This window comes from Eschrichtius robustus, chromosome 2 (assembly GCF_028021215.1).
Source record: "Eschrichtius robustus isolate mEscRob2 chromosome 2, mEscRob2.pri, whole genome shotgun sequence".
Lineage (NCBI taxonomy): Eukaryota > Metazoa > Chordata > Mammalia > Artiodactyla > Eschrichtiidae > Eschrichtius > Eschrichtius robustus.
Genome location: NC_090825.1, coordinates 68,665,415 through 68,737,503, shown reverse-complemented (window position 1 = coordinate 68,737,503; position 72,089 = coordinate 68,665,415).

Below are 72,089 nucleotides of genomic sequence, written 5' to 3'. Positions count from 1 at the left end.
TCTTACAATTTAGATTTTAAATTTAAGTCTAAATCAACAGCATTTTAATGGCATTTTGCTTCTTCCTGAAATTGTGAAGAATACCTGTTTATTATCACATGGCTTCTCTACCTTTGTCTTGGGGCTATCACTTTTCTCCATCTCTTGATTATAGTCTGATCTGCATTTCTGCATCTGGGCAAAAGCCTATTATAGCTCTGTCTTACATTGACTTCTATTAATCTGTCTGTGCATTATTTGATCAATTGGTTCTGTTGTCCTAGTCAGGTGTTTTACATTTTATTCATTTTGTGTGTAGAGAATGACTTCCAATTTGAATCAGAGGTATAAAATAATCCTATTAGACAGAGTCATAGAAAGGTATGTCCTGCATTATAGAATTAAACATGCCCTCTGGCTGTAGCATCTTGAAGTTTTACTATTTAATCTTTTCATGCTCACTTTTGTATAGACCATAAGAACATCTCCACACTTTCACTTTCAGTGTCTGGTAAGCTTAGATAGTTAAAAATTGAAATTAAATATTTATCTACCTTATCTATCTTTTGTATTTGTATCTATATATTTATAAGTATTATTATTTTATAAATATATGTATGTACATGTGTATATGTATGTATGTGTGTATATGTATGTCTGTATATATATTTCCTATATGTAGCATGGAAGGGATATGATTGGCCACTTCTCACAGAAAACAAAACAGGTGGTTTGATAAATAAAGGATAACAATATGTATCTTTCCTCTAACCATGATCTGAATTTGCTATTTATTTTATAGAGACATCAAAATGAGCAACAACTCCTGAATGTACTATGAAATGCTCATTATGATCCTAGAAAAAAAGTTCTGTGTATGTTCAAATGATAGTTTATCATAATAGAGTGATATTTATGTAGTTCATCAGTCTGTGGTAGCAGTTTTCAGCCTATCTTCCTTTGCTACTGATATTATTTTTATTTTTTCTGAAGATAGAAGTAAATACATAAGTCCTCAGGGTGAAAAATATCTCTTTTCTATCAAGCTCAAACAATATCACACAATTGTGAATCCCACAACTATCCCATATTAAACCTAGGGATTTACTCCAAAGAGAATTACTTTAAAAAGAATTCTGACAAAATTCTAGGAAAAACCTATATGAGAAAGATACAGCTATTTTCTATTGCTTAAAATTTTTTTTCTACTTCTCTTTAATTTTTTAAAAGGCCTTATAACTTCTTTATATCTGATAAAATTCTGCATTATCTTCTTTATATGTGGTACAATTCTTGGTGTACAGCTGGCCCTCCTGAAACTTTAAGGTGTGACACAAACTCAGAGGTTTTTGATGTTTACCTTTAGAGGATCTGTTCTTGAAAGAATAATACAAAGTTTTTGTTAAGAAAAATATACTCTATGTATCATAATTATTATTATGAGAAATTTATAGTTAGCTAGTTCTGAAAGGGAAATGGTGAAGGTTTTAAATCATCTTCCAGCTGCTTCTTGTTTCTGGAACCATGGATGCTTCTGCATCATAGTTTTAGAATGAGCTATGCAAAATTAATATTACACTTTATTTTAGCAACAGCTTCAGGTCCAAATTCCTACCAAAATCCATCCCTTGCCCCATAATCTTAAAGCCTGTCAAGCTAAGGCCTTTTTACCCTGGGCCCCATGCTGGTCCTGCTTGCATTACAAGGGTGAGGGTGCTTTCCAAAACTGGTGTGGAAAGAATGACACTTCTTGAAGAGCAAGGTCCTTGGCCCTGTTTGGCTGCATTTCAATGTGTACCTGATAAGACTGACTTTCCTTTCTCAGTGTTTTATGATGGATTCTATTTTATTTGACTATCGCATGTTAGAATGCTACCCTTTGTCATTGAAACCTTTTTATACACTCTCTCTAGGTGACTCCATTGAGTTTCATGGGTATAAATGATATATGTGTGTTGATAATTCTCAAATATATAGCTATATCCCTGATCTTCCCAGGAACTCCAGATTCACATACTCTGCCTACTACTTGATATACCCACATGGATAACCACTAGGCATATCAAACTTAACATGATCCAAATAGAACTCTTGATTTTTATTCCAAGTCTGCTTTTCCCTTACTCTTGCTCATTTCAGTAAATGGCACTACCATTCACTCATTTGTTCCAGCCAAGCTTCTAGAGCCGTGCTATCCAGTATAGTAGCCACCACTGGCATGTGGTTATTTAAATTCAAATTAATTAAAATTAAACAAAACAAAAAATTACATTTCTCAATTGCAGTAGTCACATTTTGAGTGCTCAATAGCCACATATGGCTAGTGGCTACCATATTAGACAGTACAGATATAGAACATTTCCATCATTGCAGAAAATTTTATTGAATAGTGCTGGTCTAAAGTCATGATTTATATGTCTCTCTCTCACCATACATATCAGGTCCTATCTGCTTTATCAAAAGTATGTGGTTTATTTAATTGAAAGTATATGCTAAATTTGTTTATATCGATCCTAAATTAGTCCATTTCATTTAATCTTGGAATTACCACCATAGTCAAAGCCATCATTGCCTTTCTTTAGTAGTCCCCTAATTTGTCTTTCAGGTTGTCCTGTTATCAACTGCTTCTTTGAGGAGCAGCTAGCAGAATTTATTTAAAATGTAAATTAGGTCTTGCCACTCTTTTGCTTTAAACCCAAACTCTCAATGACTTCCATTGGTCATAGAACAAAGTTCAAACTTCTTATCCTGTTTTACAAGTTCTATATAACCTGGCTTCTGCTTATCTCCTGACCTTGTTTCACATATTTCCCCTCATCCACTATGCTTAATCACTCTAACTTCTTTTATTTTTCTAACAGAACAGAACAATTTTACTCTGAGTATTTTTTCAGGCTATCCTCTCTAAGGTGCTCTGCTTTTGGTCACACCGTGGTTGACTCTACCTGGACATTGATATCTCAGCACAGAACGACCTCCCTTCACCAGCCAAATCAAGAGTAATGTCCGGACTCCCTTTGGATCTCAGCTATATGTTTCTTTTTTCTTTTTTTTTTTTTTATGTTTCTTAATTATCTGCATAGCTTTCACTGTCAATTCCCTTCTTGCTTATCTAGAATTTATTTAGTTCTCTATTTCACTAATGAGAATTTAATTTCTTTGAGAACCAAAATATTATTTATCTTTTCTGTCACTTTCTCTCCAGTTCCAAAGACATGCCTAGCACATAGTGGAGCGTTGACAAGAATTTTCTCTATGAATTGATGTGAAATGAAAGAACTATAAACAGAAAGATAATTTTGACTTTCAAGATATTCCCATCTTTCTTGTTTTTATCCATGATGTATGAAATTGAAGTAAGATATGGGCAAGAGTGGGAGTTTTAATCTCTGCACTTAAGATTAGAGAATGTAACAATAGTTGATACAATTGAAATGAGATTTTTGGAAAAATTCATTTTTTCATTCATTCACTCAAAATTTCCTGAGTCATAGGGCACTATGCTAGTTTTTCCCTTTGAATTTAAAAAAGAATGCCTCTAAGATTCACCATAGCATTGTTGAAAACTATGCTCACTGAGTTCTTCAAATCTATAATTTGACATCACATAAAAGGAACAACAAAATTAATAAAAAGTCCCCAGTGATGAAATTCAATATTATTTTCCTTTTCATTTTGAAAAACATAATTTATATTTACTAGACATATAAATAAGTGAATTTAAAATTTATGCTTATGCCTTTATTGCAATGTATATTCTTAATAACTTTTTACGTTTTACTCTTAATTATAAAATTTGTATAAAATGTGGGTAAATGCATACTTTTTAAATTTCAGTGTTTTCATCCTTAAAATTTCAGCTGCTCTTTTCTATCCTTTCTGCATCAAAGTTTTACAGCACATTATATTCATATTTTATGGAATGGGGTGAAATAAAAAATAAAGTCACTGAAGAACATAAAAATGTGTTAATCACTGTTCTTGGGCAATAAATTTTAATGTCAAGGGCATCATCTTTAGATCATCTAAAGCAGCATTTCTCCCTGGATAATCCTCTGACTACCAGTATCAGACTCAACTGGGTCTTTGTGAAAACTGAGATTCCTGAAACTCATACCTATAAAATTAAGTCTCTGGGGATGGGGCATAGAAATCTGTATTTAAAAAACTAAGGGTGATTTATTTTATATATGCTAAAGTTTGAAAATCATTAATTAATGTTCGTAATGAAATTTAATGGGATCATCTAAAGCAGACTTTAATAGTCTTTGTGTAAATAGTCGTACAGTATTTAAAGTATAGTTTGATTTAAAATAAATAGTAGCAGCTTTACCTGAAGGAAAGTAAGCAACATTATGTGATAGGGTGTCATCTTTTAATGCCAAAGCCTCTCCTATTGACCCTATTTTTGGACTTGGAAATCCTTTTCTTTCAATATTTTAGGCTTAATAAAATCAAGATTGAGTTAAAATGAAAATGCCTATTTAAGAAAGGAAAAATTTATAGCTATTCACACTTTGTCATGAATTATTTTATTAGACTAATTTCTGTAACATAGCAGGACCTGAATGATTGAATCCGAAATAATTGAGTGTTACCTGTGGAAAGAGTTCAAAGCACAAGGAAACTCAGCTAAGCACAGATTGAGTAATTAATCCATCAGTTCAATTCACAAAGGATTCTTGAAATTGTAATAGATGTTATGGGAAAGCAGAGATAAACTTTGTCCCCCACATGGGATTTAAAATACATAAAAGAGGTAAGCTATGTACCAATATATTCCATCATATTAGGTGTAAACTGCCACAAGAAATGTATGAAGAGTACAGAAGAGGCAGTGATTCCTCAGCTGAAACAGCTCATAAGGTTCCTTGGAGGACCTAACATTTAATCCTGACCTTTAAAGTGGAAAGAATTTGGATATACGGAAACTCCAGAGGAGAATCTGGTACCACTGGATATGGGTGTTAGAGGAGCTGAGAGTCCCCTGAGGGAGAACAAAAGCCTAGAATAGGGAACTAAATGAACACTGATAACAAAATATGCATTTTTTTCTTCATACCAAGGTTTAAAAAAATTCAAATACATGGTTCTGTGTATGACGTGAGAAATGAAATGAGAAATTGAAATCCATGGTTTTAATCTAGTCAAAAGCTCCGCTATAAAGTAACTTAACTAAGGCAGCCACTACTGTAGTAGGCAGGCATATGTGCTGGGGGCATATGTTAAAGGTTGATATTAACTCTTCCTTGTTTTACATCCTAAAATATTATTATTTTTGCTTCTTTACCAAAACATTATCTTTTCTAGAGCCAGATCTCTATAGATATGAGAGAAAATTAGAACCTGACCCTTATGCCAGAAAGGATATTCAAATTGCCCATGATTATATTCCAAGCACAGGGATATTTCCAAAGAAGTTCCAGCTGTTCACTAATGCCAATGACAAAATAGAAGATAAAAAACTACAGCTGTTATATATCTATCCTTCATGAAATGACAGCATGCTGAGGCTTTGAGAATAATAACACCCAAAAACCATCATCAAACACAGTTTTGAAAAATTTTCTTCAGTATTAGAAAATTCAATAAAATCTGAGGAGAAAATGAGATCGTACTATAATCTAAACTTTAAAATTTTTGGTTTTTATTTTATTACCTAAAGATGACCAAAGTTGATTTTTCAAGGAGTTAGGATTGGAAATATACAAGGTTTATGGATAGAATTCAGAAAATATTTAAAAGTAACAAAACACAGAAAAAAAAGTGATTGATACAGTATTTTGACCTTCCTTGAAGAATTACGGATTTAGTGATTTTAATTTAAAATGTATTACTTATGCAGAATGTTTAAGTTTGAAAATTTTATTCATATAGCTATTATATGAAAAATCAGATAAACAGGCATTGTGAATGAAAAATAAATCATTAACCAAAATTAGATATGTGAACACATTTAGAAGACTGACTTTGTAGGCAATAAAATCTAAAAGAGGAAATAGAAAATCTATTTCATGACCTGCAAAAAATGAAAGAGATAGTAGATTATGATATCAGAAATGCAAAAAGAAAGAAAAAATAAAAAATAAACAGCATCAACACTGAAGTAAACACACTAATTTTGAGGCATAGGGAGAGGGTAACAAAACGGCCCCACAATGTGGAACATCTGGTCATTGAATCAGAAATGGACTTTAATTGAAAACAGACAGATGGCATAAACACTATTAGCACAGAGAAAGCTGCTGCACAGACATCGAGATCTGGGATATTGACTTTGGCAGTACTGTCTTTATTTTGCATTGCCAATGATATTCACATTAAATGGAATATCAGGGAAGGTTGGTTTCTTTGCCTAACGTTCCTTCAGGCCCATTCTTGCTCTTTTAAATAAGTAGACAAGTACATGCTCTCAGGTAATTTAACAAATAGTTAGCACATCTCTATTTCTGATATTATGCACACACACTTACATACATACATTGCAAGAAAGGATATTGTCATATTGGCGTTTTGCTTTCTTTTGGCAATATTAGTTCAAAATCAGAATTTTTCTAACTATATTTTTATTACTAGGAGGCTAAAAAGACTTATCGTTCTTAGAGCTGAAAATAAGGATTCAGGAATAATTATCTAAATCTTTTTTTATAGTGCATACCAAAACAAGATAAGAAAGTCAAACATGATGAGATAACCAGGTGACAGAAATATTTTCATCTATCTTGGTTTATCAGATATGATTTTAAAAGTTGTTAGATATTTAATCACTACATTCACTTGGTCATTTTTCAAATCTAATCTATAAATTCATTTTAAATAGGCTCTGTCACAAAGCATTTAGTAAAAAATGTCTGCAGATAAATGTTTTTAATAAAACCCTTTAAAGAAGTATCTTATTTTATACACTGGCTATATCTTCTAGCTTTTTGTACGTCAAAGAAAGTATTATTTAAATCAGTGACTCAGACTCCAGTATTGATTTCTTTGAGAATCTGATGAAAATGAAGGATATTCCTCCCTGGAAAAATGCACATGCACACAATTTTTTAATATAATTTCAAGGTTTATCCTTTGAAGCCCATACTTGGGGGCCATAGATCTCAGGTAGAGAACCTCTGATTTCAAGTAAATTTATACATAATGTTAGCAATCCTTTCTTTAACATGAATAAATATGGCAGAAGCTGGATGTGATGATAGAACTCACTTTTCCAATTCCTAATTTAACCACTGCTCATGTGTTTAAAGATCCCTAATATTTGATTATCTAGCTCTATTTTCTGTTTTAGTTATCTGAAATTTCTACTTTAAAATATAATAAAATTTGCCACCCTCTAACTTCCATGAATTACTTCTGATTTTGTTCTCTGGAATAGTCTAGAACAATTCTTTTCCCTATTTTAGATCATAGACATTTAAGTTTTTCTGAGACTCTTAGAACTTTAGAGAGGAAGAAGAGACCTTATTACTCATTTTAGGTTAAAACTTTCCATTTACAGATGATAAAATTGAGGCTCAAAATAATTAATTAATGACATGTATTACTTCTCTCAACAGTCTTTTACCAGCATGCCCTATGTGCTGTTAACCTTCCTTTAAAGCATGTTCTCCGGTGGTGCCTTATCCATCCTTCCTCCCCATTGCTTTTCTCAAGGCTCTTCATTAGTGTGGCACCAGGAATCTGTCACAGGATTCATTTGGGGCTTGAGCAGCAGGTAGTAGAATTTGTGCTAGCTTTACAATGGCCAGTTTTATTCAACAAAGTGTTTTTTCTTTTTTAAATATTTTAAGCAGCTGTATTTTTAGGATTTTTATAAGAACACCTGTCAATTGATCAGTTTGTAATTTAGTTTGCCCTTTAATGGAATTTGTAAAATGTCAAACAGACCTAAAAAAGATAAGACAAATTAGAAAAAATCAAAGCACTCAGTAATAGTTGGTCACATTTATTGATCACTTACCATGTGTCAGCAACAGGACTGAGTGCATTAAATGGACTATTTCATGCAGTCTTCCCAGAGACCTCATGCAATAGATACTATTTGGTACTATTATTAATCTGCATTTTATTGATGAGGAAACCGAAGTTCACACATATGACAGCCACTTAGTATGAAGGATAAGAACTAAGCTTTAGGCTCAGAAATCTCCCCAGGGCTCAAGAGTTTAACCATTGTATTGCAATACCTCATTCAACTGATGATAACATCACAGATATGTCAGTTCTACAATATTCTATTATAAAATTAAAACAAGAAATTTTATTTTTATTTATTTATTTATTTTTTGGATTTTTGAATTTTATTTTATTTATTTTTTTATACAGCAGGTATCCATTTTACTATCCATTTTATACATATTAATGTATACATGTCAATCCCAATCGCCCAATTCATCCCACCACCACCCCCACCCCGACAGCCGCTTTCCCCCTTGGTGTCCATACGTTTGTTCTCTGCATCTATGTCTCAATTTCTGCCCTACAAACAGGTTCATCTGTACCATTTTCCTGATTCCACATATATGCGTTAATATACGATATTTGTTTTTCCCTTTCTGACTTACTTCACTCTGTATGACAGTCTCTAGATTCATCCACGTCTCTACAAAAGACCCAATTTCGTTCTTTTTTATGGCTGAGTAATATTCCATTGTATATATGTACCACCTCTTCTTTATCCATTTGTCTGTCAATGGGCATTTAGGTTGTTTCCATGACCTGGCTATTGTAAATAGTGTTACAATGAACATTGGGGTGCACGTGTCTTTTTGAATTATGGTTTTCTCTGGGTATATGCCCAGTAGTGGGATTGCTGGGTCATATGGTGATTCTATTTTTGGTTTTTTAAGGAACCTCCATACCGTTCTCCATACTGACTGAATCAATTTACATTCCCACCAACAGTGCAAGAGGGTTCCCTTTTCTCCACACCCTCTCCAGCATTTGTTGTTTATAGATTTTCTGATGATGCCCATTCTAACTGGTGTGAGGTGATACGTCACTGTAGTTTTGATTAACATCTCTCTAATAATCAGTGATGTTGAGCAGCTTTTCATGTGCTTCTTAGCTATCTGTATGTCTTAGGAGAAATGTCTGTTTAGGTCTTCGGCCCATTTTTGGATTAGGTTCTTTGTTTTTTTAATACTGAGCTGCATGAGCTGTTTATATATTTTGGAGATTAATCCTTTGTCTGTTGGTTCATTTGCAAATATTTTCTCCCATTCTGAGGGTTGTCTTTTGGTCTTGTTTGCAGTTTCCTTTGCTGTGCAAAATCTTTTAAGTTTCATTAGGTCCCATTTGTTTATTTTTGTTTTTATTTTGATTACTCTAGGAGGTGGATCAAAAAAGATCTTGCTGTGATTTATGTCAAAGAGTGTTCTTCCTATGTTTTCCTCTAAGAGTTTTACAGTGTCCGGTCTTACATTTAGGTCTCTAAACCATTTTGAGTTTATTTTTGTGTATGGTGTTAGGGAGCATTCTAATTTCATTCTTTTACATGTAGCTGTCCAGTTTTCCCAGCATCACTTACTGAAGAGACTGTCTTTTCTCCATTGTATATCTTTGCCTCCTTTGTCATAGATTAGTTGACCATAGGTGCATAGGTTTATCTCTGTTTTTTCTATCCTGTTCCATTGATCTGTATTTCTGTTTTTGTGCCAGTACCATATTGTCTTGATTACTGTAGCTTTGTAGTATACTCTGAAGTCAGGGAGTCTGATTCCTCCAGCTCCTTTTTTTTTCCCTCAAGCCTGCTTTTGCTATCAGGGTCTTTTGTGTCTCCATACAAATTTTAAGATTTTTGTTCTAGTTCTGTAAAATATGCCATTGGTAATTTGATAGGGATTGCATTGAATCTGTAGAATGCCTTGGATAGTATAGTCATTTTCACAATATTGATTCTTCCAATCCAAGAACATGGTATATCTCTCCATCTGTTTGTATCATCTTTAATTACTTTCATCAGTGTCATAGTTTTCTGCATACAGGCCTTTGTCTCCCTAGGTAGGTTTATTCCTAGGTATTTTATTATTTTTGTTGCAATGGTAAATGGGAGTTTTTCCTTAATTTCTCTTTCAGATTTTTCATCATTAGTGTATAGGAATGCAAGTGATTTCTGTGCATTAACTTTGTATCCTGCTACTTTACCAAATTCATTGATTAGGTCTAGTAGAATTCTGGTGGCATCTTTAGGATTCTTTATGTATAGTATCATGTCATCAGCAAACAGGCACAGTTTTGCTTCTTCTTTTCCAATTTTTATTTTTTTATTTCTTTTTCTTCTCTGATTGCTATGACTAGGACTTCCAAAACTATGTTGAATAATAGTGGTGAGAGTGGACATCCTTGTCTTGTTCCTGATCTTAGAGGAAATACTTTCAGTTTTTCATCACTGAGAATGATTTTTGCTGCGGGTTTGTCATATATGGCCTTTATTATGTTGAGATAGGTTCCGTCTATGCCCACATTCTGGAGATTTTTTATCATAAATAGGTGTTGATTTTGTCAAAAGCTTTTTCTGCATCTATTGAGATGATCATATGGTTTTTCTTCTTCAATTCATTAATATGGTTTATCACATTGATTGATTTGCATATACTGAAGAATCCTTGCATCCCTAGGATAAATCCCACTTGATCATGGTATATGATCCTTTTAATGTGTTGTTGGATTCTGTTTGCTAGTATTTGGTTGAGGATTTTTGCATCTATATTCACCAGTGATATTGGTCTGTAATTTTCTTTTTTTGTAGTATCTTTGTCTGGTTTTGGTATCAGGGTGATGGTGGCCTCATAGAATGAGTTTGGGGGTGTTCCTTCCTCTGCAATTTTTTGGAAGAGTTTGAGAAGGATGGGTGTTAGTTCTTCTCTAAATGTTTGATAGAATTCACCTGTGAAGCCATCTGGTCCTGGACTTTTGTTTGTTGGAAGATTTTTAATCACAGTTTCAATTTCATTACTGTGATTGGTCTGTTCATATTTTCTATTTCTTCCTGATTCAGTCGTGGAAGGTTATACCTTTCTAAGAATGTGTCCATTTCTTCCAGGTTGTCCATTTTATTGACATAGAGTTGCTTGTAGTAGTCTCTTAGGATGCTTTGTATTTCTGCAGTGTCTGTTGTAACCTCCTTTTTCATTTCTAATTTTATTGATTTGAATCTTCTCCCCTTTTTTCTTGATGAGTATGGCTAATGGTTTATCAATTTTGTTTATCTTCTCAAAGAACCAGCCTTTAGTTTTATTGATGTTTGTTATTGTTTCCTTCATTTCTTTTTCATTTATTTCTGATATGATGTTTATGGTTTCTTTCCTTCTGCTAACTTTGGGAGTTTTTTGTTCTTCTTTCTCTAATTGCTTTAGGTGTAAGGTTAGGTTGTTTATTTGAGATGTTTCTTGTTTCTTGAGGTAAGATTGTATTGCTATGAACTTCCCTCTTAGAACTGCTTTTGCTGCATCCCATAGGTTTTGGGTCGTCCTGTTTTCATTGTCATTTGATCTAGGTATTTTTTGATTTCCTCTTTGATTTCTTCGGTGATCTCTTGGTTATTTAGTAACGTATTGTTTAGTCTCCATGTGTTTGTGTTTTTACGTTTTTTTCCCTGTAATTGATTTCTAAACTCATAGCATTGTGGCCAGAAAAGATGATTTCAATTTTCTTAAATTTACCGAGGCTTGATTTGTGACCCAAGATGTGATCTATCCCGGAGAATGTTCCGTGCACACTTGAGAAGAAAGTGTAACCTGCTGTTTTTGGATGGAATGTCCTATAAATATCAATTAAATCTATCTGGTCTATTGTGTCATTTAAAGCTTCTGTTTCCTTATTTATTTTCATTTTGGATGATCTGTCCATTGGTGTAAGTGAGGTGTTAAAGTCCCCCACTATTCTTTTGTTACTGTCGATTTCCTCTTTTATAGCTGTTAGCAGTTGCCTTATGTATTGAGGTGGTCCTATGTTGGGTGCATATATATTTATAATTGTTATATCTTCTTCTTGGATTGATCCCTTGATCATTACATAGTGTCTTTCCTTGTCTCTTGTAACATTCTTTATTTTAAAATCTATTTTATGTGATATGAGTATTGCTACTCCAGCTTTCTTTTGATTTGCATTTGCATGGAATATCTTTTTTCATCCCTTCACTTTTAGTCTATATGTGTCCCTAGGTCTGAAGTGGGTCTCTTGTAGACAGCATATATATGGGTCTTGTTTTTGTATCCATTCAGCAAGCCTAAGTCTTTTGGTTGGGGCATTTTATCCATTCACGTTTAAGGTAATTATTGATATGTATGTTTCTATTAACATTTTCTTAATTGTTTTGTGTTTGTTTTTGTAGGTCCTTTTCTTCTCTTGTGTTTCCCACTTAGAGAAGTTCCTTTAGCATTTGTTGTAGAGCTGGTTTGGTGGTGCTGAATTCACTTAGCTTTTGCTTGTCTGTAAAGCTTTTGATTTCTCCATCTAATGTGAATGAGATCCTTGCCAGGTAGAGTAATCTTGGTTGTAGGTTCTTCCCTTTCATCACTTTAAATATGTCATGCCACTCCCTTCTGGCTTGTAGAGTTTCTGCTGAGAAATCAGCATTAACCTTATTGGAGTTCCCTTGTATGTTATTTGTCGTTTTTCCCGTGCTGCTTTCAATAATTTTTCTTTGTCTTTAATTTTTACCACTTTGATTACTATGTGTCTCGGCATGTATCTCCTTGGGTTTATCCTGTATGGGACTCTCTGTGCTTCTTGGACTTGGGTGGTTATTTCCTTTCCCATGTTAGGGAAGTTTTCGACTATAATCTCTTCAAATATTTTCTCGGTCCTTTCTCTCTCTCTTCTTCTGGGACACCTATAATGCAAATGTTGTGTTTAATGTTGTCCCAGAGGTCTCTTAGGCTGTCTTCATTTCTTTTCATTCTTTTTTCTTTATTCTATTCTGCAACAATGAATTCTGCCATTCTGTCTTCCAGGTCTCTTATCCGTTCTTCTGCATCAGTTATTCTGCTATTGATTCCTTCTAGTGTAGTTTTCATTTCAGTTATTGTATTGTTCATCTCTGTTTGTTTGTTCTTTAATTATTGTAGGTCTTTGCTGAACACTTTTTGCATCTTCTTGAACTTTGCCTCCATTCTTTTTCCGAAGTCCTGGATCATCTTCACTATCATTATTCTGAATTCTTTTTCTGGAAGGTTGCCTATCTCCACTTCATTTAGTTGTTCTTCTGGGGTTTTATCTTGTTCCTTCATCTGGGACATAGCCCTCTGCCTTTTCATCATGTCTATCTTTCTGTGAATGTGGTTTTTTTCCTGAAGCTGCAGGATTGTAGTTTTTCTTGCTTTTGCCAAAACAAGAATTTTTAAATACAGAAGTATATTTAGCAAAAATGATACCCACCTTGCAGATGGTATTAGCCAAAATTAGCTTAGTTTTATTTTTCTAGGCTTTTACCTAGGTAAAATAAATTCAATATTTTTGGTGGTCTCAGAAAATGTTAGTCATGTTAAAAGCTAACATTCAAAGATAATTGCCAGAAACTTCCCTGGCAGCGCAGTGGTTAAGAATCCGCCTGCCATTGTAGGGGACATGGGTTTGATCCCTGGTCTGGGAAGATCCCACATGCCGTAGAGCAACTAAACCCTTGTGCCAGAACTACTGAGCCTGTGCTCTAGAGCCCACGAGCCACAACTACTGAGCCCATGTGCCAGAACCAATGAAGACCTCACACCTAGAGCCCGTGCTCCACAGCAAGAGAAACCACTGCAATAAGAAGCCCGCACACCTCAACAAAGAGTAGACCCTGCTCAATGCAACTAGAGAAAGCCCGTGTGCAGCAACAAAGACCCAATGCAGCCAAAAATAAATTAAAAAAAAAAACAAACCAAAGATAATTGCCAGACAACAATTCTGCTATTAAGGAAGATTCTTTCTGTGAAATATTTTATCAGAGTATGTAACATAACCAGATTAACAGCTGCATTTCCACTGTTTATATAAGATTATAAAATTGATCAGCCAATACAATATTATAAAGCTTCATAATCGACACACCTACTAATATTTTTTAACTCTGAGTAAATTACTATGTTACATGAGCCACAAACTATAAAGACTGAACATACTGCAAACTGTGTTTTACTGCTTTCATCAATATAAATGTACATAATTAATCTAGCATCTATTTAATGATATGCATAATTGCTGTTGTTCTACATGGTAATTAAGCCTGAATGGACAACAGATGATTATAATTTTACACAGCTAATCTAAAATTCTATACCTCTTCTCTTTACTTTGTAGCTTCTTCAGTATTTTCATGACTGGTAGTGCTGACAATTTTATCTGATACCATGTAAAACTTAAACCTCATTATAGGAATACCTCATTTTATTGTACCTAGCTTTATTGAGCTTTGCAGATATTGTGTGTGTGTGTGTGTTTTTTTTTTTTTTAACAAATTGAGGATTTGTGGCAACCCTGCATTAAAGAAGTTTGTTAGCACCAGTTTTCCAACAACATTTGCTCATTTTGTGCCTCTGTGTCACATTTTGGTAATTCTCTCAATATTTCACACTTTTCAGTATTATTATACTTGTTATGGTGATCTGTGATCAGTGATATTTGATATTACTATTGTAATTGTTTTGGGGCACAATGAACTGCACCAATATAAGACAGCAAACTTAATAAATGTCGTGTGTATTCTGACTGCTCCACCAATCAGCTATTCCCATCTTTTCCCCTCTCCTCAGACCTCCCTATTCTCTGAGACACAACAATATTGAAATTATGGCAATTAATAACTGTACAATGGCTTCTAAGCATTCAAGTGAGAGGAAGAATCGCAGTTCTCTCACTTTAAATCAAAAGTTAGAAATGATTAAACTTAGTGAGGAATGCATGTCCAAAGCTGAGATAGGCTGAAAGCTAGGCCTCTTGTGCCAAACCAGGTTGTGGATGCAAAGGAAAAGTTCTTGAAGGAAATTAAAAGTGTAACTCCAGTGGACACATAAATTATAAGAAAGCAAGACAGCCTTATTTTTGACATGGAGAAAGTTTAATGGTCTGGATAGAAGATCTAACCAGTCACAACATTCCCTTAAACCAAAGCCTAATTCAGAGCAATGCCCTAACTCCCTAATTCTCTTCAATTCTGTCAAGGCTGAAAGAGATGAAGAAGCTTCAGAAAATGTTGAAGCTAGCAGAAGTTGATTCATGAGGCTGAAGGAAAGAAACCATCTCCATAACACCAAAATGCAAGGTGAAGCAGCAAGTGCTGATGTAAAAGCTGCAGCAAATTATCCAGAAGATCTAGCTAAGATAATGAAGGTGGCTGCACTAAACAACAGATTTTCAATATCGACAAAACAGCCTTCTATTGGAAGAAGATGTCATCTTCTTTGATACCTAGAAAGGAGAAGTCAATGCCTGGCTTCAAAGCTTCAGAGACAGGCTGACTCTCTTGTTAGGGGCTAATGCAGCTGGTGCCTTTAAGTTGAATATATTCCCTTTACTGTGGTGGTCTAGAACTGAACCCACTGTGTCTCCAGTATGTCTGTGGTCATACGTATACATTCTAACCCCACAGCTACTCTCCCCACCACCAAGGTCTGAATCTGACTCTTCCACTGTTACAGTTTTATTATTACAATTGTCTCTTCTCTTCCTGTCTCTGCAGCCACACACCAGGATTGAGATCTGTTTTCCCTTCTACACAATCTTCCCCCACCTAAGAAGTAAATAAAAGGTAATTTTTAAAAAAATGGCTATGGGGTAGGGCAAATATGGCTTTGAGTTTAATCTCTGATTACTTTCTAGTTGGGTGAAATTGAACAGTATATGTACGCTCCTGAACCTGTTTCTTTAAAATGTGATAACGCTGAGACCTACTTGGAAGTGGTGTTGTGTGAATAACATAGCCAACAGATGTAAAGAATTTGGCCCAGGTTCTGTCACATAGTTATTGCTCAATAATTTGTAACTGATGGTATTATCCTTGCCCCAGCCTAGTTCCCTTATCTTTAGCTATCCCAGGTCTGGAGAGCTAGAGTCTCTGTGGATCTGATGCTTGGATAACCAGCTTTCCTGGCTGGGCAGAGCCAGGATTATGGCAATCCAGAGATTCTGACTGTGGTCTAGGTACTGGATCCAGTTTGCGCAAAGTTATGGGAGAACAAAGATAACGTTTTACACCAGGGGAAAGAAGGCTGGTGAAGGAAAGTTGAGGGTTCTAAAGAGTGATGTCACTAATTAAATGGAAATGTTGGTGATTAGAGTAGATTTAGTTATAGGGGTCCAGAAACTGTAGACATGCATGTGGGTGACTGTATATGCATTTTCCACCTCGCAACAATTTCTAGAAATAATACCATGGTAGCTGCAGCTAGGTCATTTCCAGAATCATTACTTTTACTATCAAAATGCTCCTCTAAAATAAATAAATTAGGTTTAAACTTCAAACAAGTCATAGAAGTGGTCATAATATTTCAAGGACAACAAGGAAAAATTACTAATTACTTGGTTCTTTGAAGGAGAGAAAGTGTTCATCTTGTAGTACTTTTATGCCTAGGCATACCATGCAGATAACTAGGATTGATAATACAATGAAGCCCGTTCACACTTAAGTATATTTAATAAATCAGCAGACATACTGAGTGAACTCAAACCATTTCTCACTTTTGCTAGTGGTAAAGGATTAGAAAGCAGAATGGCTCTGTAGAAGTTCTAACTTGGGTGCTTAGGGGAGTGTATATTATCAAAGAGAGGGAAGCAGGTGCAAAAACAGAATACTGGTCCTCTGATGACTGACTCTGAAGGTCTCCAAAGTTTTCCCAGGCTGTGCTTCTTATCTTAAAAAAAAACAAAAACAAAATTAAGAGTTATGTTTTCCTGTCTATGGTGTAGTTTAGGAAAACATTGCTCATAATTATGCTGTAGTGGAGGAATGATATATAGAGAGCTGGCGGTGGTAATGAGAGTGATAATACTTATTTGAATTTTACAATGCTTTAGGTACAGGGAAACTCTGACTCATGATTAGCTGAAATAAATAAGCAGACAATTCAAGAAACTTTTATGACTTTACTTGTTTTACCACAAGTCAGTAAGGAACAATCAACCAAAGTGCATTTTAATTATCAAGGCATGATAGACTGTAACTAAATTCTGTATTAAAAAGTTGCTGGTGATAAATCAATATAATTGAAACCATATGTGTGCTAATTCCTAATTGATGATTGCATACATTTGTTATCAGAGCAGCACAAACAGAATAATTACATGCCATCACTCTAGCTCTTAGGAAATTGAGGGCCCATGTCAAAAGAGAGAGCTCTAATTCAGGGATTTGCTAAGTCCTATGATCAAATTTCCAAGAGCACAATTGGGAACACATTCTAGGTTCATAGGAATTTTCTTATTTATTTGAACTGGAAAGTAACAACCTATATTTAATCAACTGGAGCTAGATCATTTCATTGAAAATATAACCTTCATTATGTTATCAAACTATTCTGGCTTGGATGGTCTTGAAAAGTTAGATCTCTTTTATTTGATAGAATAACATTAACTGAATATAAATAAGTTATTTTAGGGATTTTGTTGTCAAATCTAGAATAATAGAAAAATATGGCTCCAACTTTCAGTGCACTAAATGCCATTTATATGATAGCAATCTTTAGCTACAGTTTTGGTATGAAGAATATGCTTGTCTAGAAAAACACTGGACCAGGAAATTTAACTAAACTTATTACTAAAATAATATATAGTTCTACACATGCATTAATTCATTACTTCATTTCAAAAGCAATTGTTGGCTGTATTCCAGACTTATTTTAGGTAGAAGTGGTACATAAAATGTGGAATCCATTTTTAAGGAGCTCACAGTCTAGAGGGTAAAATGGATGTGAAAATACGTGCTATGAAATATGATAAACACATCATAATATGTATGTGTAAGGTATAATAATGGATAAGAAGAGCTAGTAATGAACTATTCAGAAGAGAGTTTGGGTAGGTGAGGGAAGCTTCAGTAGATTGACAAGAACATTTCAGGCATACAAAGCACCGAATAGAGAATACAACACATGCATTTAGTTCATCTTAGTGAAATAGAACAGCAACAACAATAAGTAATAGCAACAAAATGAGACGGTAGAGCAGAAGGGGAAATACTGAGGGAGGTGCATGTAGAGAAGTAAGCAGTGTGTATAGTACAGTATGTCAGAAAATACAATACTAATGTGTTTGAAATAATTTAAGCAGGCGAGTAACATAATTATATTTAAGAAATGTATTAATTTTAGAATTATTTTTGAAAGACTGCTATGGAAGTAGATGTTGACATTCTCCTTTCCTGAGCGATTGGACAGGCTGGTAATAATTGGTTAGTGTTCAATTAGGTAAGAGTTAGGTCCCTTACGGCCTACAGTTGATGTTATCACAGATAAAGTTGGTGAGCTTGTGATTATGTTTCACAAAGAAAGTACTTGAGGAAGCACCATTTTATTAAACTTGTAAATTTCCAGCCTTTTTAGAATATGTGCAAATAGAGGTATGATTACCTCTATTCAAATTTTGGCCCCAATAGCTGCAGGTCTATTGCCTCTTCACAACCCAAATTCTCAAAGTCCTGGCTGAAAACACTCAGATTTCACCCTCTATTTACTACTTAATATTTATCGATCTAACAAACCATTTTCACTATTGATGCCATTCTTGGTGAAGGCATCTTACTCTATGTAATTGGTGATTTTTCGTCTGTTTCTCACTAGGGCACTCTGTGACATTTGAAAACCCAAAATTCTACCTTGGCGCTGGTGCCATTATCTATCTAACCTGGTTCCCCTCCTGTTAGTCTAGATCTCATTCTCCTCACAGAATCATCTTCTTCCACCCATTTCTGAGATACTGGCTTTCTTTAAAATAGCTTCTTCGCCCTCTCTCCAATGATCCACACTCATAGTCAATATTTACTAGATGTCAAACTTCTTCTGAAATCTTTCTGTAGAACTGATAACATATTTTAGTGTGTTAACATGAATTTATCATAGCAGTTGTAACACAAAAATGATACAAACAGAACACCATATGAAGACAAAAAAGATCAGGGTGATGCCTTAGAATACAAGAAAAGCCAAAGATTGCTAGCAAACCACCAGAGCTAGGAGAGACTTGGAACGGATTCTCCCTCACAGCCTTCAAAAGAGACCACTTTTGTAGACACATTGATCTTGGACTTCCAGACTCCAGAACTTGAAACAATAAATTTCTGTTGTTTAAGCCATTTGGTTGTAGTATTTTGTTATAGAAGTCCTAATAAACTAATACACTGTGTCTGACTACCTGGTAGACACAAAACTATACAGGAGTAGAATGTATTCCTGACCAACAATTACTGGTTATGTATATTAATGATTGTCATTGGTGTTTAATAGGCATTTCTATACTTTTTTTCTGGTTTCCTAACTAGATTGTTGTTCTTCTAGGAATAGAAATTATGTTTTATACTACATTTGTAATAGTCTATAATTTGTAATATATTTTAATGTTTAAATAGTCTTAAAGAGTCAGTTGCTTTATCATGTGCAACAATTATGCCACCATTAAGTAAAAAAAATTTTCCAATCAGGCATCAATAGGTCCTATTTACTGTTTAGTTATTTCATATACTGTAGAAGAAATACATTACTGAAGATACCTATTGGCAAATGGGATAGCTATGAAGGATTGATTCCATTCAATGACAATGTGAATAAGTTCAGAGACAAAGATGTCAAATAATCCATATTCTCTCAGGGTTTTTTTCCTACTGTCCAATCAGTAATTTTGGTGTCTACTATTAAAATTATCTCCATAGTCAAAAAATAATTCTTTTCAAAAGCTCTTACTAATTGCAAGTATGTTTTTTTGAAGACTAACATATTCATGTTTTAGCATAGATTAGGTATGATAACCAGAGAGAGCTGTGAAACTGGAAACAGCAAAGCACAAGCCAAATCAGCTATGGGAACACTGAGAAAGAGATTCAGGTCCCAGGACCCTGTCACAGGTGCTGTATTATGGTGATGCTCAAGCCTGTTGGGTCACCGCCCTCAGTGACTCTAGAGACCATAATTTAAATAAAAATGAAGGGAATATACAAAAGACAATATAGCATACTTCACAATTTTGTTTGGGGTTGACTGTAAATCTACAAGTCCCAATGACTCCCATAAGAACAATTACATGAAGTTAAAAAATAAAAGTTTTTTTGTTTCTTTGTCTTTGTTTGTAAGGAAAGGAGGATAAAGTATTAAAGCAGACAGATAAATTCTTATTTTATAGTGCATTATAAAGAGGTGATGATTTCCACATTGTCTAGGTCAAGATTATTCCACCTTTATCCTGAGATTTATTTTTTGTAACTTCCTTCAATATAAAACATTTTCTAGTTCACATTATGAGACACTTTCATTATTCCTGAGCATGTTCTAGTTTTCTAATGCATTAAAATGTATTATACATTTAGTGGCTTAAACAAGCAATTATTTATTGTGTCAGAAATCCAGGCATGGTGTGACTTCTCTACTTAGATTGAAATCAAGGTTTTGGCTGTGCTCCTTTCTAGAGACTCTGGGTGAAAATCAATTTCCAAGCTCATTCAAGTTGATGGTCCAATTCAGTTCCTTGTGACTGTAGAACTGTAGTTGTAGGACATTTCCTCTGGCTATAGGTCTTACAGCCATCCACATTCATTGCTACATGGCTCTCTCAGTCTTCAGACCCAGCAATGGTGAATCTCTGTGGAATCAAATCTCTCATATTTGAATCTTTCTTCAGGAATAGCACAGTCTCTTTCAAGGGTTCAAGACCTTAAAAGAGCACCTGGAGGTCAGCTCCACCAAAGATGACCTCTCATTTTTACAGTCAGCTGTGCCATATTATTATCTAATCACAGGAGTGACTATCCCATCATATGCTCAAGCCCTTGGGACTATACAGAGCTTGTACACCAGAGGGCAGGAATCTTGGGGGCCATATTCTAGTTCTGCCTACTAAAGAGTGCTAATAGACAATTAATTTCTGTTATTGATATTGACACATAGTGAGAAGTACATTCTCTTTGGTTTTCACATGTCATTTTCCTAACTCAAGCCCTCATTTTCTCTCCTTCAAACTCTTATAATAGCTTCTCAATAGAAGTCTCTACTTCTTGTATTTCTGCCTCCTAACTGTGGCATTACCTTCAAGCACAATTATGATCACTGAGACTCTATTACTGAAAATCTTTTACTGTCTCCCTAGTGCCTCTTAAATAAGATGAAATTTACTTGCATAAAATGTCCACCATAATCTGCATTAAGGCCATCTTTCTCGAATTACGTTTTGCCACACTCTCTCATTAACTATAGGCTCCAGTCAAATTAACCTCTTGATCTTTCTCACATTTTCCTGCTTATGCACCCTTGTAAATAATTGTATTTCTATCTGGAGGTCCTTTTCCCTCATTTTTCCACAACTAAATTCTATCCATGCTTCCAGGACTTTTTCAAGAGCAACTTCTTCATGAAGAATTTTGTGACTGCTCTCAGAACTCCTATAGCTGTACCAAATTTTGACACTATTCACCTAAGTAGAAAGTTATAAACAGCATTCATTTTCAAATTTTATAGCCTCTGCTACAACTTTAAGTCCCTTGAGGATAGGTAGTGTGTTTTGTCAATATTTGTATTCTCCACAGTACCATGCATATAGTTAGTAATGAATAAATAGTTGTTAATAATTATTATTAATAATAATTATTAATTATTGTTAAATAATTACTTAAAAGTGGTCACTCTTTACCTTCCTGACCTCCTAATAAGCTTTCTTTCCCAACCCAATTTATTATGAGAAATTAATACTGTTGATTGGTTGGTTTTATTACCAATAATTATGATTAAAGTAAATTAAGAAGACTATTTCCAGTTAATCACTTTCTTCATTACCTAATTTACCCTTCTGACCCTGCTTGAAAATAATGTCTTAATCCTGAAGTCTTAATGAAGTTATTCACACTGAATACCCAGTTAGATTGTGTTTTATGCAATAAATTTTCTATTCTGTTTTCACCCTAAAGATGCAGATTCCTGGGATGCTAAAAATTAAACTTTTACCTAAGAATGTTCCTTACTGCTGGACATACTTCATATATCTAGATTTTTATTATGTTAATACCAGAACTCTATATTACTGTAACTTATTATAGGTAGATGAACCTTAGAAAGAGTAACACATTAAAGATAATAACGTTAAAAGACTGTAAAGAAGTAATGCTAATTGAAAAATTCAGTTGTTTTCCATGTTAATGGAAAATACTTCAGAATATGTAAATGAAGTTAACAAATAATCAGAAACACTATTTGGCTTTAAAGATTGCAATTGCTTTCAGGATTAAATCCCTTTTTATTAACAATGTTTTCCATACTTGAGAAAGTATTACTATTTAGGATGGCAAATATTGTTATAAAAATGAAGAAGAAAAAATCTAGATATAATAGAACTCAGAAACTCAACAATAAACTAGGAAATAAAAAAAAAAATATTTGACTCCCCGGATTAAGATAGGTAGGGTTTAAAAATAATTTTTAATCAGAATGGATAAATATTGCTCAGAGATCAGAATATATAGAGTACTGACATTAATTTCTCACCCATATACCTGACAGACATTACTAATCAATCATGCTATTCTTTCACTCTATGTGGGACATAGGCTCAGATTCACTCTTAAAATAGCATTGCTATTACTTATCAACGTAAATTGGAACAAAAGGTGAAGCCTAGTTACTCTCTGTAAAATAGATCTCTGTCTTTTCAAATGATACCAGCAAACCTTAAAAATCAAGGAGGCTGGCAAAATTCTCTTACACTAAAAGTATCTAGACATAACTCCTTCTCAACAAAATCTTTCATATACTTATCATGTTTCATCTTTTCTTTCTTTTTATCTAATTCTTTACTGTTCACCTTTCCCAGGTGTGGTGACATAAGCTGAGCTGGTAAACACAGTTTATTAAAAAAATTGAAAAAACACAGTTTATTAAACAAATTTATGCAGGTATACTTAGGTGCTGAGTATACCTGCATAAATCATGCTGTCCTGGGCTACTAAGATGGCAAGAGAGTGAGACAGTTTTTGTCTATTTGTTTGAATTTCATATATATAGCAGGAAGAATCTTTGAGATGATTTATCCTGAAAACTCATTTTACCAAATGGTGAAACTGGGGCTACTAGTGCCAGCTTTATGAAATTGAGAGTAAATGGCAGAGTTGAAAATAAGATACACATATTTAGGCCCAAGGAATTAAGTTGGTTTGGATCTGCTTATGGTTTTGTCCCAAAGAATCATTATTGGGTTCATTGGCCCAAAAATTAGGGAAGAGGAAAAAGTCTTTGTTCTCTTTACAAAGACCTATTCCATTAGTCAGGCTTGAAGTTCTGTTCTTTCTCAACAACTCAATAAAATCTTATTTTTCTTAATTTACTTGTTTGCCATCCAAACCACACTAGCAAAAAACAAAGCTTTTTCTTGACCCTGGCTGGCTTTGGTATCTAATCCTATTTTATTGTTTCCTCAGTTGTCCAGGTTTTTATACAATCTCCCTTGCATTGTGGTGTAAATATTTTGATTAGTCTCTGCACCTGGTCTTTCCTTATTCTTTTCACCCACAAACCTTCATTAGACTAATTTTAAACACAAATGTCATTGAAGCTGTTTCCCATTCTTTATAGAAAAAAGTCAAATTTTCTCTGTATAGCTTTTCTAGACCTCCATAATCTGGACTAATCTCACTCTCTCCAGAAGTGCCATGCTCATTATCAAGTTCTTACTGTTTACTCTACTTAGAATGTTTTTCTGGGTTCCCCAATCCCACTCTTTGCTCAGGTAACAGTTTAAAACTCCATTGATTCTCCATCCAAGGACAATACTTCTCATTCTCTGAAATCCAGGAAAAGGTGTGTGTGTGTTTCTTTTTATTATGGAGTAAAGCACAATGTTAGAGTATAGGCTTTGGAAACATGCAGATGTGGATTTGAACCCTGGCTCCAATACTAAACCACGGGTGTGAATTTGCACTCTGAGGCAGTTTCCTCACTTGTAAATTGGGGATTACAGCATTTACCTCTAGTCTTTGTTTTCGGGATTAAATGAGGTTAGTGTCAAGTATCTAACACAGTGTCAGCCAGAGGAAGCCTGCCTAAATGGTAGCTGCCAATTCTCTCCCATTTATATTATTACCCAGTTGAATTCTGTAGTGTATCTTATTTCTCTAACTGGTATGTTATTACCCCCAGGATAGGGACCCTATCTTTTTTGTCCCTGCTCATGTCTTTGATTTTTTATAGTGGAAAGAATATTAAAACTGTTATCAGATAATATGGTATTGTCTCTTATGTATCTGTGTAAACAGCTGATCTTTTCAGCCTGTTTCTTCATCTGTAAAATGGAAACAAAAACACCTCTTGGGCTATTAAAAGAATTAAGAAATGCAACATTTACAAACAGGCTTCAAAATTATATATTTGTATACAATTTAAAGTCTCATTTTGGTAGTTAATAATATTTTACTAGTTAATAATAACAGAAAATAAATGTTTAAAGAATTCCAAAAGGAAGATGGAACCCAATGTTCAAGATTATATTGCTATTTTGGGGAGTCAAACAAATGACGCACAAGGAAAATATCAGGGCCTAAGTGTTTAGCTAGGTGTCACATAACATGGCAGCTCCATGCAAATATTTCATAGTTGTAGTAATCCTAAAGAATGCTAAGTTAATTACAATTTGAAGTCATAAGGCAATGCACACAGATATCAAGTCTTTACCTAGAGTACATAGTGGAGCAATTCTCTGCAAAACTTCTTCCTTTAACTCCAGTGTAATGATTGATGCCCTTCTTTTAGGACAATCCTCTACTGCTATAAGTCTGTGTTAAGAAATTTTTCAGAAATGATAAATGCTTCACTTTTAACATTCTGTATTGAGCTTTTCTGATTCATCTTGAACCCAGTGTTGACTGTTATATAGCATGTACAGAATAACCATGAAGAATATCACATATGGTCTGGGCCAATGGTCTGATTTTTGCTGTGATGCTTTTTCAAGCTAAAACTTTCATATTTTTGAATAAGACAATAACACTTAAGACTATCAAAGAGCAGATTATATGGACATTCTGCCTTTTCCCAAATATTTTATGAGTTTTTACTAGATGCTGGAAATTAAGTGATGAGCCCCACCAAGTTCTTAGCCACATGGCACTGTTCTAGTTAGGGAAATTCAAAATAAACAATTGAACTAATAAGTATAAAATACTAAGTCAAATGTTCTGAAAAAAAAATAAGGCAAGGGAAAGAGTCCAAAAGTGCTGAGAGCAAGAGTTTGGGTGCTCTTTTAGGCTGGGGTCTCAGGCAAGGCCTCCCAGAAAATGTGACATTTGAAAACTGTTCACAGTGAAGTGAGGGAAACCAGCCATGCAAGACCTGGGAAGAGAGCACTGAAAGTAAAAGAGGTCAGAAATTTCAAAGTCCCCAAATGAGATTTTGGCATTTTTGGAAGAACATGTTATACTCATTAAATTCTTTCTTTTTGAAAACCATAGTATATCTGTCTCCTACACTGAACATGACTGCTTGCTTCACTGAGAGTGTGGTGATAAAAGATTTGATTCAGGATATATTTTGAGAGTTAGGCCAAAAGTCAGACGAGCTGTATCTGGGATGTGAGGGAAAGAGAGAAGCTAAGGATTACTTGTGGGTTTTCAGTCCTACCAACTGGGTGAATGACAGCATCATTTACTAGATGTTGAAACTAAGTAAGGAGGTTCCTTTTAAGTTTAAGATGCTTCTTTAATCCAAATGGAGATGTGGACTATGCAGCAAAGCATATGAGTCTGGGGTTCGCTAATGATTTTTGGAGCCTCTTAACTCTCTAATCTTTTAAGAATAAATAAACTTAATACAGAAAATTTCACCTGATTTTTCAGTAAGATTTTATGGATTATGCCCTATGCCAATTTAGCAACAAGAAGAAACAGAGTTAGAGGAGGGAATTATTGAAAACAGCTGGATTTAAAGAATTGTGCCTGAAAGAGCATGGCTGGAGATATATTCAAAGCTTCTAGCAAACATGTTTTTAGAAATAATTTACTCTGATGTGGATCCAATCCTGCATTTATGTTGTACCTGCCTTTATAAGTAAATTGCAGAATATCCTTTCAGCTTGTAAACTGCCTCACATTCTCTAATTTCTTGAATTTTTGTAATTCAATAACTAGTTCTCAAGAGGAAATAGAATGGCTAGTGTATCAGTCAAGGTTCAGCTGAAGACAATAAAAACTACTTTACCCAGTTTAAGCAAAAAGAGATTTAATACAGGGAATCAGATGCTTACGCAACTGTTGAAAGGGCCAGAGGTACAGGCTCTAGGCTGAGCTTATAAAATTATTCCCAGAAGAGCATTGCAATAAAAAACAGATGTATACTATTTACCATGGTGCAGAGATCATTCTACATTTTCTCATATATTAACTAGTTTAATCCTCACTAAGTATTTTTACCTAGTGACTTATTCAACAACTAGTAAATGGCAGATCTTGTATTTGAATCCAGGCATTGTAGCTCCTAAGTCTGTGCTCCTAACCATTGTGCTCTATCGCCTCTCTAGGTACTGACCTAGCATAAGTAAGTGGTTATTTCTGCCAGGATCAAGATCTTAACGGAATTAGAAAGTAGCTGCCCAAATTGCTGGGTCTAGGACCATACTGTTTCAACCCCATCCATGCCAGCAAAGTAAAAAGCCCCATGACTCATAAAACCAGGGTACAGACATTGGAACTTCTGATACTGAAGCCAGTAGAAAACCAGAAACAGCAGAGTTTGAACCTGACTGTACCTTGTGTCAATTGTTGTAGGAGAGAGTCTGCTTGGTGAAAGTTTGATGACTTGTAAATGTAGCCTTCAGGTTTGCAACCTCTTGATTTCAATAAAATTACAAAAGACATGAGTATTTGATCTACAGTGCATTCTACAGCCAGGCATAATAGTGTGTGGATAAGGTGAGCCTAAAACTGAGGCCAATAGATAGCACTGTTTAGAAGCAAAGCATAAACTTTGCATTTACAAATGTACCACACTTACAAATGGTTCTACATTTTCTTTGATGTCAGAACAATTGATGACACTTGGGAAGGTCACACCTTCAAATTATCATGATGCAATATGCAGAAGCTTGTTATTCTCTGAGTATTTCAATAGCCAGTGCTCTAAGAGTCTACTTCTTCTACGCCTTGGCTACTGTCTCCATTATCAGGGCAAAGGGAATTAGACAGTGTTACATGAAGGAAGCCTCCTGATTAAAGGATAGAACTGTAGCGATACCTACAGGTTTTTTGATTCTTCTTTTCCTGGTTGCATTATGTATAGAATAAATCACTATCCTCATAGGCTACCCTTTCCTTCTCCTGGAATAATTCTGGCTTCTTCTGGTTTACAATAAAGGAACATAGGTATGGATGTGGAAAAGAGCCCATGTAAATCAAGATCTGCTTCATCTTCCATATTAAAATTCTAAAAAAAATCTCAAGAAACTATAATTATGGAAAATCAAGTAAAGTTGAAACAAACAATTTTAAGGTTGCGAGTATAGTCCCTTCTGCAATTTTAATCCTAAACGACATGAGCTCCATGTCCTTCAAGCTAAACTTGAAAGTTTAGATATGCCTCTTGCACTTACCTGGTTTGCAATTTTAAATGTTACCTCTTTTGTTTTTCTTAGCCTAAGTATCCTCAATCATGGAAGGAAAATAACACCAGTCACCCCACCAAGATTATGAGATCCATAATATGTGCTGGATGATGATTTTAGAAAATAGGGAAGAGTGAGTTAGAATGGGACAGCTTGTATTTCAGACCCCTGCTCCAACACTTGTGAGCTCTATGACCTTGAGCAAGTCATTAAAGCTCTCTAAACCTATGTTTTCTCATTTGTCAAATGGCAAAACTAAAAATAGGTATTTCAGTGGGTTCTTGTAAGATTAAATGAAACAATGTGAGTGATGTGCTGGATCTTATGACTTCCATGTATAAAGTATTCATTAAATATTAATTATTAATAGACACTAGTAAAGATACACAGACTTTTGTTTCTTCACTGGAGTTCCAATGTTTATAACCATGCATTATCTGAATAAAATACTTGTTCGAATCCCCTAACCTCATGACCTGCTTCCTGTTTGAGCACTGGGCTCCTGATTCATGGCTCTATGTAATTTGTTTTTTTTTCCCTGGTAGTCTTGAATTGGATCTAAAACCAGTTTACTTGTTTGGGTAATTATTTGGTAATAACTATCAGAAAAAAATTGAAACACTGACATTTGTAGAATTATTTATATCAAAGAGACTTAGCTATGAAGATAGAAAGAAAATGCAATTCTTTAGGTAGGAGAGAGAAGAGAAATACAAGAAGGAGGAAATGTCACTTTATGAAAAAATTTCTTTGGTATTTGGTTTCTAACAGCAGAAATCATAAGGGAAATTCTTTTTTGAAATTATGTTGCTAATTAGGCCAGCATAGTCTCAAAAGCTTGACTTCAGCCTTCCTGATGCAGTGTGTATTTGGAATGCTAAACAGAATTTTCATGGTTTACCCGTCTCATTGCAGCAAAGATGTGCCCTCAAGAGCATTAGATAATTTTCCAGTCTCTTTTTTTAAATAGAATTATATTACCTTTCTTTTTTATTTATTATTATTTTTTAAATTTTAATTTTCATTTTTGGCTGTGTTGGGTCTTCGTTGCTGCATGCAGGCTTTCTCTAGTTGTGGCAAGTGGGGGCTACTCTTCATTGTGGTGCGTGGGCTTCTCTTTGTTGGGGAGCACGGGCTCTAGGTGGGCGGGCTTCAGTAGTTGTGGCGCTTGGGCTCAGTAGTTGTGGCTCACGGGCTCTAGAGTGCAGGCTCAGTAGTTGTGGCGCACAGGCTTTGTTGCTCCGCAGCATGTGGGACCTTCCTGGACCAGGAATCGAACCTGTGTCACCTACATTGGCAGGCAGATTCTTAACTACTGCATCACCAGGGAAGTCCGATAATTCTCCAGTCTTAATAATACCTAATTCAAAACTAGAACTAAATAATTTTTATATTTCCCCTGCTGGGAAGAAGGCCAATCAGTACAAGTATTGATACGCTTGTTAGGTCTCAAATATCTCTAATTTTTTAGCATTACTCAGACTCTGGAACTGTTAACCTAACACACACACACACACACCCCAACATTTGATAAGTGAAGCTAATATTCATGGAACCAAATTTTGACTCATCACTGCAGAAAAGGTGTTAGTGTTACATGGAGGTTGGCTTTCTGCTATTTATATTCATTTAAAAATAAAAATAAATACAGCATAGCAGATGTGTTAGAGACTAAAATAGATAATAGTATGCATCAACTATAGGGAATATTATCAATAAAGTATTAATCTCATTTAGTTATTTGTACCAGTAGATCCTGTCATCAGTTGAAAGGTTCTTAATCAATCTCTTAATATTGTCTTCATGATTTCATTTTCATACAGGTACTTGGAAGCTCTGAAAGCCTGGACTAAAAAATCTGAGTAATTTCAAAGTATTGGGACAGCTAATTCAATTTTAGAAGTCCTTAAGTTGTTCATTAATGCTGTAGCCAGAAACTAGAACGTTTAATGTGTCACTTTTTATGGAAAATAAATTTCCCTCTCTGTGGAACTGTAGCATGGATAATACTGATGAAATGTTTTAAAGGACAAAAAAGATATCCTGGATAAGTTATGGTGAGCAAAATTCTCTCTCTCTCTCTCTTCCTTTTTTCACTTAAGGGAGAAAGGATAATAAGCTCAAAATGAGTGAACTGACATTCAATCTCCTAGGAAAAAAATCAGTAGTTTATTTCCATTCCCTTGTTCTAGACTAGAAATGAACCTGCCATTTACTCTGGAAAATAGATGAGAAAGGACTTGTTTGTTGGGAAATCCCAGTTATTTGTGGGATTTTTGAACATTTCTCATGTTAATGTATGAGAGAGATTTATAGTTTAAGACAAACTTCCTGACCGCACAAGGATAATAGAGAAACCATTTACCATCTTTGTATGTTTCTACTGTAATTTAAGGTTAGATCTGTAGAGTGAATTCAATTAGCACAGGGTGGTCTTTTCTATCTTAAAGGAGTTAATAAGCCATTGTGAACTCTTTTTGTTCAAAATTTAACCTATTACTTTATGACCTTAATCCCATTTTAAGATTGTAATTAAATAGTCCCTAAACTATCTTCTTTTGCTGAAGACAATGGCATAATTTCAGGGCAAGTGTTTATCAGTTTAAGGCTGTGAATTGATTTGCTATAAATGAATATACCCTCTATCTTCCTTTAACACTCTTCCAACATCATAACACAATGAATCAAACTAGTATGAGTGTTAAATATCTGAAAATGGTCTGCATCCCTGCCTTCTTCTCTTGTCCCTCTAGAAATTATGTACCATAGAGCAGAACAAGTGATCTTTTTCACTTTTTAAATTAAAACCCTTCAAATATGTCTCATTGCATTTAGAATAAAATTCAGTTTCCTTACTAAGTACTAAAAGTAAGTAGTACCTTTATGATCTATCTCAGCTTTTCTATCTTAGCTTTTCCGCTTTGTCATCAGTGTCACATTTGCTCAATATCTCTAGCAACACTATCGTCCTTCTATCCTTGGAACATGTGACTCTCTGTCCCTGACTCAGGACCTTTGCACATGCTATCCCATCTACTTTTTCCCACTCCTCACATGCTTAGGTCCTTCTTATCCTTCAGGTCTCAGTTGAAATATCATCTCCATTGATGAGATCCACCTGTCTTAGACTCCTTTTTGGTTTACTTTATGGCTTTAATCACAATTTACAAGTATTTTATTTAATTGTCTGATGATTTCTTTATTGTCTGCTTCTACTCTCCCATGAAGTAGAAGTGCCAAGAATTCAGGAAGAAAATTGCCAATCTTTTTGCAGAGAACAGTGTCTACTTAGTACACAATTGCCACCAAATCAAACCAGGTTTGTCCTCCTCAGTCCTATAATTTTATGCTCCTTTCCATCATTATAAGTAATTCTTTCTGCAGGGATCCACTTTGGAGACTTTGGTTGTGCTATCATTGCCTGGGTATCGTACCTGAAATGACAAAATATTTGAGTGGTTTCAAACACGGGTTTATAACAAGCTTCACAGAGATCAGATAGTAGAACACATTTAACTGCAGAGGGCAGTGCTGTCTAATGTGCCGAACAGCAATCCCCTGACTCACAACCAACACTGTTTATTTCACATTCGATGTCCTTTGATGGATGCTCTAAAATTCTGTCATTACTGTTTTAGCAATGTGCTATGCAATTACACTTTAGAAATGACACATAAGAAATATCAGAGTTTTAGCTACGGATGCATCAGAGTGTTTCTTAAATTAACTGAATGACCCTTAAGAAATGATTTTTTGAAAAATTGTAGATACTTGCATTTGGTCCTAACTTCTGACTTCACTTCCTTTAATCTCTCCTTTAAAAAATGCTTTTGGGATTTAATCAGATTTAACAGTAAGTAATGCAACTGCCAAGCAGCCTCATTAATTTTTAGAGAGCTAAAATAGATTTAGAATCTAAAAGCGTTTTCTCTCATGCTCTTGCCTACACATTTTCTGGCCTCTTGTCTTCCTCATCCCATCTACCTTCTACACACTGCCATATTAATCTCTAAAGCATGTCTCTGATGGGTCACTCTTTTCTGAACAATCTTTAAAGGTGCCTGATTGCTTAGTTAGCATCACTTAGTTTTCAAGACCCTCCAAATGTTACTTGATATCTGCTTTCCAATCTTATTTCCAATCTTATTCCAATAGCTACTCTAGCTATTTGAAAAAGCTCCAGACTTACCTAGAACTGCCCTTCCCATGTCTTTGCTTGTGCTCTTAGAAGCTAGCCAAACCTGCCTCAGGGAGAGATCCTCTAAAAAACCTGGTAGAAAACTGAAAGGCCTGGATTTCTGCCATTTTCTTGGCCTTAGTTTTACTTTATGAATATTGGGAAAGTCTGCTTTTACTTTCATGAACTATGCTATGAATAAATTCCCTGATATGAGGAAGAGGCTTCCTTTTCAGAGTGGTGATCAGACAAAAGTTTGAGATGCCAAGTGTGAGGGAAGGAAGGGACTAGCTATTAGGAAAGTGGGTTGTCTTTGGTACCCTTTTCAGTACTTGACCTTCTTTATTTTAGTCATTATTTTCTTTTCTAGTCCTCCCCTCCTCTTTAAAAGTATATAATGTGTCATGAACCTGTGTATGTTACATGTCATCTTCATATGAGATATTTAGAAGATATTATGTTATCTTCTCAGTGTGTATTTATATTACAACTCCAGTGAAATTGGGAAAAACAAATATTTTCTTTACCGATAAGAGGCATAAAGTATTAATGACAAGTTAAAAAGGTTTTTTTCTTTCTGTCATTCTTTTCTTTTCTTCTTCCTTTATACAAGCAATATTTTTTCCCTATTGATGAATCACACCATTAAGCAGTCACAAATATGAAAGGAAGCCCAGAGTAGTACAGGAGAAATTTAAATATATTATGATATATGTAATTTAAATATATTATCTATCTAGCTATCTATCTTCATCATCACCATTATCTGTCATCTATCTATATATTAGAAAGGCAATGCATTTGTAAGACTAAAAATTATTAAATATATATAGCATAATCTCCTTTCTATCTGTGAATTTCAGCTACCCACTTTCTTCTCCTCCCCACTACAATTAGGTAACCATGGTTATTGCTTTCTTCTATATTCTCCCAAAGGATTTTATGCATACATTTAAAAATATAAATATATTTAAAAATTTTTCTCTTCTTTATACACATGGTATTGTACTTGCATTTTTCATTTAATGGTATATCTTGGATATTTTTTCATAGTGGTATGAAAAGCTTTCTCATTCTTCTTTATAGCTGAGTAGTATTCCATAATATGGACATAGCACAGTTTATTTAAATATCTAGTTATGGCCATTTATATGCTTTTCACTTTTACTGGAAGAGTAATAAGCAAGGCTTCAATGAAAAGCAATTAGCAAAAATTATTTAATATGTTTACAACTATATCTGTAGGTTAAATTTTCATTCTTAAATACTAGATAGCTGTATTAGTTTTCTATCACTGCTGTAACAAGCTACCACAAGCTTAGCAGCTTAAAATAACACCACTAGATCTGCAAGTTCCCTTTGACATGTAACATAGCATACTTATAGATTCTGGAGATTAGGGCACGGACTTCTCTGGAATGGGGAGCCATTCCAACTACCATACTAGCTTAGCACTTAATATGTGCAGTATTGAATAGATTTTTAGTTTTGTCTTTCAATGTTTCTTATAGGATTTTTTAAATAGTCAAATTTATTACTCTTTACTTTTAGGTTGGTAGATTTTTGGGTCACTGTTAGAGTCAACTCTTCATTTGCAGGAAATGGAATTTTCTACTATGTTTTATTCCAGAATATTAAATGCCTCATTTTTATATTTAAAATTTTAATCCTCCTGGAATTTACTTTACTATAAGATGTAATATAGATCCCTTTTTCTTTGTCCAGATGGCTAGTTAATTGTCCCTACACAGGGTTTCCTAATTTAGAGACTCACATGGCATCCATGCGTGTTAAATGAACACCTAAAATTTCAGCAAACTTTTGCATGTATGTTCATTTTTTTCACAGGGACAGGAGACTCACAAAATCACTTCCTTATTGTAGAAAGAATACCAGGACCAGGTTTAGGGACCTGGGCTCCTGACTTTTGCTTAATGTAAGCTGAATCTCTGAGTCTGAGAAATTTCACCTCTAAAATGAAGAGGTGTGATTACATGATTCTAAAATTCTTTCCAGTTTCAGAAATATGAACTAACTGATTTTAGTGTCAATTATTTAGAGCTTTAGAATAGATATTTCCTTAAGCCAAATGAATTTAATGGAGAAATGGCATAAAAGATCATGCACATTGGAAAAGAATAAAGGACTCTCTAGTTACAAACCAAGTTTTTTTATAGTATTACATTTCAATAATTAAAGCATTCAGTTTCAGCCAAAATATCTACAACTAAAAAAATGCATTCTTATAGTTGTTATTGAATTGGCAAAATACACACAAAAAATCCAACCAAAAACCTGCCATGGTTTTACTTCTTTATTTGTGATTATGAAGCATTTTTAATATGATGATGATGTAGTATTATAAAGTTATCATGGGAAGCACTTTCATTTGTTTAAACTGTATCTGGCTATTTGCAAAGGAAAAGAAGTGTACTGACAGTAGCTGGAAGCTTGACAAGAGCAGGTCACTTTAACAGTTGAATCCATTTCAGATTATCCTCATGGTGGCAAAAGAGATTAAATTCAAGCCATTTGAATAAAAAAAAACTGAGATGTATTCTGTATTATCAGGATTCTAGCTGTTTAATTTGAAGCTTGTGGGCGGTGGCTTTAGAATCTTTTTACTTTTCTTGGGTTTCATATGGTGCTGGATTGAAAGCCAAACTTAAAAAATAATAAAAGTCAATGAACTTTCTGATTTTTCAATACAGTAGTATACCTAGCACATTATTCGTACAGACAGTGCATTCAAAATGTGCTAGGTCACATTGCTCAGAAACCACATAAACATTTATTTAAGCCATGAATAAAAAAAAAAAAAAGTCTGTTATAAGCTAAGAGAAACAGTAATATAATTGAAAATCTATACGTACTTTTTGTAGCAACTATTTTTTTTTATGTTTTGTAATTTTACATTAGCGTAAGGTGTCATTGTCATGAATGAATTGTTTGTGGTGCTCATAAATTTGTGGAAACCTATAATGGAAAAGGAAAATTGCAATTAAAAAATTTACTTTCATCAGTTATTTGAATATGATTAACTAATGAAGGGAAAGCAGAATAACATAATGAAGACATAAAGAATGCACTCTGGGGACTTCCCTGGTGGCGCAGTGGTTAAAGAATCTGCTTGCCAGTGCAGGGGACACGGGTTTGAGCCCTGGTCCAGGAAGATCCCACATGCCACGGAGCAACTAAGCCCGTGTGCCACAACTACTGAGCCTGTGCTCTAGCATGCAGCAACGAAGACTCAACTCAGCCAAAAATGAATAAATACATTTATAAAAAAAAAAAAAAAAGCACTCTGGAAGGTTTTGATTCTGGATAAGACAGAGTAAATATAACCTATTGGGTCTCTCCCACTAACAAAAACATTCAGTCCATAACAATAGCATTATCCAATCTGAACAATAGAGAGAAAAATTATTGAAAAAGTTAACAAAATTAGCATGTGAGACAATAAGAGTCAAACATTTATGTCATTAAAGGGAGACATAAGAAAAGAAAGTGTACAATGCTGAGTAAATATTTGAAGGAATAATTCCTGAAAACATTCCAAGTTTGGTAAAGGACACAAACCTACATATTCAAGAAGTTTAGCAAACTCCAAACAGAATAAATCCAAAGAAATTCATGTCCAGGCACCTCATAATCAAACTTAAATTTTAGCTTAAAACTAAAGAAAAGAAAATTGAAAGCAACAAGAGAAAACCAATGCATCACCTGTAGGGAGAAAATGCTTGAATGAGGATTTCCTGTCAGAAACCATGGAGACTGGGAAGAACTGCCACAACATTTAAAAGTGCTGAAAGAAAACAACTGTCAACCAGAATTCTATATCCAGTGAAAATATTAGGAATGAAGGTGACAAAGACATTCTCAGATAAAGCAAAACTAAGAGAATTTATTTTTAGCTGACATGTTCTAAAAGATTTGTGAAAGGAAGTTCTTAAGACAAAAGGGAACTGATATCAGAAGGAAAGTTGGGACATCAGGAACGAATAACAACAGAAATTGTAACTATCTCAGCAAACATAATAAACTTCTTATCCTTTGAGTTCTTTAAAATATATTTGGAGGTTGAAAGTAAAAATTATAATATCATCTGATTTTCAATATAAGTAGATATAATATATAAGAGAACGAAAATATAAGAAGGGGATATACAATATATAGTAGTATATAGTACATATAAAATATAGAATGTATGTTAATGTATAATATTAATATATATGTATAAGACGGGGGCATCTGTAGTGGTAAGATTTCTACATTGTACTTGGAATAGTAAAATACTGATACTCAGTAGACTGTAAGATAAAGAAGTCAGGGGAGGGACAATAGAGATCCATAAAACAGTGGGGGCAAACTGAAAAATATATACTAAAGTAATAAACATAAATGTAAATATATCAACAATTACATAAAATGGCATCAATTAAAAGACAGAGGTAATCAGAATGGATAAAAATGACTCAGTTATATGCTGTCTATAAGAAACTAACTTCAAATGTAATGACATAGATAGGTTAAAAGTATAGTGAAAGATACACCATGCAAACAGTAATCAAAAAAAAAAATTGTGTGACCGTATTAATATCAGAAAAGTAGACTACAGAGCAAAGAAAATTAAGAGATAATAATAGACATTACATAATAAACAATGAACAGTTCACAAAGAATAAAAATTCCACCCTGTAACTAACACCAGATGTTCAAAATACATGAAGTAAAACCGACATAACCAAAAGGAGAAATAGACAAATATACAATTATGTTTGGAGACTTCAATGCTGCTCTGTCAGGAATATATGGGACTAGTATTCAAAATATCAGAAAGAATATAAAAGAAGTAAACAACACCATCAATCAACTGAATCTACTGAATATTTATAGAAAACTCCACCCCCAGACAGCAGAATACGTATTCTTTTCAAGTGTACATAGAACATTCACCAAGATAGAGCATATCCTTGGTCATAAAATAAACCTTTAAAAGAACTAAAATCATTAAAAATATATTCTCTGATTTATAATGGAATTCAACTAGAGGTCATTTTTTTTTTTTAAAGGTAACAGAAAAATACCCAAAACTTGGACTAACAATGCACTTCTTAGTGATTCATGGCTTAAAGAAGAAGTCTTAGAGAAATTAGAATATATTTTAAACTGAACAAAAATGAGAATATAAGATATCAAAACTAGTGAGACGTAGCTAAAATTGTGCCTAGAGAGAAATTTATAGCATTAAATATTTGTGATAGAAAGGTCTCATATCAATAACCTAAGCATCTATCTTAAGAAACTAGAAAAAGAAGAGCAAAATAAGACTAATGCAAACAGAAGTAAAATAATAATTAAAATTAAGAGCAGAAATCAGAAGCTGAAAACAGAAAATATAGAGAAAATCAATGAAACCAAATACTGTTTCTTTGAAAACACTAATAACATTTATAAACCTTTAGCAAGTCTGACAAAGTAAAAGAGAATAGTGAAGACACAAGTTATTAGAAATAAAAGAACTACAGACCCTCTTGATTTTAAAAGGATTTATGTGCAAAGTGTAGTTTGTAGTATAGCTATATATAGTATAACCATAAACAACACTTTGCAGATACATTCAGTAACTTCGATTAAATGAGTTAATTCCTTGACAATCACACACTACCAAAACTCATCCAAGGTGATATAGATAACTTGAAAAGCCAAACAACTATTAAATAAATGGAATCTATATTTTAAAATTTTCCCCCCAAAGAAACATTCAGGCCTAGCTGGTTTTACTGCTGAATTCTACCAAACATTATAGAAGAAATACCATTAATTCTATGGATAACAGAAGAGACAGCCTTTCCCAACTAATTTTATGTGCAAAAATCTGATGTCAAAACTAGACAAATAGAATAATAAAGAAGAGTATTCCTCATGAACACAGTCGTAAAAATCCTCCACACAATATTACCAAACTAAACCCAGCAATATATAAAAGAAATAATACACCAAATCAAATGAGCTGTTTATTCCCCAGAAATCAAGGCTGGGTAAATATTCAATAATCATTTAATATAATCTACCAATTAAAAATCTAAAGAAGAAAAACCACATGATATCAATTTAGGCAGAAATTTTTTGACAAAATTCAACATTCATTCATGACAAAAACTTTCTATAATCTGGGAAGAAAGAAGACTTTTTCACCCATTACAGGGTGGCTACAAAAATTTACAGAGGACCTCATATGTAATGGTGCAAACCTGAATGCTTTTGGCCTAAGATTAAGAATAAGGTAAGTATGTGTACTCCTAGTATTGCTGATCAAGATTCTACTGAAAATTCTAGCCAGTGCATTAAGGCAATAAAAAGAACTAAAGTTCATATAGATTAGAAAGAAAGAAACAAAATTATCCTTATTTACAGATGACATGATTGTCTATATAGAAAGTACAAGAGACCTCCCAACTCCATGCAATATCAAATGGCAAAAGCTCTCCCAGAGATCTCTATCTCAATGCTAAGACCCAGCTCTGCTAAATGACCAGCAAGCTAGAGTGCTGGACACCCTATGCCAAACAACTAGAAAGTCAGGAATACAATGACACCCATTAGCAGAGAGGCTTCCTGAAATCATAATAAGGTCACAGACACCTCAAAACACACCACTGGACACAGTCCTGCCCACCAGAAGGACTAGATCCAGCCTCATCCACCAGAACAGAGGCACCAGTCCCCTCCACCAGGAAGCCTACACAACGCACTGAACCAACCTTAGCCACTGGGGGCAGACACCAAAAACAACAGGAACTTGAACCTGCAGCCTGCAAAAAGGAGACCCCAAACACAGTGAGTTAAGTAAAATGAGAAGACAGAAAAATACACAGCAGACTAAGGAGCAAGGTAAAAACCCACTAGACCAAACAAATGAAGAGGAAATAAGCAGTCTACCTGAAAAAGAAATCAGAATAATGATAGTAAACATGATCCCAAAACTTGGAAATAGAATTGAGAAAATACAAGAAATGTTTAACAAGGACCTAGAAGAACTAAAGAGCAAACAAACAATGATGAACAACACAATAGATGAAATTAAAAATTTTCTAGACGGAATCAATAGCAGAATAACTAAGGCAGAAGAATGGATAAGTGACCTGGAAGATAAAATAGTGGAACTAACTACCGCAGACAGAGTAAAGAAAAAAGAATGAAAAGAATTGAGGACAGTCTCAGAGACATCTGGGAAAACATTAAATGCACCAACATTCGAATTATAGGGGTCCCAGAAGAAGAAGAGAAAAAAAATGGACTGAGAAAATATTTGAAGAGATAATAGTTGAAAACTTCCTTAATATGGGAAAGGAAATAGTCAATCAAGTCCAAGAAGCACAAAGAGTTCCATAGAGGATAAATCCAAGGAGAAACACGCCAAAACACATATTAATCAAACTATCAAAAATTAAATACAAAGAAAAAATATTAAAAGCAGCAAGGGAAAAACAACAAATAACATAAAAGGGAATCCCTATAAGGTTATCAGCTGATCTTTCAGCAGAAACCCTACAAGCTGGAAGGGAGTGGCAGGACATATTTAAAGTGATGAAAGGGAAAAACCTACAACCAAGATTGCTCTACCCAGAAAGGATCTCATTCAGATTCGACAGAGAAATAAAAACCTTTACAAACAAAGAAAAGCTGAGAGAATTCAGCACCACCAAACCAGCTTTACAACAAATGCTAAAGGAACTTCTCTAGGCAGGAAAAACAAGGGAAGAAAAAGACTTACAATAACAAACCCATAACATTTAAGAAAATGGTAATAGGAACATACATATTGATAATTACCTTTATTGTAAATGGATTACATGCTCCAACCTAAAGACATAGACTGGCTGAATGGATACAAAAACAGGACCCGTGTATATGCTGTCTACAAGAGACCCTCTTCAGACCTAGAGAAACATACAGACTGAAAGGGAGGGGATGGAAAAAGATATTCCATACAAATGTAAATCAAAAAAAAGCTGGAGTAACAATTCTCATATCAGACAAAATAGATTTTAAAATAAACACTATGACAAGAGACAAAGAAGGACATTACATAGCTATCAAGGGATCAATCCAAGAAGATCTAACAATTGTAGATATTTATGCACCCAACATAGGAGCACCTCAATACATAAGGCAAATGCTAACAGCCATAAAAGGGGAAATCGACAGTAACACAATCACAGTAGGGGACTTTAACATTCCACTCTCAACAGTGGGCATGTCATCCAAAATGAAAATAAATAAACACAAGCTTTAAATGATACATTAAATAATATGGACTTTATTGATATTTATAGGACAATCCATCCAAAAACAACAGAATACAATTTCTTCTGAAGTGCTCATGGAACATTCTCCAGGATAGATCATATCTTGGGTCACAAATCAAGCCTTGGTAAATTTAAGAAAATTGAAATCACATCAAGTATCTTTTCCGACCACAATTCTATGAGACTAGATATCAGTTACAGGAAAAAAAATCTGTAAAAAATACAAGCACATGGAGGCTAACCAATACACTACTTAATAACCAAGAGATCACTGAAGAAATCAAAGAGGAAATAGAAAAATACCTAGAAACAAATGACAATGAGAATATGATGACCCAAAACTGATGAGACACAGCAAAAGTGGTTCTAAGAGGGAAGTTTATAGCAATACAATCCTATCTCAGGAAACAAGAAACATCTCAAATTAACAACCTAACCTTACACCTAAAGAAATTAGAGAAAGAAGAATAAAATAACCCCAAAGATAGCAGAAGGAAAGAAATCCTAAAGATCAGATAGAAATAAATGAATAAGAAGTGAAGGAAACAATAACAAAGATCAATAAAACTAAAAGCTTGTTCTTTGAGAAGATAAACAAAATTGATAATCCATTAACCAGACTCATCAAGAAAAAAAGGGAGAAGACTCCAATCAATAGAATTAGAAATGAAAAAGGAGAAGTAACAACTGACACTGAAGAAATACAAAGGATCATAAGAGATTACTACAAGCAACTCTATGCCAATAAAATTAACAACCAGGAAGAAATGGAAAAATTCTTAGAAAAGCACAACCTTCCATGACTGAACCAGTAAGAAATAGAAAATATGAACAGACTAGTCACAAGCACTGAAATTGAGACTGTGATTAAAAATCTTACAACAAACAAAAGCCCAGGAACAGGTGGCTTCACAGGCGAATTCTCTCAAACATTTAGAGAAGAGCTTACACCTATCCTTCTCAAACTCTTCCAAAATATAGCTGAGGGAGGAACACTCTCAAACTCATTCTACGAGGCCAACATCACCCTGATACCAAAACCAGATAAAGATGTCACAAAGAAAGACAACTACAGGCCAATATCACTGATGAACGTAGATGCAAAAATCCTCAACAAAATGCTAGCAGACAGAATCCAATAGCACATTAAAAGGATCATACACCATGATCAAGTGGGGTTTATCCCAGGAATGCAAGGATTCTTCAATATACGCAAATCATCACTGTGATAAACCATATTCACAAATTGAAGGAGAAAAAACATATGATCACGTCAATAGATGCAGAAAAAGCTTTCGACAAAATTCAATACTTATTTATGATAAAAACTCTCCAGAAAGTAGGCATAGAGGGAACTTACCTCAACATAATAAAAGCCATATATGACAAACCCACAGCCAACATCATTCTCAATGGTGAAAAACTGAAATCATTTCCTCTAAGATCAGGAGCAAGATAAGGTTGTCCACTCTCACCACTATTATTCAACATAGTTTTGGAAGTTTTAGCCACAGCAATCAGAGAAGAAAAAGAAATAAAAGGAATCCAAATCAGAAAAGAAGTGAAGATATCACTGTTTGCAAATGACATGATACTATACATACAGAATCCTTAAGATGCTACCAGAAAGCTACTAGAGCTAATCAATGAATTTGGTAAAGTAGCAGGATACCAAATTAATGCACAGAAATCTCTTGCATTCCTATAAACTAATGATGAGAAATCTGAAAGAGAAATTAATAAACACTTCCATTTATCATTGCAACAAAAAGAATAAAATACCTAGGAATAAACCTACTTAAAGAGACAAAAGACCTATATGCAGAAAACTATAAGACAATGATGAAAGAAATTAAATGTGATACAAACAGATGGAGAAATGTACCATGTTCTTGGATTGGAAGAATTAACATTGTGAAAATGACTATATTACCCAAAGCAATCTATGGATTCAATGCAACCCCTATCAAACTACCAATGGTATTTTTCACAGAACTAGAACAAAAAATTTCACAATTTGTATGGACACACAAAAGACCCCGAATAGCCAAAGCAATCTTGAGAAAGAAAAATGGAGCTGGGGGAATCAGGCTCCCTGACTTCAGACTATACTACAAAGCTACAGTAATCAAGACAGTATGGTACTGGCACGAAAACAGAAACATAGATCAATGGAACAAGATAGTAAGCCCAGAGTTAAACCCACCAACATATGTTCACCTTGTTTTTGATAAAGGAGGCAAGAGTATACAATGGAGAAAAGACAGCCTCTTCAATAAGTGGTCCTGGGAAAACTGGATGGCTACATGTAAAAGAATGAAATTAGAACACTCCCTAACACCATACACGAAGATAAACTCAAACTGGATTAAAAAGCTAAATATAAGGCCAGACACTATAAAACTCTTAGAGGAAAACATAGGCAGAACACTCTGTGACATAAATCACAGCAAGATCCTTTTTGACTCACCTCCTAGAGAAATGGAAATAAAAACAAAAATAAACAAATGGGATGTAATGAAACTTAAAAGCTTTTGAACAGCAAAGGAAAACATAAACAAGACAAAATGCCAGCCCTCAAAATGGGAGAAAATACTTGCAAATGAAGCAACTGACAGAGGATTAATCTCAAAATTTACAAGCAGCTCATGCAGCTCACAATAAAAAACAAACAGCCCAATCCAAAAATGGGCAGAAGACCTAAATAGACATTTCTCCAAAGAAGATATACAGATTGCCAACAAACACATGAAAGGATGCTCAACATCACTAATTATTAGAGAAATGTAAATCAAAACTTCAATGAGGTATCACCTCACACCAGTCAGAATGGCTATCATAAAAAAATCTACAAACAATAAATGCTGGAGAGGGTGTGGAGAAAAGGGAACCCTCTTGCACTGTTGGTGAGAATGTAAATGGATTCAGCCACTATGGAGAACAGTATGGAGGTTCACTAAAAAACTGAAAATAGAAATACCATACGACCCCACATTCCCACTACTGGGCATATACCCTGAGAAAACCATAATTCAAAAAGAGTCATGTACCACAATGTTTACTGCAGCTCTATTTACAGCAGCCAGGACATGGAAGCAACCTAAGTGTCTATTGACAGATGAATGTCTAAAGAAGATGTGGCACATATATACAATGCAATATCACTCAGCCGTAAAAAGAAACGAAATTGAGTTATTTGTAGGGAGGTGGATGGACCTAGAGTCTGTCATACCGAGTGAAGTAAGTCAGAAAGAGAAAAACAAATATCGTATGCTAACACATATATATGGAACCTAAAAAAAAAAGCTTCTGAAGAAACTAGGGGCAGGACAGGAATAAAGATGCAGATGCCGAGAATGGACTTGAGGACATGGGGAGGAGGAAGGGTAAGTTAGGACGAAGTGAGAGAGTGGCATGGACATATATACACTGCCAAATGTAAAATAGATAGCTAGTGGGAAGCAGCCGCATAGCACAGGGAGATCAGCTTGGTGCTTTGTGACCACCTAGAGGGGTGGGATAGGGAGGGTGGGAGGGAGTCGCAAGAGAGAGGAGATATGGGGATATATGTATATGTATAGTTGATTCACTTTGTTATAAAACAGAAACTAACACACCATTTTAAAGCAATTATACTCCAATAAAGATGCTAAAAAAAAAAACTAAATAATTTTTTAAATAGTAGCTAAACTCAGAATGAGATAATTTGCTTCTTTTGAAAATGGAGGTTACACTGAATATGAACAGTTAAAAAAAAATTTTTTTTTGGCCTTTAAATCCTAAAGCAAGACTGAAATCTTAATTTGATACTTTAGTGAGGCTTTGGCAGGCTTTTTTCTTGAACAAGTAGAGAACTACACTCTCCAGCAGGCATCGCGAAAATATTACAAATTTGCTGGAAATTTCTCAGACTCCTTAGAGAATATTTCCTCTGAGGAAAAGGTCTCTGTTATTTGAATGTGCTCTGTGAATCCAGTCATCAATTCCATCAATTTGAGGCTAATAATGCTTTTCAGATGGAGGCCCTGGCAAAAGCTGGTGAGACTTTAATTCAGTTTTGATTTTTTCCCCTGAAGTTAAATATTTGCTGTCCACTGATCAATAAACAACTCTGCAATTTCTTGGTATTATTGTGCCAAGTCTTAAGGCAGACTGTAATTTACTGTGAAATATAGTTGTCTTGAGTTGGAACTACATTTAATAAACCCAATATGAAAACGGGAATAGGGGAGTGACTACAGGGCTTTTTCCTTTGTATTTTCCGCTTTCCCATGCTCTTTCCCATTCCCAACAAAAATCATTTCTGTGCCTTTAAAGGACTTTTCTCTTCCAGTGCTTGTTATGCATTATTTTTATTTTATGGGTATAGATCAAAATCATGCTGTGGGGTAGCAAAGAGCAGAGAGCTGTTGTGCTTGAATCATTTACAGTGTTACTGCCAGCATATTGGCGGGGTAAAGAAATGAAGAGATGTAAACCCAGTGGACAAACGAGAGGCCAGAAGTGCTTATGAAAAGAATAGTGGTATGTGTGACTAGAAAGCAAGTAGGAGAGGGAGGAAAAAACTACCTATTATTAGCAAAATGTTTAGATATTTGACAATTAAAATTAATTCAGTAAACACACACAGAAAAAAAGATTAGGCAATGTATGTAAAGGTGCCACCTAATAATGAGAATTTAATCATCACAGTTCTCCCCTCAAGATCAGGGCCTGTGCAGCATTTAAGTACATTCAGAATGGGAAACACATTAAATAGCTGTTTATCCATTTACCTAATAAAATCAATCTCTGCTTATCAATCCAGTAGTGAAATTCTTCTAACAGCAGAAACATATAGTAGAGTAATCCTTCATGAAGTCCTATTATTATTAAAAGGGGTGAGAGAATACGAGCTAGTTTTTGTTTGATAATTTGTTTTTTTTGCTTTGTTTGCCCCACATAAGATCTCATATTACACACACACACACACACACACACACACACACACATATACATACTAGGGAACTTCTCAATATGTGTAGTCTTAGTACAGTTTTCTCCAATATCAAAACCAGAGAGTCAGATGCTTCATTCCTTGCCCCTAGGGAGAAAGAGTATTGGCATGTCATTTAAGTCCTGCCAATCATTCTCCAACTCAGGACCTGGAATGTTAATGGTCAGAATTCAGTTGTTTCAGTTTCCACCATAATAATGACTTGCAGCAGCAGTGTCCAGAACAGACTGCTGCTAAAGATGGTAGTCTCATTTCCTGCTCCTTCACCGTTCAGAATTGTCTTGACGCCTCCTTGTTTTCCAAACCTGGCCCAATGGGCTTTATCGAATAAATTCCTTACAATCCATCCAACAAATTCCTTTTTTTGACCTGAGATCCAGAGTCAAATACTATTACTTGCTATCAAGAACCCTATCTGATTCAGCAGAATAAATCTTTCCTAGGAAGGGTGAGCCTGCCTAGCCATTAAAAATCTATTACATCAGTTAAGCTGTTCTTATCAAGAAAAATGTATCTACTTAAGTACAGAAAGAGGGAACTAATAAGAAATTGCTCCTCTAATGATGATTTCTGGTTGGTACAAGTCTTCTGTTTATCACGTAAGTGATTTGTGTCTGCTTCAATTTCTATCATAAGGCGTGTTTATTTTCTTTGGCTTAAAAATGAAGGAGGAAAATGGTATTTTCTAGATTTTGGAGAGAAAGTTTTTATATCAGCAATTCGTTTCTGAGAAATGTTTTTAAAAAGAATTTAATTTGAACTTACATGCCCATATTTTAAATTTGAGATACTTATACAAGTTAAAATATATGGATATTGTAAACAATTTTATGTTGAAATATTTATTTATATGCAGTTAATATATATAAACATGCAGAACAAAGTAGAAATTAAAGCACCATTTTAAGTGACTCACTCTCTTTAATCCCCCTTTAAAGGAACTTAGAGTTTCTATCAGAGATATGATACTATTTTCCAGGGATTTGGAAAACTGCAAAGTGTCTAAATTTCATATAAGGAGTAGATATGTGTCCTCAGGTCTCTCCTTTTCAAGATAGGAAATTGAATTTAGTGCTAAAGGGCTAAAGCACTTTCCTTTAGAATATCAGGAAATACCACTGTACAAAGGATAGACTGTTCCCTTTTAATGTTATTAATCCAAGTTAATTCACTTTATCTTCTAGGTCAGTTCAATATAACAGTCCATTTTCAGCTCTCTAACAAAATCTTCTAAATTTGGGATATTCAACTCAGGAAACATGACTTCAGAGGTATATATATATATATATATATATATATATATATATATATATATGTATATATATATATATACACATATATATATATATATATATATAAAATAATTATTATTTTGGTGTATATCTGTGCGTGTCTGTGTACGTGTGATTTGTAACTTCTTAGTATTTATGCTGTGTATCACCTGACCTCATAACTCCAAAAACATACATCTTTAACACATATACCCATTTTATAGTTCCATACACATATTTTCTAGAGATAGGTAACTGCTTTAAAAACACACTACTACCACCATAAAAGAGGAAATTAAAAATAACTATAATAATTTTGTTTACCAAATTAAACTCTTTGGATTCTTTATTGGTTAATTTTCTTGTGTATAGGTTAATAGTAAATTATGAATTTATGCAAAGATATACTGCCAAAAGAATGCCACAGTGTCATGTGTGTTTTAGGCATCATAAAAGAGCTTAATCTCATTTTAATTCTTGTCAATATAAATGATTTATGATTTAAAAATTACAATCCTCTTCTCTATGGTATCAATTTCCTTTATATTTTTATTTTCTAAGTTAAAAAATATTTCTTATGTATTAGTTACCAATTGTCACATAATAAATTACCCTCCAAATTTAGCAGCTTAAAACAACCAACAAAAAACTGTCAGAAGGTACTACACAATCCCTGGTTAGTTAAACCCAAGAATGTGAAACCCTGGATACAGAGAACCAACTGCAAAGTTATACGTTGATTTTCCACTGTGCATAAGTTGGTGCCTCAAACTCCTGTGTTGTTCAAGAGTCAACTGTATAGTGTAACCTTCCTTGTGTTGATTCTAGCTGTATGACTTAATACAAGCTACTTGTACTAAGTACTTGTATGAAGTTCTCTCTCTGTGTTTCAATTTCCTAATTCATAAATGGGAATCAAATTGTACTCAATTCATAGAACTGTTAAGAAGATTAAATTAGTTAAATCTTTGAAGTGGCTAAATGACTAAGTAACTAAATTTTTATTTATTTATTTATGGCTGTGTTGGGTCTTCATTTCTGTGCGAGGGCTTTCTCTAGTTGTGGCAAGCGGGGTCCGCTCTTCATCGCGGTGCGCGGGCCTCTCACTATCACGGCCTCTCTTGTTGCGGAGCACAGGCTCCAGACGCGCAGGCTCAGTAACTGTGGCTCACGGGCCCAGCCGCTCCGCGGCACGCAGGATCTTCCCAGACCAGGGCTCGAACCCGTGTCCCCTGCATTGGCAGGCAGATTCTCAACCACTGCGCCACCAGGGAAGCCCCTAAGTGACTAACTTTTTAATGAGCCAAATCTTTAAAGTCAAGAAGAGTCCTCAACTCTTACCAGATACTTAATACTTTAGCTGTTTTTTGTTGTTGTTGTTGTTGTTGTTTTTAGCTGTTTTATTTCTTTTAAATAGCATCAACTTCCATTCAGTTGCCCAACCCCAACCTACTGTAGCATTTTTGGTATCTTCCTTTTTTCTCATGAGCTCAATCTCCATCAAATTCTATGGCTCTGTCTATAAACATATCCTGAATCTATCTTTCCATGTCTTCCCAACTCCACTTTCTCTCATTTGGTACATTCCAGACTATTTTCCTACTTTCTGTTTTTGGCTTTTTATTAATTGACTCTCAACGGCAATCAAAATAAGTATAAAAAACTATATATATATATTTATGTTATGTCATTCTCTGCATTCAAACAAAGTGAAACAAAACAAACAAAAGAACAAAAATTTACCATGGTTTCCCTTCATAGCTTATCATTGTCTCTAAGTCTTCACGATCTGGTCTTTCTTTGGCTCTGACCTCATCTCCTTTCACTGTCTGTCTACTTTACCATACTCTAGTCTTACTGCCCTTTCTATTCCTCAAGTAAACCAAGTTTATTCTACCTAGGGTCTTTAGATTAGTTATTCCTATACTAAGAATGCTATGCCCACCAATATTTGTAAGGGTATGTTGTTTTTGTCATTTATATTTTAGCTCAAATATCCTCCTATCACATTGGTTTCTGAGAAGTACTTTTCCTGACTTACTTTTCAGTCTGCCTCCACCAAAGCTAATTCTCTACAACATCATCCTAGTATCAGTATATTTTATTTATTGCACTCATTTCTATCTAGAATAACTTGATCATTTGTTCGGTCACTTGTTTATTTTTTGTCTACTCATCTCTAGATTGAAAGCTCCACAAAAGCAGAGACCTTTTTTGTCTTGTTTATTAGTTCCTTTAGTAGTGCCTGGTAAGTCTTCCAGGTATAATAAATATTTGCAATGAATGAAGGAATGAAATGAACTAGCAGCTCAACATCTTTTTGACGTTTCTTGTACAGATTCAAGTAAGTATTCCTGGATGAACAGTAGCACTATTATGTAAATATACTTCACTTATAAAAATCCTAACTATTTGGCTAACTACTATTAGAGGCAAGTTTATTAATAGGTTAGAAAGATCACTGGACTGGCTAAAATGGTCAGCTACTTGATTAATTTTCTCTTTTCTTGATTGATTAAATTTATGTGGAAAGAGATTGCTTGGAAGTAAGGAAAATTGAAATGGCCATGCTTCTTCTTCTTCTTTTTTATTTTTTTAACTGATGTTCTATTTTACCTTTAGAAAGTCAAACCATGGACCCAGATGGTGTTTTCCATCACACAGTGAAAAGAATACTGGTTAGGAATAACATATTTCCACATAGGAAGAGTATAAATATTGATTTGATATTTTATGCATTAATTATGGGGAGGTGTTTTATTTGTAATGAGTAAACATACATTTGTATCTTTTGTTATTCCTTTCATAACTATGACCTGTCAATAAATAACACCAATGTTGTAAGTTTCTAGAAATACAAGGTAAAAGTTTTATCCTTATCTTTGGAGATATTTTCTGTTTCTGAATCAAGGACTCTAGTATTTTCAATAGAAAAGGAAACTTTCCTACATTTTGATTTTGGGAAGTAGAATGGTTTAACAACTTCACTAATATGATTGGTAAAACTTGAGGAAAATAGAATTTTAGTTTGAAATATTAATTTTTAAATTACAAATTCTATTTTCAATATCTAAAAGTGAATTATTTATCTCTATCATTTTCTTAATGGAAATTATTCCTTTAATTCACAAACTGCATTTACCTTTAAAATATTACTTTGAAGATGATTCCATATTTATTACAAAACCCCTCTGATTCAAGCTTGGGTATAACAAGGAAAAGCAAACTTAACTTAGGAAATGTTCTTTCTCTTTCACTGTTTTTGCTATCATATGCAGTACTGCCACTGACAGCGGGGTGAAGAAAGGTGCATTATAGCAACATTAACATGCCAAGTTTCCTTACAGGCTCTTCCTGCCAAGCAGGTAAATGTGTAGTGTGAATTAACAAGCATGTTGCACCTGGATTTTCTCAGTGGCATTAAAAATAATTCTCCCCATAGCACAAGTATGGTAACATCGATGCCTTAAGACCTAATATTAATAAGATTTGTATGCTCTGAAGCTAAATACGTAAGTTTCAGAAACCTGGGAGTTTAATGTTATCCACCCTAGCTTCTGAACTATCATGTAAGGATTTGCCTTAAATTTTAATAAAAGTTATCGGAAGAAAAAGATCAAAAAGTAGTACTATATAGTCAACAAATCCATTATATTAAATCTAGATAATGTAAAAATAAATAACTTTTTTGAGGCTTATTATGTATCAGAAATTTTGCTAAGGGCTCAGAGATCATTAATTAGTTGACCTCCCTAATTAGTTCCATAACCTGCATCCTCCCAACTTTCTTTGCCCCTTTAATCTGAATTAATCCTTACTTCTTACCTACTGTACTATTTTTAATTCCACAGTGTTTATTACCTTCTATCACATTAGGTGCCGTACTTATTATGTTTTATTTTCCTCTTGTTTGTCTCTTCTAACTACAATGAGTACTTCTCAAGTACAGATATTTTGTTTTAACAGTCAGAATAGGCTAGATTATGCTGCAGTAACAAACAACCCCAAATTTCAATGGCTGAAAACAGTAAAGTCTATTTTTTTCTCTTGTAATATTATACTATGAATTTACAGAAAGTCCTATACAATATAGTCACTCAGGAATCTAGAAATCCAGAGATTTCATCTCCAAACATGCTTCCATAATCACAAAGGCTGGGAAAAGCAAGTATGATAAATTGCTCACTGAGGATTAAAGCTTCTAAAGAGACACATGTCACTGCCACTTATATTTTTTTAGGCAAAGAATGTCAGATGGCCATGCCTGAATTCAACAGCACTAGATGAATGAACCTATTGATGAAATGATATTTCATGTTGTGTAGGCGTCTGGATCGTGGGAGTATCATCAAGGCATGCCAGATAAGCCTAGGAAATGTTGTGGGAAGAAGGTTAGGTTGACACCCACAAATATAATCACAAAGTGAATTTTTGCTCATGTTGAGTTGAGTGTATACCGTGAGAAGAGTGGAAATCAGTGTACAAGCCCCCCTATAATAGCAAAAGCAGCTCCCATTGAGAGCACGTAGTGAAAGTGTGCGACTACATAGTAGGTATCATGAAGGACAATGTCTAATGACGAATTAGCTAGGACAATACCTGTCAGTCCGCCGACTGTGAAAAGGAAGATGAAACCTAAGGCTCACATCAGGGCTGGCGATCATTTAATATTGCCTCCGTGAAGTGTTGCCAGTCAGCTAAATACTCTTACTCCTGTAGGGATAGCAATAAGTATATTGGCTGATGTAAAGTATGCTCATGTGTCAACGTCCATACCCGCTGTGAATATATGGTGAGCTCATACGATAAAACCTAAGAACCCGATTGATACCATAGCTCATACTATACCTATATATCCGAAAGGTTCTTTTTTTCCCGAGTAGTAAGTTACAATGTGTGAAATCACACACTGGGGGCTACATTTTAGTGAACAGAAATACAGTTTACCGTATCTCTTTCGTTGACTACTGTATCCCAAGGGATGAAAACACTTACTGGTGCATAGAAGATCCTGAATAAATATAGGTAGTAATTATTACCATCATCATTTTATGGACAAGGAAACTGAGGCACATGGAGGATAGGCAACTTGCCAAATTCTAGGAAGAGCAGAACCTGAACTAGACAGTATGACTTTAGAAACCAGATTCTTAACTACTATATTGATAAGTTGGTAAAAGAGGAGTCATTGTCAATACTGAACTTATATTTTCTCTCTCAGTGTGAAGTATGCTCTAAATTTTCGTCGAGGAATAGTAGCATAAACTCAGATGGAATTTGTACTTTATCTGGCATACCCTCACCACCACTTTTGAAGTTTGACAACTTCAAGAAGATAAGGAAGACACTTCGTCTAAGATGCTAAGATGGATGTATAGGTTGTTCTGTTGCCAAAGGTACTGGAGATTTATTCTGCCTAAATTAATTATTCACAAGACATATATTTTTCATCAATAAATACAGAAATGTATGTTTGTATTGTGGAAATCTCAGGATGCAGGAGAATATGCTTTTAATAATTTAGAAAACTGGGAAATATAAGGCTTTTCTACATATCCTACCTCTAAAAAAAACAGTCATAGGTAACATGCTAATGTTTTGTATTTTGTTGGGAAAATTCTTGAAAGAAAGTATTTGAAGTAATAGATCAAAAGTCTGGCTGTTAGGATGGAAGACAGAACTCCCATATACTTACAAGCCAAAAATATAAAAGGGTCTCAATGTTGAATAAGAAAGTTCTTGTTTGAGAGCAAAAGTGTTAGTTTCATAGCAGAAGCTGCTAGTGCACACTGAAGAAACTAATATTTAATTTTCATGTGTATTTTACCCAGAGGAAAGCAAATTATACAAAAATATTGTAGACCATACTGGTTTCCAATTTAAAAGTACAAATATGATACCTAACATGGAACAAGTTTGCTAAAATCATTCATTTATCCAGCAAATATCCATTAGACATATACTGTATAGCAGAAGGGTAAGTGAAGGTATCATAGCAACCTATAATATCAACTGGGTATTTTTTAAGTTCATCTTACTCTTTCTTGATTTGGATTTTCCTAAGGAATTAGGTTTGGACAATATGTATTTTGCTGAATTTCATTTGGCAGTATGTACATATAGAGCAATACTTAAAATAAGGCATTATTATGAATCTTTGTAAATATTTTTAAGGATGGTTTGTCTTTGTTTATTTTGTTTGTTAGTTTATTACACCATTGCAAATTTAGATGGGGATCCTCTCTATTTCACTTTATCATGTAATCTTATTTTCTATTTGAATATAAACTGACCATTTGCCTGTAGATATCTATCTATATGTAATTGCCAGTATTGTACTTATACTCTCATACATATAATCTCCTGTAATATGCTATTTGAAAATTATATTTATATTATATTTTACATATTATATACAAAAATTTTATATCAATTATACTTTCTAGGAATTGAACAATTACAAAAACAATACTCTACCTTTCTACCTTTTCTTGATGAGCATGATGAGCATTCAATTTCATTAGAACAAGCCCAGCCTTTCAAAATTATTTCAATTGCTTTTACAAATTACCTAAGGCAATAAGATACCTAAGAAACATTCAGTAGCAGATAACAAATAGGAATCTTTCTTTCTCTTAATACGTATGTCTAGAATTTTTTCCTATTTTAACATTTTAAAGTCATTTAATTTTACCAAGTTATAAAATATAAATAAAATAAATCTAATATTACTAGGTAAGAATGTAATGATTTCAAGGAATTAATGTCTCCAGATTTTTTCTTGCTTTAGATTGTGAGTGAATAAATAACAGCAGTTTGCTCATTTCCCACCTTTAAACCTTGAGAAAGAGAGGGAGTAATAGTAACCACTAACATTTATTGAACACGTCCAGTGTGCCAGGAATTTTGCTCAGTGTTGTTAAAAGACAAACTGAGTTATGTTAAAAATTTTAAGAGTTTATCTGAGCAAAAATCCATTTGAATGAGGCACTGCCAAACCAGAAGTGGGAAGTGGTTAGGAGCATTCTATGGGCAGAAGCAGGGGGGTGGGTGGGGGCTTCTATAAACAAGAGGGAGGAGTAAAGAAATGATTTGATTGTCTATCGCTTAAGTGGTTGCATTATTTGGAAAAGATTAGTTGGTTCTTTGTGATTAGTTGTCCTTAGATTTTGATCCTTAACCTTGAGGCATTTACAGCCTTAGGATTTCCTTATTTTGGATGATAAGGTGTTAGAAACACCTCACTCTAATGGCCTCCTTGTTTAATTCAACAATGCTTTACATATATTATTTCATTTAAACATCACAACATCTACCACAAGGCATGCAGTATTATTACCCTTATTTAAAAAATAAGAAAACTCAGGCTGAGGGAGTTTGTTGCTTGCCCAAGGTCACTGAGCCAGGAAGTGTAGAAATCAATCTATAAATTTAGGCAGCATGATGCCAGATTGTAATTTAACCTATTCACAATATTGCCTAACTCCCTCTGAGGGTGCAAGGGCACCTGCTAGGAACTGGGCAGTGTCAGGAGCACTTGATCTTACTTATTGTCCACACTAACTTTGCCTAGGGAGGTATTAATCCCCTTTTATGGATGAAAACTCACCATAAAAATAGTTTGGTGAAATTACTCAGGCTCTCAGGGATAGTTAAGTGTTGGGACCAGGATTCCAATCCTGGTTTGTCTGGGACCGACCATATTAGAATTGGTAATGCAGTGCACCAAGCTGTAAATGTGTTTTTCCTGAATAATTTTTGAAGGGCAAAACAAACATCAGTTTTTAATTTTCTTCCAAATGAATTGTACTTAATTAATCAAAGAGTAGAAAAAATGTAGAGCAAGCTCATTTAACATCTTCCCAACACCTATAAATTTGTTAATTTGCTGTAAGAGATAGTGGATGTGTGAGGAAAGCTTAACCCTGCTGCTCTTTTTCTAAGATGTTAGACTTATTTTGATTTTCAAACTGCATATATATATATACTAAAGCAAAGTCATTAGGTAGTTATCATCCTGACGGAAATCTTCACACAACTTTCCGTCTTCAAAAGACTTAATTCTAGACTCCTGTGGTTTTGACAATTATCAAAAATAAAGAAATTGTTCACATACATATAATTTTGTGAAACAATTTACTCCCCAGAATAAGAACCTCCAATATCATTTTAAAGTTCACAAAATCTTTCTTTAATTGGGGGATATAATTTACAGGGAACTATTTTAAGTAAGGCAAGTGTTGAATAGTGTTAAATAAGGCAAAATCCTCAACCATAAAATAAACATACTTTCTGTTTAGTGAAATGAGAAAAGGATTTGGAAACAAGAAATATAAAATCAGAAGCACCTGGGAGATATCTGAAAGACGAACTTGTTGAATTTTTTCTACACAGTAATATTTTTTCTCAATGGGTAACTTCTTCAATTTGAATAAGTATGAACTACCAAGGCAGTAGTGTAAATATACCTCTAATAGATGATGAATTTTATAGAATGATACGTAAACAAAAGCAGCAATTAGGGTAAACTTAGTCATTATGTGCATATATTTTAGTTTAGTTGTGAAATCTTGCTTATAATTTTTGAATAATTTGCATCTTTTACTTTAAAAATGTTAAATTATTTTAAACCATTTTTTTCCAGCCTTTCTTTCTCCTTTCTTTCACTTTTCTTCTCTCCCTTCCTGCCAGCTATGTTTACATTATACTATGCCTAGTGTGTCCCAGGCATTAAGCTAATTACAATGTTCTTTGAAGAGCTGGCCCACCACCTATGAGCCGTGCAGTCTTGAGACAGTTTTACATAACATTTTTCTTCTTTTTAAAACTGGAGAAATTAAAAATACTTCATAACATTACTGTGAGATGTAAATATGTTATTAAATATGAAGCTATTTCAGTGCCAGATATAAATGAACACTCAACAAAAGTTTTTTGAATGAATGAATGTATGAATGTGTGTATGGTGGCCATGGCAGTGAGGATTTTAAATGTTTTTGTAATATACAATCTTTAAAAAGGTATGAAAGGGGCAAAGTATACTACAAAAAAGACCATTTATAGGTTGATCTCTCTCATCAATATGCATGCAGAAAGTTTTAAAAATCAAATCCTAAACAGAAGCAAATCAAATTCTGTGAAATAGGAACAGGATAATACATCATACACAAGGAGATTTCTTTCAGAAATGTATTTTTTTCCAGCTTTACTGAAATACGTTAACATATAACATTATATTAGTTTAAGGGGCACAATGTGACAATATGATATACATCGTGAAACGATTACCACAATAATGTTAGTTAACACACGTGTCGCCTCACATTGTGACTGTGTATGTGTAATGAGAACTATTAAGATTTACTGTCTTTGCAACTTTCAATACAATACAGTGTTGTACAACAACTATACAATGCAGTATTGATAACTATAGTCACCATTCTGTACATTAGATCACCAGAACTCATTCATATTATAACTGTATGTTTGTACCCATGGACCACATTCACATATTTTCCCCACTCCTTTGCCTCTGACAACCACCAATGCTCATTATTTCTATGTGTTCAATTTCTTTTGGATTCCACATATAAGTGTGATCATACAGTATTTGCCTTTCTCTGTCTTATTTCCCTTAGCATAATACCCTAAAGTTTCATCTGTGTTGTTGCAAATGGCAGGATTTCTTTCTGTTTATGGTTGATAACATTCCTTTGTGTATGTGTATGTACCACATTTTCTTTATCTATTCATCTCTAGCTATATCTTGGCTACTGTAAATAATGCTACAGTGAACATGAGGATATGGATAAGTCCTCAAGATAGTAATTTCATTTCCTTTGGATATATACCCAACAGTGGGATTGCTGGATCATATGGTAGTTCTATTTTTAGTTTTTTTGAGGCGTCTCCATACTGTTTTCCATAGTCACTGAACCAATTTACATTCCCACCAACAGTGTACAAGGTTTCGCTTTTCTCCATATCCTCTCCAATATTCATTGTCTTGTCTTTTTGATAATAGCTACTCTAACAGGTATGAAATGATATCACATTGTGGTTTTGATTTGCATTTTCCTGATGATCGGTGATGTTGAGCATCTTTTCATATATCTGATGGCCATTTGCATATCTTCTTTGCAAAATGATCTATTCAGGTCTTTGCCCATTTTGAAAAATTGAATTGTTTGGGTTTTTTTGTTTTTGTTTTTTGTTTTTTTTTTTTGCTATTGAGTTGTATGAGTGTTTATGTATTTTGGATATTAGCTCCTTATCAGATAAATGGTTTGCAAGTATTTTCTCCCATTCTAAGTGTTGTCTTTTCATTTTCTTGAATCACCTCTGGTTGGTGGGGTTGCAGGCTGTGTTTCGTGGCAATGCAATGCCACTGGTTGGATTCTGTGATTGGATAATCTCTCCTGGTGGAGTGAGAGCTTAGGCTGTGCTTCCCAACCAGATGGTGCTGCTGGCTGGACTCTGCGTTCAGTTATGGCCACAGGCTGTGCCCTGAAGTTGGGCAGGGACATAGACTGGTCTTTGTGATCAAGTAGGCCATTGACTGTGCTCTGCTTTGGGGTGAGGTCACAGCCAGTACACTCTGATTTGATGGGGCCTTCAGCTGTGCCCACAATTGGATGGCTGGATTGCACTCAATGGTTGGGCAGAGTCACTGTTCAACTTCCTGGCTGGGTGGGGCCAGAGGATAGGCTCTGCAAGTGGCCTGGGTCATTGGCTGGGCTCCTAACTGGGCAAGGCTGCAGGCTGTGTTCACCAAATGGGCTGGCTCTTGTGCTGGGCTCCTCTGTTAGGTGAGGCTGTAGGCTGGGCTCTGTGGCTGAGCGCTACCTCAAACTGGGCTTCAAGTCTGCTCAGGGTCACTGTTCAAGCTCCCTGGTTATGTGGGTCCAGAGGCTAGGCTCAACAGTTGGTTAGAAATGCTGGTTTGGCTCCTTGCCCAGTCAGGCCATAGGTGTGCCTTGCGGCTGCAGGGTGTCTATGGCCTTGCTTCCTGGAGCAGTGAGACTGGAGGACTACACTGAGAAGTTGGGTGGGACTGTGCTTGCTTCCTGCATAGGTAGTGCCATGGAATGGTCTTCCTGGTGGCTGATATGGTCCACTGGTTGGGGATCTAAATCAGGCAGACTGCCAACTGAGCTCCCTGGCCAGACTGGGCCACTGACTTGGTTCTGTAGAAGGATAGAGTTGCTGGCTGGGATCTCTACTCAGTGGTACTGCTACAAGGTGAAACTCAGTAGGCCAAGATCTGAGCACTGGTTACTATAAGCCCAACCTCCCTTCACCTCTATCTGATTTCCCCTGGTTGAGTACCGCAGGTTCCCACAGTAATCCCCATTAAGTGAGACTGGAGTGAGCTTCACAGGAAGTGTTCCACAATGCTGGTGAAGCTTGATGTCCAGTTGGGCTCTCTTTTTCCCACTGGAGAAACAGTAGGCTTTGGGAGGGGGGTGCATCTCAGTGAGACACTGAGCTGGCCTGGGGGGAGTGGCAATGTGGTCAAAGTAAAACAACTCCTCTTATCTTTCTAATGCAGTACTTCTCCATCTTCAGCTTCACCACCCTCCCCCCCCCAGTTCTGAGATTTTTCACAATGAATCTTGTCTATAGATAGTTGCTGGTTGGTCTGCTTGTCTAAAGCTGGAAATTATCTGTGTTGCCATCTTGCTGACATCACTTTCCAGGAATTCATGTTTAATTTAGCATTTGAATACCAACTAGTGTAATTCACCAAGTTAACAGAATAAAGAAGAAAAACCTTATACTTATCTCAATAGATGCAGAAAAAGCTTTTAATGTAATTCAATACTCATTGATGAGAACCCTCTTAGCAAATTATATATAATAGGGAACCTCCTTAACTTAATAAAGAGGATATACAGAAATCTTATAGCAAATATTATACTTAAAAGCAAAATATTAAAAGCTTGCTCATGAAGTCTGAGAGGAGGCAAGGATATTTGTTATCAATATTTCTTTTTAATCTTGTACAGAAGGTTTTATTAAGTAAAGTAATGCAAGAAAAACAAATAGGTATATGGAAGGAAGAAAAAAATGGTTATTTTCAGATATTATTGTGTGCATATAAAAATCAAATCAGTTTCTAAACAACATATTAGAATTCACAAGTAAAATTAGCAAGTTTGGTATAAGTTCAAATATATTTTAAAAATCATAGTATTTTATAGATAGACAAAAAATTAAATTTAAGGAATATACTATTAACAATAGTTTTTGAAATATCAAATGCCTAGAAATAATTATAAAAGATACAGCTGGGTAAGTCTTCTCTTAAAAGAAAAAAAAGAAATATGAACATTTTGTGAAAAAAAAAAAGTCTTCTCACTGAAAACAACAGAACAGATTAAGATAAATTATAGAAACCTGATTAATTGGAGGGATATATTATGGCTATAGATTGGTAAACTAAATATTGTAAAGAGGTCAGTTTTTCACAAATTCATCTACAGTTCAATGTAATACCAATCAAATTTCTAGCAAGTATTTTTTATGAGTGCAAATTGACCAGGTGATGCTATAATTTATATGGAGATACAAAGGATCTAGAATAGCTCAGAGCATGTTGAAGAAGATGAATAAAGTTGAAGAATTTACATTACATTAGAATATAATTATTATAATAATTTCATAAATAATTATAAATGTACAATACTTAGGACAGTGTGGTATTGGTGAAAGAATAAGCAAAGAGATGAAACAGAATAAGAAATTCAGAAACAGGTTTGCACATTTAGAATCATATAATTTATGATAGAAGTAACACTGTGAGGCAGGGATAAAGGATATCTTTTCGATAAATTATTGTGAATCAATTGGATATTCTCATTAAAAATAAATGAGTCTAACCCCAACCTCACACCATATGCATGAATATACTTCAGACAGAGTGTAAATTAAATGTTCAAAAGGGTCAATATTATTATTGTATTAACATTGTATACGCATACGGATATTTCAAAAATGGTTATAAAAAAATAAAGAACAAATATATTTAGAAGTGTACAAAAGAAAGAACATATGTTTCATATAGTGAATTATCCAAAGTCCATTAAATTGGCTTCATAAGGACCTTGGAATATTGGCAGTTCTTACGATTAGTCATGGACTATTACTCATGCACAGAACAAATTATCATTCTTTTTTACTAAGTCTTTGTTTAAAATAACATAGGCAAAGATGAAGAAACACTGACAGATTCCTTAATGCTGATCTATGGTTATGGCATCATGCATAAAATCTCTAAATTTCTAGTATTCATCTTCTACTAAACATGAAAAATATCCATGAACTGAATTATTTTTAACATATCATTTCTTTGATACATTTTGATTTCCTTTGAGAAAAATGGCAGAGTTAAGTTTTTCCTATATTGAAAAATATGGAAAAGCAGCTCCAAATGATCATAAAAATATTTATCTTCACTATTTAGCTTCCTATTATTTTTAACTTATTTTAATCCTTCTTTTCTAATTATGTGATATTTTTCTTAAATATGGCTTTCATAGTCTCTTATTATTTCAATTCAACAAAAAGTATGATATATTAATCTCACATTGATACATTTTAATGTATGTGGTGGCTGTTCCTTCAGAGGAAAGTATTCCTTTATGTACTCCCCTAGAAAACAGGTGGTATCACTTCTCCAATATCAAAGTGACAGTCTCCCAATCACAATCATTTCCCAAATAGTATGCAGTGGAAAAATAACATCTGTAGATTAACTTAAACCATCTTGATAAAATGAAGCAGGTGCTCATATTAGCATTTCTAAAGCTAGAGAAATTCATCTGCAGAAACCTGATTTATAGTAATTTTAACCTGATTTATTCTTCATTATAAGTAAGTGCACTACCCAAGAGATGTGAATCATGGTACTTAGTGAAATAAACATATTTAGAAGATTATGATCTTGCAGAAAATCTGTTGTTACTCTCCTTGAACAAGGCTATTTGGAAATCATTTGTTTCTTGCTTTAAGTGTAATGACATTTATCTGTAAAAAATAGTAATTTTTCTTTCCATAGATAAAAGAAGATAATGCAGTTCTGTAACAAAATACGTTTTTATACAGGACATTCAATTTGGCTTTCTATTATGTACTTAGAAGACATTTTAAGAGAAGCAAGATATATACATGCATGTGCAAGTTATAATGAATAAACATATATTATTATATAACATGTATAAAATACACACTTAGATAGATTATGTAAGGTATATAAAACTCTATAAATATATTTTACATATTTTATGTATAGTTTTATACCTGAAAATGTGCTTATTGAATATATATATAAACAATATTGGAAATAATTTAGAAGACCATCAATAGAAGATTAAACAATTACTGTTCTTTGATAGAATGAAATGTTATGCAATTGTTAAAGCATAATTTAAAATAATGTATACATGGACTTGGAAAATTATCCTGAAGTACACATATCTGAATGTCAATCAGTGTTAATTTCTTAGAGGTAGGAGGGTCTTTCATCTCTCACTTTATATACCGCTATATATTTGAATATTTTCTTATTGATTTTGCACTATTTTTTTACTTTTTGAATATATAAGATATTTTAAAATTAAGGGGTAAACTGATTATTAATGATTAATAAGCTCTTCTTTAGTAGTATGTCTTCTTCCTTGTTAGTAATCATGAATTATGTAGGAAAATGATTCCTCATGTGCTAGAGATATTTCTCCTAAATTTTATAATCCACATATAAAGCCAATATTTTATATGGAATATTTGATTTTGATCATGTACAAAAATCTCTAAGTTTCATTTGAAGTATCTAAAGTTAATTATGTTATATGTTTCTTAGAAAATACAATATTAGCTGCACCTAGGATGAATGCTATCAGTTAAACATTACAACCAAGATCAATGGAACCGAATAGAGAGCCCAGAAATAAACCCACCCACTTATGGTAAATTAATCTATGACAAAGGAGGCAAGAACATACAATGGAGAAAAGACCATCTTTTCAATAAGTGGTGCTGTAAAAGTGGGAAGCTACATGTAAAAGAATGAAATTAGAACATTCTCTGATACCATACACAAAAATAACGTTAAAATGGATGAAAGACCTAAATGTAAAACCAGAAACCATCAAACTCCTAGAAGAAAACATAGGCAGAACACTCTTTGACATAAATCGTAGTAATACTTTTTTAGATCTGTCTCCTGAAAAAAGAAAATGAAAGAAAAAAAAAAAGCGACCTAATTAAACTTAAAAGCTTTTGTGCAGCAAAGGAAACCACTGACAAAACAAAAAGACAACCTACCGAATGGGATAAAATATTTGTAAATGATATGACTGATATGGGGTTAATATCCAACACATAAGCACCTTATACAACTCAACATCCAAAAAACCAATGACCCAGTTAAAAAATGGGCAAAAGACCAGAATAGATATTTTTCCAAAAAGGAAATACAGATGGCTAACAGGCACATGAAAAGATGCTCAACATTGCTAATCATCAGGGAAATGCAAATGAAAATCACACCTGTTAGAATGACTATTATCAAAATGAACACAAATAACAAATGTTGGCAAGGATATGGAGAAAAGGGACCCCTGGTACACTGTTGGTGGGAATATAAATTGGTGCAGACACTGTGGAAAACAGTATGGAGGTTCCTCAAAAAACTGAAAATGGAACTGTCATATGACCCAGCAATTCCACTCCTGAGTATATATCCAAAGAAGCAAAGACACTAATTCAAAAAGGTACATACACCCTAATGTTCACAGTAGCATTTACAATTGCCAAGATATGGAAGCAATCTAAATGTCCATCAACAGATGAATGGATAAAGAAGATGTGGTATTTATAGATAATGGAACACTACTAGGCCATAAAAAAGAATAAAATTTTGTCATTTGTAACAGCATGGATGTACTTGGAGGGTAGTACACTAAGTGAAATAAGTCAGACAGGGAAACACAAATACTGTATGATGTCACTTATATGTGGAATGTTAAAAAAACCAAAAAACTAGTAAATGTAACAAAAAAGTAGACTCACAGATATAGAGAACAAACTAGTGGTTACCAGTGTGGGGGGGAGGGGCAAAATAGGGGTAGGGGAGTAAGAGGTACAAACTATTGGGTATAAAATAAACTACAAGGATATATTGTACAACATGGGGTATTTAGCCAATAGTTTATAATAAATATAAATGAAGTATAACCTTTAAAAATTGTGAAACACTATATTGTACACCTGTAACATAGAAGATAGCACATCAACTATACTTCAATTTTTTAAAAAAATGTGAAACAAATATACATTGAGAACCCGATCGTGAGTTATTTGTTTTGAGGGTTACATAATACAATGGTTTATCATGTCCAACTGGCCAATGGCTACTTACTGATTGCCAAGGCATTTATAGAACTAAGGTGATAAGTTGAAAGAGTAGGTAGGAGTAGCATTGAAAGATTCTGGCCTCTGATGTACTTACTATGTGTTTAGAAGAAACTGTATATCCATCAGTGTATTCATTAGAATACTCAGGATCTGGATTTCTCCTGAGAGTGTCGGGGCAATGGATTGACCTTGCTACTCCTGGATAGTTTTTCTCTTTATTTGTCTCAAGCTACTTTTTGTAGGCCTGTAACAAATAAAGAATAATATCTATACAATAAACCAAGCTCATTAGAGATTTCTTCAGAAATGTGAGGAGATTCAGAGTCTGAAAAAAATCATGTTGTTTATCATAGCCAGCTGTTTGCACCCCATCTTACACCACCTCCAATACTCACTGGCCTCCAAAAATGTTAGTGAAATAAAGTTACATAAATAACATGAATCTTGAACTAAACAGAAAATAAGAAGGGATTTCAAATATGGGATAAAGTGATATTGTAGAAATTGGGACTAGTGATCCCATTCAATATAGGCATTTCAGGACATTCAGTTAAATATATGTATGTGTTCCTTAGTTCCTTTCTGATGTACATAATTATTTTTATGAGCCCCTGATAAACCACTAGATGCCTGATTTCTGCCACATTGCAGACTGCCTCACCTTGATTCATCTTTCCACAGGATCATGGTAGAACTCCAACCAAGTAAATCTTTAGCCATGTCAATTGTAACCCGTGGCTAAGTCCACACGCCTTCTCTTTCCTTTGCAGGCCCTACACATATAGCCACATGACTTTTAATTTTTCTGGTTAAATCTCTGAACTGCCTTCTCTGGAATCTGATTTTCCCAACCTTTCTTCCCTCATTCTCAAATAAAGTTGAATACAAAGTATGGTATAATCTTTTCCCATATCTCCAGTTTCTGACTGCTTGTTTCCAGTATTTTTTTTAAACTAACTTTTACCATAGGGAAACAGATCAGGACAAGGAAGGTAGGTGCAAAGAAAATAACAAATATGAGGAAATGTACAAAATTACTAGAAATCAACCCAAACTTTTATAATCTCTCCTTAAGTCAGTTTCTCTAAAAGCAGACACTGAAAAAGGATTTGTTGCAAGACCTAGACCAAGGTCATTTTACCTAATGTACTGCTTTCTTGTCAATGCTATTTAATGTTAATTATCTGGTGCTTCTGCCTTAAGAGTCAATGAAGAGGTTAATCTTAATCTTTTGACCATTCAATATTAGTGGCCTTTTTGCTGTCACTCCTATCCCAATTTGCTTTCTTAATTTGCTCTACAATATTTCTTTGTTGATTCTGTATTTACTTAATTGATTATTTTGCTTTATCTTTCACTATTTTATATTAGGTCGCTGCAGAAGATACAAATTCGTATTTAACATTGTATTTATTTCATATTTCTTTTTAAGTTTTTTTTAGAAAAAACATTTAAAAGAAACAAAAGATGATTGTACTACATATGTAAGTAGAGCTATTTTCCAACAGGGATGAATGCTATATGTCAAGCATGAGTTATCTCCTTGTTTATAGCTCATCTGTTATATTTCAGTAGAAATCCTGAATCCAGTTTCACTGTGGGTCTGCAGTTTATTTCTTATAATTATCATATTAGAATATACTGTACGTCTTGCTCTTGTGATTTTACCAGTTTAGAAAACATAACTGGATTCCCTTGCTGACTGCGTTTGTATTTTAAAGGAGCTGTACTTTTAGAAAAAAAACATTTTTGTACTTTCTTTTAATATTTTATAAATCTATCTTTGTGAACATAACAGTTTTATCAATTAAAACTACTTTCCATCCTCTATTTTTCTCAATGTTTGTAAAATCTCTTTTGAAAAAGTTCTGGGCAAGACTTCATTATGGCAATGCCAAACAGAGGTCAGAGGTCTTCAACATGAAGTTGAGAAAGTGAGATAGGAAGGGAAAATTCCAGAGATAGTACAAAGTACAGAAAGACCTGAGGGTCCCAACTTAAATATATTGGCTCCCAGAGCACTGAAGGATGTAAGAGGTGTAGATAAGATTTATGTGGTTTCTGAAGGAAGTTATTTACTCCTTGACTAAGCACACCTTTCAGAAAAGCCAATTCCCATGAAAATAACAGAGGAGGAAAATATAATTCTGCAAAGAGAAACTATTAATACCTACATCTGCCCTTGGTTTTAAGACATATTTTTCCTAATATATTCAATAAAATGCTTAATATCGACTCTTTTAAAGCGAATTAAGTAAGATCACAAGTGATATTAATGGTACTTAAACATCAACTGGACCATAATTTAAACAAATATGACAAGGTTTATGCTCATATATTACTCTCCATTGTCATTTAGAAGATTAAATGTTTGATACTTAACACTATTTGCAGAAAACTCATTCAGCATGTCAAACAACATAAATTGAGCTTCTATAAATTAAAGTGGATCCAAGATCTCATAGTGAAGTGATAGTAGACTTGTGCATTTAAGACTTCTGACCAGTATGCTAAAGGGTAGAAATCAATGTAGGACACAAGGAATAGGTGAGAGTGATAACTCTAGGTTCAAATTAAACATCTCAAACACAAATACTCTGTGCTTGAGATGTTAATGAGGTAGGAGACACTAAAAGAATAAGGCAGAGGAAACCATAAACAAGATGAAAAGACAACCCTCAGAATGGGAGAAAATATTTGCAAATGAAGCAACTGACAAAGGATTAATCTCCAAAATATGCAAGCAGCTCATGCAGCTCAGCTTTTTTGTTATCAAAAAAACGAACAACCCAATCCAAACATGGGCAGAAGACCTAAATAGACATTTCTCCAAAGAAGATATACAGCTTGCCAATAAAAACATGAAAAGATGCTCAACATCACTAATTATTAGAGAAATGCAAATCAAAACTACAATGAGGTATCACCTCACACCGGTCAGAATGGCCATCATTAAAAAATCTACAAACAAGAAATGCTGGAGAGGATGTGGAGAAAAGGGAACCCTCTTGCACTGTTGGTGGGAATGTAAATGGTTACAGCCACTATGGAGAACAGTATGGAGGTTCCTTAAAAAACGAAAAATAGAAGTACCATATGACCCAGCAATCCCACCACTGGGCATATACCCTGAGAGAAACATAATTCAAAAAGAGACATGTACCACAATGTTCATTGCAGCACTATTTACAATAGCCAGGACATGGAAGCAACCTAAGTGTCCATTGACAGATGAATGGATAAAGAAGATGTAGCACATATATACAATGGAATATTACTCAGCCATAAAAAGAAACGAAATTGAGTTATTTGTAGTGAGGTGGATGGACCTAGAGTCTGTCATACAGAGTGAAGTCAGAAAGAGAAAAATAAATACCATATGCTAACACATATTTATGGAATCTAAAAAAACGTTGTTCTGAAGAACCTAGGGGCAGGACAGGAATGAAGACGCAGATGTAGAGAATGGACTTGAGTACACAGGGAGGAGGAAGGTTAAGCTGGGACGAAGTGAGAGAGTAGCATTGACATATATACACTACCAAACATAAAATAGATAGCTAGTGGAAAGCAGCTGCATAACACAGAGAGATCAGCTTGATGCTTTGTGAACACCTAGAGGAGTGGGATAAGTAGGGTGGGAGAGAGATGCAAGAGGGAGGAGATATGGGGATATATGTATATGTGTAGCAGATTCACTTTGTTGTACAGCAGAAACTAACACAACATTATAAAGCAATTATATTCTAATAAAGATGTTAAAAAAAAAAAGAATTAGGCAGGGAGAAAGATATTGCTGTTATGCTCTAGGGCAGGGATTGGAAAACAATGGGCCTTTGGCCAAAACTGGCCTGCCACTTGTTTTTATAAGTACAGTTTTCTTGGAATACTGTCTAATTAATTCTTATGTATTGTCTGTGGCCTTTTTCGTGCTAGAACCATAAGATCTGCAAAGCCTACAACATCTACTATGTGGCCTGTTATTAGAAAAAGTTTGACAATCCCTGCTTTAGGTAAAAATGCTTTTAATACATAAATGGCACATTAAGACATTAATGGTCAAAAAGCAAGGAAAATGTGTCATCTTTGTTATTTTTAAGAACACTGGAGTGCAATTGTACTTAACCTTCAATTTTGTAAAGTCAGAGAGTGTTGTTTATATCCCTGGAGATACTTGGAAAAGGAATTTTTCTAAATCAGCTTTTCTCAAAGTGTGTTACATATACACACAATTTAGGAATTCATTTAACTTTAGTTGCTTAAACAAATACAGTATTATTTCTCCTCACATTATAATTCTCTCAGAATAGTTATTAGAAGAAGTTGGTGCTATAACTCTAAGATGTCTGGGCTGATTTTTGGCTGATTTGGGGGCTGATTTCCTTGGCCTTTTTCTCTTGCTTTTATTTCATGCCTTTTAGGTAGCCACTGATGATCCAGACATCACATCTGCCTTCCTTGCAGGGAGAACTTAGGTAAAGCAGGATAGAATCTATACTAGGAGATTTCACACTAAGGGGTAATGGCTAAAGATGTGTCAGATAGCCTCTCTTACCTATAAGAAAGTCTTGGAATTTGAGAATTCAGGATTTTTTTAAATTGTGGTAAAATATGAATAACATAATAAAATTTAACATTTTTAGCATTCTTAAATGTACAGTTCAGTTGTGTTAATATATTCACATTGTTGTGCAACCATCACCACCATCAATCTTCAAAACGTTTTCATCTTCCCAAAACTGAAACTCTGCGGTCACTTAAGAGGCAAAGGTGAGGGGAGTTTTAATTGCCTGATGGTTGAGATGCTTTGAGGCAGTGGGGAGAAGGTGGAGAGAAATAGACAAACTTGGGGCATTCTCAATGAACAATAGCATATTAACAGTCCAGAGAGATCCTTTGGTTAAGAATTCCAAAAATTTTTGACCAAAAATATCTTTAATATTACCTGTTATTTTGGAAGTTCTGTTTCATAGAAAATACTTTGGTTAATGTTGTTTGTAATTTGCCTTTTAACTGTTTATAATAATAATGTATCTTTTGTTGTTGTTATGTTAAATCACAAAGGTTTATCTTTTAGGAAACCTATTTTGTCTACTCATTGTTTTTTGGTTTTATTTTTTATATTTACTTTCTAATCCGTTTAATCCATTTTGATATTTGTAGTTATACAAAGAAACAGTAAACAACTATCTCATTATCATTTATATAGGTATCCATGATTCCCTACTCAAATATTTCTTATAATATGCCAAATATCATATACTCTGTGTGTGTGTGAGAGAGAGAGAGAAACTGAGGGTAATCATCAGTTAGATCCATTAAACCTGTAACCTGCCTTCACTGATCAAGTTTGCTTTAATTTTTGCTTCAAAAAACTTGCACATCCTCCAAGTGTCACATAGCCTAAACAATAAGATGTTTGCCCAAGTTGTTTTTCACGAACTTGGAGTCAGCTGTGTCCAGTTCAAAATCCAACCAGTTAAGACTGGTTACAACCACCGACCCTCCAACCTGGCAGACGCGACCTTTTGATGTGAGAATGCCGAAAACACCACCTTGAGAACACACTAACGCCACCATTTTCTAAACATGTGTTCCCAAGAAAAGCCTGCAGATTAGTTGTGCCTGTGCAGGAAGACGATTATCTCCCCTTTTTCTTATTTCCAATCAGCTTTCCCCACATTCCCCACACCTCAGCTTTATCCCATAAATATCCTGAGACCCTAGCCTTCAAGGAGGCTGATTTGAGATTGTTCTCTGTCTCCTTGCTTGGCTAACTCCTGAATAAACACTTTCTCTGCTGCAACCTTGGCATCTCAGTGTTTGGCTTGCTGCATGTCAGGCAAACCTCATTCAGCAACATATGTGTTAGGGATTCTTGATTAAGTTCCATTGATCTAAACTGTGTATTCTTGTGCCAGTATATGGTATTGTAATTATTGTATTTTGATGATAATTTTGCTTTGTGACAATACAAGATCACCATAATTATTCTTCTTTTTCAATATTTTATTGACTATTAAGAATTCTGCATTTTGCACAATGCTTCAAACTTTTTGTTTAGTTCATTGAAAGGCCTTGTGAAATATAATAAAATATAATTCAGTTAATTCATTCTGGAGAGTCTTCTTTTAAGGAACATGCTTTTTTTTTCCCATGTATTAAATTTTTTTTTGTCTCAGTAAACTTTTGAAATGATATATCTATATATCCTGCATGTTCCTCGTTAAGTTTATTCCTAGATAGCTAATTTTTTGGTGCTATTATGATTGAAAATTTTTCTATTGTGTGGTTTCTAATTTGATTATTGTTGGTCTACAGCAGTGCTACTCAATATTGGGCCACAGGGTGGTACAAGATGGAGAAATATTTACTTGTATATAACAAATAAGAAGCATGTGACAAAATGTAAATTTATTAAAGACTCTGTTCAGTTCAGCTTTTATTAAGACAGGATTAATAAAAGGAGTAGTGCAGTGATTTACATTTTACATTTTGGAGTGAATACCTTATCTTGTTACCGGCTGGTAACAAACATCCATTCTACATTTGGTAGTGTATATATGTCCATGCCACTCTCTCACTTCATCTCAGCTTACACTTCCCCCTCCCTATGTCCTCAAGTCCATTCTCTATGTCTGTGTCTTTAATCCTGTCCTGCCCCTAGGTTCTTAAGAATATTTTTTTTTCCATATATATGTTCCATATATATGTGTTAGCATACGGTATTTGTTTTTCTCTTTCTGACTTACTTCATTCTGTACGACAGACTCCAGGTCCATCCACCTCACTACAAATAACTCAATTTAGGTTCTTTTTATGGCTGAGTAATATTCCATTGTATATACGTGCCACATATTTTTTACCCATTCATCTGTCGATGGACACTTAGGTTGCTTCCATGTCCTTGCTATTGTAAATAGTGCTAAACTGAACATTGTGGTACATGACTCTTTTTTTTAAATAGAGGGAAGGATTTTTTTTTTTTTTTTTGGCTGTGTTGGGTCTTCATTTCGTGCGAGGGCTTTCTCCAGTTGCGGCAAGCGGGGGCCACTCTTCATCGTGGTGCGCGGGCCTTTCTCTATCGCGGCCTCTCTTGTTGCAGTGCACAGGCTCCAGACGCACAGGCTCAGTAGTTGTGGCTCACGGGCCTAGTTGCTCCACGGCATGTGGGATCTTCCCAGACCAGGGCTCAAACCCGTGTCCCCTGCATTGGCAGGCAGATTCTCAACCACTGTGCCACCAGGGAAGCCCCCATGACTCTTTTTGAATTATGGTTTCCTCAGGGTATATGCCCAGTAGCAGGATTGTGGGCTGTATGGTAGTTCTATTTTTAGTTTTTTAAGGAACCTCCATACTGTTCTCCATAGTGGCTGTATCAATTTACATTCCCACCAACAGTGCAAGAAGGTTCCCTTTCCTCCACACCCTCTCCAGCATTTATTGTTTCTAGATTTTTTGATGATGGCCATTCTGACCGGTGTGAGATGATATCTCATTGTAGTTTTGATTTGCATTTCTCTAAGGATTAGTGATGTTCAGCATCCTTTCATGTGTTTGTTGGCAATCTGTATATCTTCTTTGGAGAAATGTCTATGTAGGTCTTCTGCCCATATTTGGATTGGGTTGTTTGTTTTTTTGATATTGAGCTGCATGAGCTGCTTGCATATTTTGGAGATTAATCCTTTGTCAGTTGCTTCATTTGCGAATACTTTCTCGCATTCTGAGGGTTGTCTATTCGTCTTGTTTATGGTTTCCTATGCTGTGCAAAAACTTTTAAGTTTCATTAGGTCCCAATTGTTTATTTTTGTTTTTATTTCCCTTTCTCTAGGAGGTTGGTCAAAAAGGATTTTGCTGTGATTTATGTCATAGAGTGTTCTGCCTATGTTTTCCTCTAAGAGTTTTATAGTGTCTGACCTTACATTTAGGTCTTTATTCTATTTTCAATTTATTTTTGTGCATGATGTTAGTAAGTGTTCTAATTTCATTCTTTTACATATAGCTGTTCAATTTTCCCAGCACCACTTATTGAAGAGGTTGTCTTTTCTCCATTGTATATTCTTGCCTCCTTTATCAAAGGTAAGGTGACCATATGTGCATGGGTTTATCTCTGGGCTTTCTATCCTGGTCCATTGATCTATGTTTCTGTTTTTGTGCCAGTACCATACTGTCTTGATTACTGTTGCTTTGTAGTGTAGTCTGCAGCCAGGGAGCCTGATTCCTCCATCTCCATTTTTCTTTCTCAAGATTGCTTTGGCTATTCGGGGTCTTTTGTGTTTCCATACAAATTGTGAAATTTTTTGTTCTAGTTCTGTGAAAAATGCCTGTGGTAGTTTGATAGGGATTGCATTGAATCTGTAGATTGTTTTGGGTAGTATACTGATTTGCACAATGTTGATTCTTCCAATCCAAGAACATGGTATATCTCTCCATCTGTTTGTATCATCTTTAATTTCTTTCATCAGTGTCTTATAGTTTTCTGCATACAGGTCATTTGTCTCCTTAAGTAGGTATATTCCTAGGTATTTGATTCTTTTTGTTGCAGTGGTAAATGGGAGTGTTTCCTTAATTTCTCTTTCAGTTTTTTCATCATTTGTGTGTAGGAATGTAAGGGATTTCTGTGCATTAAATTTGTATCCTGCTACTTTACCGAATTCATTGATTAGCTCTAGTATTTTTCTGGTAACATCTTTAGGATTCTCTGTGTATAGTATCATGTCATCTGCAAAGAGTGACAGTTTTACTTCTTCTTTTCCGATTTGGATTCCTTTCATTTCTTTTTCTTCTCTGATTGCTGTGGCTAAAACTTCCAAAACTATATTGAATAATAGTGGTGAGAGTGGGCAACCTTGTCGTGTTCCTGGTCTTAGTGGATATGGTTTCAGATTTTTACCATTGAGAATGATGTTGGCTGTAGGTTTGTCATATATGGCCTTGGTTACGTTGAGCTAAGTTACCTCTGTGCCTACTTTCTGGAGGGTGTTTATCATAAATGGATGTTGAATTTTTTCAAAGGTTTTTCTGCATCTATTGAGATGATCATAAGGTTTTTCTACTTCAATTTGTTAATATGGTTTATCACATTGATTGATTTGCATACATTGAAGAATCCTTGCATTCCTGGCATAAACCCCACTTGATCATGGTGTATGATCCTTTTAATGTGCTGTTGGATTCTGTTTGCT